Source organism: Pinus tabuliformis, chromosome 7 (assembly GCF_031772625.1).
Source record: "Pinus tabuliformis cultivar Carrire ecotype Pingquan chromosome 7, CPIR1, whole genome shotgun sequence".
NCBI lineage: Eukaryota > Viridiplantae > Streptophyta > Pinopsida > Pinales > Pinaceae > Pinus > Pinus tabuliformis.
In genome coordinates this window covers 1,137,275,232-1,137,347,320 of record NC_142293.1, presented here as the reverse complement: position 1 = coordinate 1,137,347,320, position 72,089 = coordinate 1,137,275,232, and the positions used below count along the sequence as shown (strand labels likewise).

General features: G+C 38.9%; 1 pseudogene; it reads left to right on the top strand.

Moving 5' to 3' along the window:
* Positions 1 to 20,268: 20,268 nt before the first annotated feature.
* On the top strand, positions 20,269 to 55,633 carry LOC149251522 (vacuolar protein sorting-associated protein 36 pseudogene; annotated as a pseudogene).
* The last annotated feature ends 16,456 nt before the right edge of the window (positions 55,634 to 72,089 follow it).

Here is a 72,089-nt window from a genome sequence, read left to right as displayed (position 1 = left end):
CTATCATTATGGTTCCACTCTTGTTGTTCATTGCAATGATGTTTGAGTTATATCTTTTCTGACCAATATATAATTGCATCTATTGGATTTTATGCTTGTATTTGTGTCGTTCTTTGCATGTGCAGGTGTCCATTCATGGAGATCGTGAGGATCGTGACCGGCCGGAGCAAAGGAATGGGAGTGTCGACTCTTCTACAACACTAGCGTTGGAATCCAAGTAGGCTCTCATCATTTACCTTTAATTTGTAATTAGGAACCTGCGTGGTAGCATTGTTTGATTGTTGCTAGACCCATTCTGGGCTAGTGGGGATCGCCTCTGTCCACAGAGGGGATTTATCTCGCCAACAATTTGGCAACTCCACTAGGGAGTTAGCTTGTTGTTTGATTTGTAAACCTTAGACGGAGCCTGAAGTACGGCCAGATAGCCTTCGAAATGTTATTGCTTTACATTAGCGAAGTAGATCAACGCCACTTCAATCAATCTCCGGTTTGGTTTACGAACTAAACAGCTTGGAGTTTGTCTTGCCTCTTTGGTTTTTCTTGTTTTGCTTGCTTGATCAGCTTTCTGGGTTGATTCTTTGGTTGTCTCTTGCTTCTTGGTCTGTCTGGGTACTGCTGGCCTAGTCTTGGATTGCTTGTTTTTTATTTTAGCATAGCAAACTCAATTGGCGCTCTTTTTTGCATCACAGTCGCAACATTTGGCGCCGCTTGTCAATGTACAACCCGCGCCAATCCTCAATTGGCGCTACTTTTAGCCTGAAAGTCGCACCAGCCCAGGGAACCTTTTAGAGTTTTCTTGTTTTGAGCCTTCCAAGCTTGGTTTTTGTGTCTGGATACTTCCTCTCAATCACTTGAGTGTGTTAGAGTCTTGTTTGAGTGGTTCTTGGCCTTTACCCTTTGGGTGTTTGCTTTTTTCTACCGATTTCATGTTTTAGCCCTAAGGCATCTAGTGGCTTTGTGCATCGAGCCTTCCTTAGGAGTTTTGGCCTTCTGTTGGTCCAGTCGACTTTTTGGTTACTCTCTTGCACTTGTCCAGTGATTGTTAAAGCTTTTTATTGTGTTATTCGAGTGATTCTCTTCTTTTCACTTGGATTCTGCTTGGCTTCGTTTTGGGCTTAGATTACATAGCTCATTGAGGTCTTTGTGATTTTTCTTGGTTTGAAAGATTGTCTTGGTGTTTCAGGGACTTGATTGTGTTTTCATTGAGTGAAATTTGTTTCTTTTACTCTTTGTTATTATCTCTCAAAATTTGTTTAGTGCATTTTGCCATCGAAAAGAAAACGAACAATCTCTTTTGCGTTGCAGTAGTTAATGGAAATTAGAGCTTTTCATTGTTATTAGCGATTAGTGACTTTAAAGAAAAGTTTCATTTATTGCCATTAGCTGCATTAGAGTCATTGTTGATTGTTTTATGATCATTTTGTTTGATTGAAAGATCTCAACTCTCTCGTAGCTAGTGTTCATCGAATGAAATGATATATTTTGGCATATAGCTTGCATTTAGGAAATTGTGAGAGATTACATACGGTAAGACCTAGAAATTGAAACCTAATCAAAACAACCGTAAAATGAACTGAATAAACTTAACAACGCATTGGAACTTAACGCATACATCTAGAGGTCTAGGCTAGAGACGTGTTCCAGCATCGTTAAACCTAGTCATTGTTGTTTCACATTAAGGTTGGGTGATTCCTCCTTTTGTGACTCAATAGTGTTCTAGCACGGATTTGTGCTCCCACGTACCGTCGAGTATATGGGGAGACCCAGGAAGCCGTGTCTACCACCTTACAAGCCGTAACGCACTGAACACAGCATTCGGGAAGATTGACTGCTGTACGAAAAGTCCTTGGTTTTCATATGATTGCCAAGGTGTATATGTAGTTTTACGGATTGTCTGGTAAACCCTTTGCCTAGTTCTCCAGAGTAGTCACTTTTGATCCTTTTTGGACTCCCTAAAAGAAAAGGCTCAGCTGAGCATTTGTCACTTCAGGCTCATTAAACATTCGAAGGCGACTAGAGTCATCTTTTTGTCCTTTTCTCGACTCTTAAAAAGTGAAAAGGTCAAGTTCGGTTCCTTTGTCTTAAAATTTATTCGGCCACGGTTCACATTTACCCGGTTAGATCTCGTTTGCGTTAGCTTGAGTAGGTTTCTTTTTCGATGGCAATTTTTCCGGGGATCACCAACCCAGGGATCCCCTCTGACGAGAACGCTGGTCACTTCGCTCCGTTTGGGAATCTTGGTGCTCCTTACATGGCAACGTTGTCCCTCCCAGGGTTAACTGTTGGGTTGCCTGTTTGGTTGTTCTCAACCTCTTTGGTCCCTATCGTTTCAACTTCTATTTAATCAGTCCCTCCACCTGAACAACATCGTGTTGATTCTAAGGTGGACCTCTCCCCTTCTTCGCCTGCTTCTACGTCCTCATCTTCTACTTCGCCTGGTGAAAGTCTAGATTCAACTAACCAGGTGACTAAGAAGAAGAAGAAGAAGTCTCCTAAGGGAGAGGCTAAAATTGCATCTAGTCCCTCGAGTACACCTCCCATCGGGCCACCTTCTGCTCCTCCGCGGAAAGTCAAATTTCCTTGTACATTATGTAAGGATGACCATCTTCTACGCGATTGTCCTGGCATTCCCAGGGTCTTAGAAGTATGGTCTCGTGATCCGGCCCGCCCCTCATCGTCCTCTGGAGCTCACGGCGATGCTACCCTAAAAGCTGGAAATGGTAAGGGAAAAGGGAAGATTCGAATCCCCTGTAGACTCTGTGAAGGCAATCATCCCATTCACCTTTGTCCACTCATGGATAAAGCCTCCTTGTCTTGGAAAGTCTCACAGCTCCTTCACCCCAACTACCCGTTAGCTATCAACGTCTCTCTGCAGCCGCAGATTGTTCCCCTGCTGACAAAGAGATCGACCAAGATTCCTCTCTTGTCCAGCCTCCTCTTCCTGAACCTGGATCTGCCAAGCCTGTTCCAGACCAACCATTGATCGAAAAGAGTGTCGACTCGAGTTCACCACCCGATCACTCTATTTCGGAAGAGCATCACGCTCATGTTCTTCTCGTCTCCTCAGATTCTCCTGAGTCCGGAAATGACTCTCCTATCCCAGCTGCTCCCGAGAGTCCTGCTTCGGTCCCTTTAGAGCAAGGGGGCAATCATACTATTCCCCACCAAGTAGTTCAGTCGTTTCCTTCGACTGGAGTCATTTGACCACCTCCCGCCTTCCATCCCATGTGCCTTTCTGGGTTATGGTACACGCCTATAATAAGGCGATACCTGGCACTGTTTTGGATGAGGGTGCATCTGTCAGTCTTATGCCTGCCACTACTTGGCAAGCTTTGGGTTCCCCACAGCTTGTACCGGTCGCACCGAATCTGACGGCTTTTGACAGAGGAACTAGTCAACCATTAGGGATCCTTCCAAAGTTCCCTATTACTTTGGGAGGCAAAACCGTCTATATAGACGTATCGGTTACCCAAGGTGCTTTAGATTTCAGTCTTCTCCTTGGCCGTGACTATGTATATGCCATGGGGGCCCTGGTCTCTTCACTTTTCCGTGTGGTTTGCTTTCCACACGATGGAAGAATCATGACTATAGATCAATTATCGTTCGTTCGTCCCCGGGTCCCTCCTGCGCAGTCGTCATCCCCTCCTGGTTTTCATCCACCAGTTGCATCTGCCCCACCACAGATCAACTACGTGGCCACTTATCCCGTGCCTAGATCCAGTGATGTCGCCATCGTGCATAGTGTCCTGGGGGCATTGGGTCCTGACTTCCGAGATATTACCCTTCCACCCGGAGTGGCACTCTTGGAAGCCCCGACTTCCTATTCATTCTAATGAAGTTCAGGCGGAGCATAGTTCATTTTCCTATGTCAAGCTCCTTAAAAAATGAAACTAGGTCGGGCCGAGCATAGTTCCTGATCTTATGTCAAGCTCATTAAAAAAATGAAATAAGGGTTATGAGGATAGTTCTTTTCCTAAGTCAACCTCATTAAAAAATGAAACATCTCCTCCTTTCCAAATCGAGTCTTTGATTAAGATCTCGTAAAATACAAGTCGAGTCTTTCATAGATCTCGAGAGTGAACCTTCATTCCATCCACTTTGTTGAATGCAATGAAGCTTGGGGGGCATGTACCTCATTTTACGTTATTATGATGGGGGCATGCGAACTTATAACAAGCATAGTTTTTCGTTTCAAGCTTGTGTAAACATGAAACCGAATCCAAGCAGAGTTCTCCATGGTTCAAGCTTGTGTAAAATTGAACCCATACCCATTTTACATCTCGTGATTGCCGTTATTTCGATAAATTCTGTTATATGAGCCTTGGTTGTTTCATTCCATTGCTACCATCTCTTTAGATGATCATATGCTTTCACTTGGTTGTTTATCCTTTCCTGAGGAACTGCAGCGATGAGTGGTTTTATTAGCCAGCCTCTTGACCATTATATGTTTTGAGCAGTTCCACCATTACCAGAACCAGTTGCTACCCTTTATACCACTCGTTCCTCCAGGACAAGTCTCCTTTTAAGCTCTTTTCTGACTCGTAAAAGATGAAAAGATAGCCGAGTATTTTTCCTTTTTTGACTCGTTAAAGAGAATAAAAATGGAGGTCTACTTTCAGCTCTTTTCCGAACGTTTAAATGTGAAAAGATCGCCGAGTTACCCCTCTTGACTCGTTAAACGTGAATAAGAGGCGGTCATCTTTAAACTCTTTTCCGACCGTGTAAAAAATGAAAAGATTGTCGGGCCCTTGTCGTTTCAGGCTCGTTAACGGTTACGAAATGACGTGATTTCGATCGCTTTTTTACTTTTTCAGGTCGAAGTCACTAACTATGAAAAGTACTCCTCGATCGTAATGGTCGGGCGGTTCTTTCGAGCATTGTTTTATACTTTTTCGGGCTCGCGAGACACAACTTTACGAAAAAGGACACCCCTGGAGTTTTCTTTTCTGCTGTCTTTTCAAACTCTCTAAACATGAAAAGACGTCGAGTTCTTCCTCTGTCAGACTCGTTAAAACCTGATGACATTGGATTCCGTCGAAATGACGCCTCACAAGCATATGCTATCCCCGTCAAGCTTGTTAATAAAAATAACTGGGGTACTCGCCAGAAATGGTGGGGGAAAATGGAACCATAATTATTGTCATGTCGGCAGTATGTCACTCTTGAACATGGCACTTTATTTGCATTTGTGTCTGGGTGGGGACATCTCATCTCGTTTTTCACTTGCCTCCGTGGGTTTGGGTGATCCTGTTTGACCTCTCATCTGCTCATTGCCTCGTCACCATGACCTTTGATCCATTGCTATCAAATACTGCCAAGTCCACTGTCGTGCCGCCAATATGTTCAAGAGAAGTTGACCTCTGCAGAATAACAACCTCCCTCTGATAGCTCGCATAATTCTGATTCACCACAACATTCTTCCTCTGTCTCGTGTCAATGATGTGGGAAACACTATGGCCCACCTTCGATCAAGGTCACTTCCTGTCGACTTCAGCTCATTATCCAGAAAGCTAATCTAGAGACTCCCTTCCGGTGCCTTGGAGCCTGCATGCCTCAATGGTAGGTTCTTTGTGTTCGATGTGAGGTTTTCATCATTGACCTCCGATCGAATGATTCTACGGGTGTTCGACGCCAGCTCACTGATTCGCACACCGTAGATTGTACCTATAGTACCTTGAGGGCCATTGTCATTATTGGTGGTACCTCTCGCGTCTGTTAACAGTTTTCATTATTGACTGGTAATCAGACGATGTTCATGCATGTTCGACTTCAACTCATGTATTCGCATGCTTGAACTTGTACTTTTGTTCGAGTCGAGATGGAGCACAAGACCCTGGATTTTGTCTGTTGGAATCCAGGCTGTGATTTTGTGGATTATTGTGATTATTACATGAATCATTCACTGGATGGCTGCGACCATGCCTGAGTCTATTCATCGATCCTCACCGGATGGCTGCGCCCATACCTTGGATCTAGATTATTATGTACTCTGTTATGGATGGCTGCGCCCATACCACATATATCATGTACTTGAGATATCAGTTGTACCTCTCTATGCAGATTCTCCGGCAGCAGCATTTTCAGTTGCATGTGTTCTTGTAAAGCATTTCACCCCTCTCTCTCTCGGGCCTCATGCTTTAGGGGGCATCTGTTACACAGTAATTTGTCACCATTTGTCACCGTCCCTATCACCCCTCTCCCGCACTTTGGAGGACTCATTCCGGGACCTGTGAGAAGTGACATAACTTGAAAACACTTGCATTATATTCCTCTAAGTATGGACTTCATATGCCCTGAAGACATCTCCTGCAGAATATCCTTAAAAAGTTCCCTTTTTCCATTAGCGCGGATCCACAGTGTACTACTCGCGCCAATAGGGGAAATCCTCCAAAGAGGACGCGCCAGTTGGCGCTCTGTCTCAGAGATATACTCGCGCCAACCGAGTTTGGGAAAGCTTTTTAACAAACGCACACGCGAAGGTTCTTTCCTTTTGACTCATGAAGCTTTTTAAGGATAATGCCAATCCCATGGATGTCGTGATTAATCTTATCTCCCTTTCCTCTATCCATAATAGATTTTTGAGGATAAACCCAATCCCATAGATGGTGTGATTGATCTTATCTCCTTCTCCTCCATCTATAAAAGCTTGTTCCGTTGCCTTTGACAAGCTAGTTCGAGCATAGGGAGAATTATACTTTCAGAAGTCTAAGAGATTGCTGTAAGAGTCTTCTTTGCATTCATGATCAAAGAGAGAGAGGCGTGTTCCCAATCCCAACAAGCTTTGCAAGACATATGTAGCTGATCACCTAGCCAAAGGAGGATTTGACGTCATAACTATGGTTGTATTCTCCTTTGTTGATTATCAATAATAGATGACTATCATTATGGTTCCACTCTTGTTGTTCATTGCAATGATGTTTGAGTTATATCTTTTATGACCGATATATAATTGCATCTATTGGATTTTATGCTTGTATTTGTGTCGTTCTTTGCATGTGCAGGTGTCCATTCATGGAGATCTTGAGGATCGTGACCGGCCGGAGCAAAGGAACGGGAGTTTCGACTCTTCTACAACACTAGCGTTGGAATCCAAGTAGGCTCTCATCATTTAACTTTAATTTGTAATTAGGAACCTGCGTGGTAGCATTGTTTGATTGTTGCTAGACCCATTCTGGGCTAGTGGGGATCGCCTCTGTCCGCAGAGGGGATTTATCTCGCCAACAATAAGGTTAAAAAAAGCTGGAATCGGCCTGTCACAGGGTCTCCTTTCTTTGTATGGGAAGAAAAATTAGGAATAGTAAAGGTTGTTCTGAAGAGCTGGGCTAAAACTCTTCCGAATCCAGCTGATGAAAGGAAGATGGCCCATGCCTCCCTCGAGAAGCACCAATTGTAGATGGAAGAGGAGGACCCCTCAGAGGAATCTATAGTCATAGAAGGAAATCTGCAGCAAAAATTCCACAAAGCTTGTCTGCAAGAGGAAGAATATTGGAGACAGAAATCCCGTATTTTGTGGTTGAAAGCAAGAGACAAGAACACCTCCTTCTTCCACAAGCAAGCCCAAGCTAGAAGGTCCTTAAACACAATTTCTGAAATAAAAGAATATCTTGTGACCCACAAGGACTTCACAAGTATCAAAGGGGCTACCTTCTCCCACTTTGAGAAACTCTATAGTGAAGTTGAGGTAATGAGTCAGGACATTATGTTCTTGGATGTTATCCCCCCAAGATCTCTTCAAATATGAATCAACAGCTGGAAGCTAAAGTTACTAGAAAAGAAATAAAGGCTACCCTTTATGAAATGGAGTCGGACAAAGCCCCGGGTCCGGATGGCTTCACAGCCAGGTTCATCCAAGTCTGCTGGAAAATAGTTAAGAAGGACCTGAATAGAATGGTTTCAAAATCTCAAAACTGCCAGAAAATAGGAGGCAGCACGAATTCTGCCTTTCTTGCCGTCATCCCAAAGGAGAAGGGAGCCAGCACTTTTAAAAGGTTTCATTTGATTTCGCTATGCAACATTGGTTACAAGCTCATAACAAATGTGATTGCCAACAGATTGAAGGTCCTCTTGCCCTCCATTATACCTGAAAATCAAGGGGGTTTTGTTTAGGGTAGGCAGATCGTGGAAAACATAATCCTCGTTCAAGAGGCTATTCATTCTAGCTTGCAACAGAAAGAAAAAGGTATGGTGGTCAAGCTGGACCTAGCTAATGCGTTTGACCAAGTTCATCACAATTTCCTCTTTGATGTGATGCACAAGTTTGGGTTTGGTCAGGAATTTATTAGATGGGTTCGGGTTTGCAACTCTAAGCCCTGGATTGCCCCTCTGGTGAATGGAAGAGCAACGGAGTTCTTTAAAGCCTCTAGAGGGCTGCATCAGGACTGCCCTCTTTCTCTTCTTTTTGTTTTGCAAGCTTCAGTTTTGAGTTTTTATTTAGAAAAGTGTCAGGTGGATCAAGAGATTATGGGTCTTAGGATTGCTAGAGGTGTCAAGGATATTAATCATGCATTGTTCGTTTATGATTCTCTTCTGCTGGGTGCTGCCTCCGTATACTCTGCCTCCAAGTTTAGGAAAGTGTTGGACGATTTCTGTGGTACTTCAGGTAGTAAACTAAATGAAGGGAAATGCCATTTTTGTGGTTGGAATATCTCCAACAGCAATCTTTCCTCAATTTCCAGATGTTTGGGTTCGCTGGCTCTGCTTCTTAGAACTCTTTCATCTATTTAGGCCTTCCTATCTTCCAAAGGAGGCACTCAAGTAAAGATTGCCTCCCAATGGTTGAGAAATTCAAGAAAAAATGCAGTCTTGGGGTTTCTCGTCGTTGAATCTTGCTGGGAAGATAGTGCTTATTAAGTTTGTTCTATCCAGCCTGCCTATCTTCCAATTCTCGGCCATGTTGGCTCCTACTAGCATCCTCAAGAAGATGGAGGAGTGGATTCGAAGTTTCTTTTGGAAGGGCGGCAAGCAAAAGGACAGGAAGATCCCCCTTGTGAGTTGGGACAAAGTTGCTAAGCCTCTGCGAGAAGGAGGTCTGAACTTCAAGGACCTGAGGACACAAAATATTGCTATGGGGGCTAAGATTCTGTGGAGACAAATAGCCCCGAAACCAGGGTGGGCTCAAAAGGCGGTATGGAAGAAATATTTCAGGGGTCAGAGGTTACGAAGCTTGGATGACCTCACCCCCACCATTAAAGGTTCTCAAATTCACAGGCTTTGCATGCAGGCCTTACCACTGATACAAAAGCATTCCTTTTGGATCCCGGGTAATGGCAAGCTTATTAATATCTGGACCGATAAAATTATGAACGAAGAACCTTTAGGTGATGTCCAAGAGCTCGCTGAGCTTCGAAGCTAGACATTGAACAGCGACATCAAAACTTTGTGGGATATCTCTAGCTGGAAGGATAATGCGTGGGAAGGCTGGAAGAAACCTCAAATTCCAGATGCTCTAGATCAGGCGTGGTCATTTCTATTGACTAAGCTGAAAGGAATGAGCCCGATTAACATCAAAAAACAAGATAAGAGAGGCTGGGGCTCTCAAACTGGTTCTTATACAGTTGCACAAGGCTATGCACAACTCAAAAAAATTCCTCATGTTCCTTGTTGCCCTGCGACTTGGAGAGGACTTTGGAGGCAGAAATGTGTGCCAAAAATCGATTTCTTCAACTGGTTATTGTGTCACAACAACATTTTAACAGAGGACAGGCTTAAAAAGAAAGGCTTCCTGGGCCCTTCCAGATGTACCCTTTGCCTAGAAAATGAGGAAAATGCCTCTCATTTATTGATTGAATGCAGGTTCGCCAAGAGTATTTGGGCAGACGTGTTTTCCCCATGGGGATCCACTGTTAGTCTGCCCAACTCGATTACTGGTTTCTTTGCCGATTGGGCTCACCTCTATCCCGGAAAGTTCCCCAAAAACAATTGGTTCAAGGCAGCCTGGCTGGCCTATCCGAAATTCATCTTCTAGCAAATCTGGATTGAGCGCAATCACAGAATTTTTCAAGAGAAAGCGCAGAAGGGTAACCTTTTTTTGTCAAAAGCCAACGGCCTGCTCAAGGAATTTCTCGGTGAGAAATTTGAGAAGCTGGAAAATAAAAATTTAAGTCCTCAAGAACTGGCATGGGGGAGCAAGCTTGGCCTCCAATATTCTAATGATGAGAGATAGTACAAAGTTATGAAAGACTAGCAAATCAGGCTTGCTGAGGGCGATTTCCGCATGTGGCTCCATAAGCATGATAGTTCCTCCTTGTTTTTTGATGGGGCTACCAAAGGCAATCCAGGAATTGCTGGGGCTGGAGGTGTCATCAGGAATGCGGATGGCAGCATAAAGAATAGGTATGCCTGGGGTTTGGGTCATAGCTCCAACATGCAAGCAGAGACCATGGCCCTGTTGCAGGGCCTTAAGCAATTACAGGATCTTAGTATTGAGAAAGCCATTGTTCTTGGTGACTCCCAATCCTTGATTCGAATTCTAGTGGATAACACGTCCCCTAGGGACTTTCGGCTTGCAAGAGTGGTTGCTAGAATAAGGAAGCTAGTCGGCTCCTTTCTTCAGGGGAATTTTTTCCACGTTCTTCAGCAGAATAATAAGGAAGCAGATGCGGAAGCTAACAAAGCTATCCTCCTTCCTGTTGGCATTCGGATAAGAGACGGGGTTGAAGATTGGGATCCAATCCCTTAACTTTGTTTCTCATGTTTTACTATCTTTTACTTCAGCAGTTTGTCTGTATTCACAAGCATGGGGAAATTCGGGAAATCGACTCGTCTAACAGAGTTAAGAAGATCCAGAACATTAGGATTACGGTGTTAGTTTATCTATATGTTGAGGACAGTCGGTTCTTGGGCTTCCTAAATGTAACCAGCCAGCAGGCTTTGGCTTTCTTTTAATACAAAATATAACCGTTTTCGTTAAAAAAAATAAATAAATAAAATAAAATAAAATAATTAAAAATAAAAAATAAAAATAAAAATTGTATCATGTCGATACATTGAAATATTTTGGCGCCCTGACAATGTAGGTGCGTTTTTCTTGTAAACACACCAATGTTAATTTTTATTTTTTTTCAAAATTACGAAATGAATGACAAATTATTTTTCGAAATCTAATTTCATAAAGTCTTTTAAATAATAAAAAGTTATTCACTATTTCATTATTTTTCCCAAAATTTCAAGGGAGTGATTTGTAAGAGAGATATACCAGGAGCACTATACAACAACAAAATAATTTGGAGCAACAAAACTATTCAGAAAATCAAAAGCTGAAAGGTACGGTGATTTACTCAAAACCTTGCATAGTAAATTTTTTAAAATTTATTGTTTATTTTACTAATAATTTTTTTTACAATTTCTGTTAGGGCTTAATTAAAAGAGATATCATTTGCAATAGAGACATACTAGAAGCACTATGGAGCAGCAAAATATTTTGGAACCACAGAAAGATTAAAATTTGAAAGGTATGGTGATTCACTCAAAACCATGGATAACAAAATTTTTAAATTTTACTCTTAATTTTTTTTACAATTTCTATTAGATTTATTCACAATTCGGAAAAGTAAATAAATTAAAAACTTCATATAATAAAAAATTTACTATTGATTTTACTAGTAATTTTTTTTATGATCTCTATTCCTATTTAAATTTAATTAAAATTCAGAAAAATAATAACAATAATAAAATCAATACTTAACTTAAACCCTTGTTTCTTCTTGCTTATGTGACTGCAAAATTTCACCTTAGGGTTTAACTCCTTTTACCACTTCATAACTAAGGTTTTTCATTTTATGCATCTTTTATTTAATGAGTTTGTGTACTTACTATACATAGAGTGTTTGACATGTAAAGTAAAGGGATCACTTGTTAAATTAGATCCAAACCTTGTTGGCCCCGTCCATTTAAAAAATAATAATTGTTTCGTGGTGCGCCCTATGTAATATAACACATTAGTGTGCCCTGTGTAATACAATGTATCAATATATTTTAACACTGTCAGTTATGTCATGTTTGTGCATCATTGTTCCTGATGTAATATAACACATCAACGCACCTTTGCCAAATAACAGCATTAAGTCATTGTGGTGTGTTTATCGTTACAAATCACACCATCATAATTTAAAATTATTTAAAAATAATAATTTTTGCTCACGGTGCCAAATAATTAAATGCCTCATACCTTTAATGGAATAAACACATCGGTGCGTTTAGTCAAACAAATGCATCGGTTACCATAGCTCTTTTTGGTTGAAAATTATTTGATTTATGTATAAAATATATTTAATGGCTTATGTATTGAATGATACAAGTTTTATATTGATAAAAAAATGTCTGAGAAGGTGTCAAGTAACAAAAATATTGATCGACACAATGATAACACATCGAAAAAAGCAGAGAAGGCAAGTTCTTTGTAAATATTTTACAAAATTAATATATTTGAACTATATGTAAGTTTAACTAATATATATTGATTAGTGTGTGTCATGCAGAACCACAAAATGAAGAAGGTCAATAAGATTATTTCTAATCTAAGTGAAGAAGAGCGTAAAAGTTTGATAGGAAATTTGCAAAAGGATGAATGAGGTGAATGAAAAATACTCTTCAACATGAGTATTTTTTTGTGATTTTACATTAATAATATACTTAAGAATATTAGATAACATGTTTCAAACAATCTATTAATTCATATATGTTTAATATTCTATAGGGAGCAACAACAAAGGAAAAAAGCAATGTCTTTCTAAGAAAAGAAAAATTATAGAATAGTAAATGACAATGAATTGGTCCTTAGCTCATCTGGAGTGGTGCTCGAGGTTAATGAAAGGGGGGGCAGGATTTTTTACAAAACTATGAGGGATCTAGTGGAATGAACGTATAGATGTACTTTCCACTTACAATACAAAAATCAGTCCATTGATTCCAAGAGCCAAATTATATCTAAACTACAGAAAGCGTTTCCAGAGCAATGGTCAATGAGACATGTCAGACTTGTAATAGCAAAAACATACAACAACAAAAAATAATCATTCAAAAGGTAATATTCTTAATTAAAATGATTTTCTAGAATTATATGTATATATTACTACAAACCATTCATTTATTAATATCAATTTTGTTATATTTAGTTTTCATAAAAAAAATAAAATAATAATAATAATAAATTAGTTAATTAATTAAAATTAAATTTTTTTTCACAAAGATTATGAAAATCCCAAATGATCAATGAGCTAATATGCAAAACATGCCAATAGAAATGTCCAAAAAAGTGTACAAGGAGATGGTCAAAGAAATGGACATAATTGCATCATAGGAGGAGCCATCTCAACAACAACGTACTTCAAATGTATGTAATCATGATTGAATTTGTACATATAAAAAAATAAATTAGCATTAAATATTAATTTTCAAGTATTTTCTTGCAGAAAACAAAACAAAATGGAACTCATTTAGCACATAAAACAGGACGACAAGGAAGAAAATGAATGATATCAAAATTTGTGAATAATTGTTAATATTTCCTTATAACAACTCAAAGTTTTATTATTGTATATTTTAAGTTGTTTTACAACAACCATCCTTGAATGTCTTCAAATAGGTGCTCACATACAAAGAAGATTCATCGGAAGAATTGATTAACATTGAGTTAAATATGGGTTGTGAGTATATGTTGTCATATCAAAAATTAATTGTGGAATTCGTAAGTATCTATGTTGTTTTACTTCTCTCAGTTTATAATTAATAGAACAAAAAAATCATTTATATTAAATCTACGATTTATAATGGGGTTTAAAACATGCATAAGACAAAGTATGGAACTACATCAACAAAAGACTTAATGCAACAAGGCATGAGACTTGGTTTTGAAACCATATACACAATTTATGAGTCACTTCTTGCTATGGTACATTGCTATTCGATTTATATTGATGTATATTATTTATTTCAATTTTAATTATTCGCATCAATGTAAATACACTCATTACACTTTACTTTTATATTTGTAGATGCAAGATCAAGAAGACGAAAACATTCGATACAATCAACAAAACATTCCTCCAAATAACCCAAGTCATGGAAGTAGTTCGAGCATTGACAGTAGTTCCAATGAAGAAGGGTGATCTCTATGAATATCAATGCAACATGTTGTATTTTTTGAAATAATTGTTTGTGAAAATCATACATTTTGTTTATGTAATGGACGCAGCGTCCTAATTGAAAGACAATGAATTACCAATAACAATCCCATTATGTATGACAAAGAGTCTCTTATTGATATATAAGAAACTATATTTTAATTTATTCTATTGTGTAATCTAATGTTGTTGTGAAATGTTACACCACTAATTAAATATATGGATGATTAAATATTATAATGAAAAGATGTGAAATCTGATAATATAACAAATTAATCCAAACATCATATACAAATGCGCTAATCAAATTTTAATTTATATGAATATTGTTATAAAATATATGTCAATTTTTCAATGAATAACAGATTTTAAAAATTATAATAATTGCACTATCATAGGTCGATGTTTCCAAAAAAGAGAAAATCTCATACAAAAAATCGATGCGTCTATAACATAAAAACGCATTGGTAAGTTATGTTATATAAAAGCACTGTGACTGCATCTTTTTTGCATAATTGGTGCCTTTTCGAAAAACGACAACACCGAGGCATTTAGTTCTTCAAGCACCGATGTTGTCTGCAATTAACGCCCCGATGCATTGTAATACTTAATGCACTAGTGCTTTCATAGAACTAATGCCCCGGTCCTACAAAATATTATTTCCAACCCCGGTGCATTATTAAAATTAACAACATTGGTCCTTTCATATCCTTAATGCACCGATGCATTTATACAAACAATACGTATTGATGATGCGAGTTTAAATAAAAGCATCAGGACTGCAATAATTTTTTTCGTTCCCCGATTTTGATCCTTAAAAGAACACTCCAGGGCGTTTTCTGATATATAAGCACCGGGGCAGTATACATTTTAGGCACCAGAGTTCTTTGCATTTAACACCTCGGTGATTTTAGTTATGTATGCAGGCCAGTGCTTTTATATATGTAGCGCACCGATGTTACTTGTTCTATGAAGCACACCGAAAAAAAAACATCCGCTAAAACCTTTGGCCACCCAAAAATTTCAGTTGTGATGAAGTTTCATTATAATCTCCACTAAAACATCTGCTATCACAAACGAATGTTTTAGCGGATGTTTTTTTTACAATTTTTGCACGCTAAAAACATCCATTATAACCTCCGCTAGAAGGTATTTTCATTGTAGTGGTCATGTTGGTTTAACCAGGGGTGAATGGCCTAGGGAAATTGTAATATTAGACAAAACTTTTCCCAAGAAGAGAAGGACTTTGTCTCGGTCATGCTTCTTCTTTTTTTGTAAGTTCGACAGTGATCAGGCTACATCATGGTCATGTCCAAGAATAATAATCGAATAGAGTGGGGAATTGAATCAATGACTTAACATATAAGAGTTCCTTAACAACGCACCTAATCATTGTCTATCCAAGACCCCATGGACGTGGGTCATGCTAATTTGACTAGAGGATATTGATTTCACCTGAGAATCCATGAAGGACTTTGGGGGGGCCATGCTGATTTTGCTAGGGGTGATTGGTACAAGGGAAGATCCTCTCCCGAGAAGCCATGAAGAACTTTGGTTGGGTCATGTTGATTTGACTATAGGAGATTGATACATTTACCTAAGGAGCCATGTTGATTTGGCTAGGGGTAAATGGCCCAAGATACTCACATTGCCTACTCCAAGATGGAGTGATCTATAGACATGCATGTGGAAAAACACTACATCAACATAACAGGCTCATGAACTTTTCTTATGGAGGAGAAATTTCATCTAAGGAGAAATCTATTTGCAACTAAGGAGAATACCTCTCTCGCTAAGAGGGAGTGTTGATTGTTTTGTGTAGCACTAGGAGGTATTCCTGCATACCTAAGTCGACCTAGAAGAATTATGAAAAATTAAAATTTAATTTAATTTTTGGAGCATCAAGTCAGCTTAGGAAGACAAGTCGACCCAACTCATGAAGGGGTGTTTCCCTTGGGTTATTTCAGCCCCATTCAACAAGTATAAATATATGTTATCATGCCTCATTCTCTCATCAACAAAAAAGCAATTCTAAGATCTATTTTTGGAGGTTACCTTTTCTACTCTCATATCTCTCCCTCTCTTGGTTGCACGTGTGGAGAACGAATATTGAGGTTACAATTGTTTGACCGAGTGATTTGACTAGGTATTGACCGCAAAATAGGTTGACTTTGATTACAAAATAGGGCATAGTTGAGCACAAACAATTGGTTACAGGGGCGAGCTTGACTAGGTTGAAGTTTTACTACAAATTTGACTTTTGGCTAGTTTGAGTAGCGTTGACTTGCTGGATTTGTGAACCGATTTGACTGGTATTTGACTTGAATTATTGGCACATATTTCTAAACAAGTTGTTGATTTGTAAACATCGTTGAAGAATAATTTTTCTTAAAGAAAAGTTGTTGGATTTTCTCCCAAGGTTGGGTTTCCTATGATAAAATTTGTTATCTTTATTGTGCATGGTTGTCTTTTTATGATATTTATTATTTCCAATGCATTCACTTGAGATTTTCTAATTATAACTATTCAACGATAGTAGTGGCATAAAACACTGGTTGGAATTGTCTAGGAGTAATAATCTTGTAGAAAATCATAGTCTAATGTATAACTTGTAGAAAAATTCAACACCTCCCCTATTTATCTATCTTACTTTATCAAATTTTCTTCATCATTTTGTCTTGATGATGGACCACACTGGTTGGTTTGAAACTTAAAAAAAAAATCTAATTGTGATGGATCTAAAAGATGAATGTCAAATCAATCCTCATCCTGAAAACTTAATTCTAAAAATATCAATAATAATCAACCATAGTGAACAATAATCAATCTATCAACCTGGTCTACTATCATAAACCATAGTCATGATAGTTTCCAACCATAGTCAACCATCATGACCATAATCAAACATGTTGAACCACCATTAACCAAAATTAACCTATAATCGACCATGGTTAACCGCTTTTTATGTCACAACCAAAGGCATTTTATGTGTGATGTGCATCGCATCTTGATGAAGGGAATTTTGAGAATGTGTGATGTCTCACATGGAAAGAAAATTTTATGCAATGTGATATGTTGTTATGAATGAAAGTTTGGAGTGATGCAACATGTCACATCTGAGAAAGTTTATGTGTGATATGACATAAGCATGCATCTTTCTAGAAGATGCAAAAAGAGAGTTTTGGATTGAGGAGATCCAACCCAATTCAAACTACCAAAAAAATCCAATGTTACATTTCAATGTTCATAAATGGTTATCTTGCATTGCAAAATTCATCATGGGTTGTAAAAAGAAAAGTTAACCAAAGGCAACCACATATTATAGCCAATTATCATTAACCAACATAAATCAAAGTCAACAACACACTATAGTCAACCATTATTAACCAAAATCAATATACAGTCAACAATGGTTAACCATTATGATCTCTACTCGACCAAATTCAATTATATTCAAACATTATTAATTATAATCAATTATACTCAACCATAATCAACCAAAAATAACCGTACCCAATATACAATCAACCATACTTAATCATTGAGAATGGTAATGGACCTTTTGTTTCAACAATTAGAAAATATTCTAAAAATTTGTGCAAACTTCGTCTTTGCATCACACAAAACTTTGTTTTCATGGAACATGTTACATCTAAAATATTTTTCCCTGCGATAGAGCACCTTTCACGCCCAAAAAATTCTTTAGTCGCAACATTGCATTGTTCTAAAATTGTTTCAACTATGACAAAGGAAAATTCCAAGTGAAATCTTTTCATCTTTTCCTTTATCGCATCCACAAAATGTTTCTTGCGGTATGTTGTAGCACAAGGAAACACCTTTGCCTAAAATGTGTCACAAGGTTCAAAAGTTTTACAATGGACATTGCTCACTTATATTATATCTCACCAAAAATGGTTTTACGAATGATTCATCACATCACACACAACTTTACTTTCGTTGATACCACTTCCCGAAGATTTCCATCTCTCAACATTTCATATAGAAAATTGCTTCCTTGCACCATTTTGCACTTAAAAATGAATTTACACGTGATACAATACATCACAACTAAGTTTACTTCACCAAAGCCATTGTACGGAAATTTATTTTACAATGATGCATCACATTGTTCCATAGTTTACTTTCATGCAGTACATCACATAACAACAAAGTTTATTTTTATGCTATACATAAAGTTCATTGTGATAAATAAATAGCATCACAAAAAAGTTTACTTTCTTGTGATATATCATAATGCATCAAAGTTTATTTTCATACAACACGACTTGGGAAAATATTCAAAAAATAGGTTTCATTTTACCAAACTGTTGTAGTTTGTGCAAACAACATGAAGAAATTGTAGACCACCTGTTCACAAATTGCTATATTGCACAAGAAATGTGGGACAATGTTATCACGACTATGGGCAGTAGCACTTTCATTAGATGGTCCTCCTTTAAGGAATCTCTTTTCTTTTGGGCCAAGAAATCAAAACCCTTTGGACCCCTCCCCATCTTTGCGGCCTGGGGCATTTGGTTTCTCAAAAATAGAATCATCTTTAGAAATGAAAGAGCTTGTCCTCTTTCTCAAACGTTCAATATAGTTCCTCACTTCAGAGACTATATCCATGAAATCCCCATAAAGGGACCCAAAGACATAATTTTCCAGTGATCCCACTAGATGTTACTATTGGTTTTTTTGACAAGGTTGCACAAGGAAATTTGTGTGGTGGAGGGGGTCTGATCAAACTATTTGAGAACAAATCCATTCAATATAGAATTGGCATTAGTCTTGGAACAAACACCAATGCAGAGCTCATAGCTACTTGGAGCCTCATGACAATTGCAAAGCACAAAAACATTAAAAATATCTTGATCTTGGGGGATTCAAAACATGTTATTGATTGGCTTACATGTACGACCAACCTAGAAGTACTAAATTTGGCTACCTGGAAACACAGAATTAGAGAGATCAGAGGATACTTCCAAGAGATCCACTTCCAACATACCTCCAGGAAATACAACAATTGTGCTAACAAGTTATCAAAAAGTGCTATATCATTAGAGCCCGAACACATTCTAATTGAAGAACTGTTAGGCAATCATATTCTTAATTCTTTCCACACTATTATAGAACATATGGACCACCTCCCAACGCTCCAATAGGCCTAAAAGAAACTTCTAGAATAAGGAAATCTGCATTCAACTACCTAGCTTCTACATAAAACAGAATTAAGAAATTCAACCTACAATCTCTCTTTTTCTGTCTTATACAACATTATAGTGAACAACTTCATAATTTTTGATGTAATCACAAATGATATAGGCATGTCAAGAATTTCTATACTCTTACAATGCCATAAATATATAAGTCTAAAAGAGTTAATCATAGAAAAATAAATCCCCCATACAAGATGCAAATGATGTAAGTTATGCAGAACTGCCATGCGACCCTCAATCTAAAGAGAAATATCAGTCTCAACAGTAAAATGTACTTTTTTTTGTTTTGTTTTGTTTCCATAGGGCAGTTTTTTTTTTTAATGAAAAAAACATGACACATATTCAATACAATTTATTTTTGTGTGTTACCAATAATATGATACATCACAAACCATTTATTTTTTAAATATGATTTGTGTGTTACCAATAATATGATACATCACAAACCATTCATTTTTAAAATATGATCCATGTAACAATGAAGGTACATAAACCTTATAATAATAACATACTTTTTTGCACTTAAACAATTTCATATTTTTGGGCAAAGTTGGAGTAGTCATTCAACACCAAATCCCACTTTAAATTGATGCGACTAGGGGAAGGGTATCATGACGATGTTGAGCTCGATGTTCAAATTATGAGTAATTATAAAAATACAAAGAGCATATGACCAGCCAAAGTTTTACTCTATATGGTCTTAGAGAATTGGTGAAATCTTGTGTCAACAGTCACATCAACTATGGGCCTATCAATATTTAATCACCGCTAATTTTGATTCCTTGCATTTACAAAGTTCAAGATCGTTGTATGGGTTTCTGAGTTACCCCTTTCTTCTCACAATTTTTTCATAATTGTTCAACCTACTTCTATCTAGACAATGCATTAATACTTGATATTTCATACCAAAAACGCCAAGAATCATTCCCATGGAGGGCACCCTATGGGGTAATTTGTTGCATCCTGTATAATTGACAGGCAGCGGAAGACTCATTTTACAAGCAGGTGAAGTTGAGTGCTCGATTCTGGATGCAGTTGATTTGGAGATGGAGGAAGATCTAGTATACCCAATACTAAAAGCAGGCTTAGCAATCCTAACCACACACAAAATTATTTGGGTCGATCAGAATTCTAGACGTGCAGAGGCAATCCCATTGGCATCGATAACCCAGGTATTCCCTCCCGAAAACTCCATAAAAAACATGCTTGCGAAGCCTAGCCTTAGGCTACGGAGTTGCGTTTCATCAGATGGAAAAATTGCAGCATTAGGTGTTACCAAGGCTATAAGATCTGTTGTCATTACATTGATTTTGAGGGGGCAGAGCCTTCCCGATTCTTTTAGAGGGAGGCTTTGTGAGCTTTTGAGGTCTAGAGAATGGGAAACTGATGTCCAACAGGTTAATTTATCTAAGCAACCAATCGGGCAAATGGGTTCTTATGCAAATGCAAACTCTATTGAAGAGGGCAGTGGCTCTAGCAGACTAAAGGCTTCAATGGCTGGTCTGAGTGGGATTTTAAGAAAGGAGCAGGAAGAATGGGAGGCGACTGATAAGAGTTTGCAGGAGGCATTTCAGGGCTTGAATGCACTCATGGTTAGTATCTGTTATATTTTTCTTTTTATCTAGTAGGTTTTCTTTTCTTCTATATTAAATTTGGTTTATAATTTATTTCTCAGTCTTGATTTGCCAGTTCAAAAAGCTACAATTTTTGAAATGCAACTTCGAACAGAAATGCAGAGTACCACAAGGGTTTTAGGGCAGTGTTTTGTCAAAATTGCTAGTGATGTAGTCGAAATGGATAACATCATTAGAGTTACAATCATGGTATCTCTTCTGTAGCTCTATATTATTAGTTATAGTCATAGAATACGGTTTGAATTTTCGAAAAAATTCCCTACTCCACTGTAGTGTCGAAAGTTCCTGTACTATAACGCTTAACGGTTACTAACTAAAAACTTGATTTTTATTAAGGTTCTATTATAATAACCATCTTAAACCTCACTTTTTCCCCACTCCTAGACTACAACAGTTTTCGCAATATAAATATATATGTATATATGTATATGTATATATATGTATATATATGTATATATATATATATGTATATATGCATATATATGTATATATATATATATATATATATATCTATATTTGTATGTATATATGTATATATACATATATACATACATATATAGATATATATGTATGTATATATGTATATATACATATATACATACATATATAGATATATGCATATATGTATATATATATATATATATATATATATATATATGTATGTATATATGTATATATACATATATACATACATATATAGATATATATGTATGTATATATGTATATATACATATATATATATATATATATATATGCATATATATATATATATATATATATATATATATATATGAATGTTTGCTTATTTTGTATGTACTTGCATGTATTTTGGCCATTCTAGAATGTCGTGTTTTTTTATTTTATTGCCCCCATATGTATGTATATATGTATATATACATACATATATAGATATACATATATACATATATATATATATATATATATATATATATATATATATATACATAGATATATATATATATATATATATATATATGAATGTTTGCTTATTTTGTATGTACTTGCATGTATTTTGGCCATTCTAGAATGTCGTGTTTTTTTATTTTATTGCCCCCATATATATGCTTTTTTAATATATATTGTGAATATGGACTACGTGGACTACCAAGATTGAGTGGATTATAAGATCAATTTTCATCAAAAACTTTGAGATAAAACAGTGCCTGTAGTTGACATTGCTAACTGTATACAACAGCTTGAGACTGGACATATAAGTCACAACGAAAACATTCTTCGAGAGATCATTTCTGAAACCGTTTTTGCTGCTTGTGAAAACATTCATTCATTATTTCAAACTATTTTATTTCTTGCTTAATTTTCATCAATTTAAAAAAGTGTTCATGATATCTGAGGACAACCATATGTTGATTTTAGTTTTGTCACAGTGAATATGAATAAATTCTAATCAATTGCCCCCTTTTATCTAAGGTCCACACTTAATTGCTTCAAGATCATGCCAACTTTTAAGGTGCAATGCACTATTTTCCGTCACTTCAAGCTTTAGATCCGTTACAAAAAAGTTATGAGCACAGTCTAGTTTTTTTATGAATTGTTCCACATAATAAAGTTTGAGAATAGTTTTGTGAAGTTGGCCATTGTGGTTTCCTACAATGCATGACAGTGTTGTGCAGCGAGACAAAAATCTAGTCAAGGTTAGGGAAAAGAAGAATGCAGCATCAGGTGTTCTTTCACTTTGTAATTACAATGGATGGCAGGTCATTCTGAGGAGATTAATGATCAAATTTCAAGATGGTTGCATAAAGTGGCTAGGAAGCCAAAAATGAACCTCTTTGATATCAATATATATGCTAGACAGGGAAGGCATGATGCAGGGTTACCCATGCTTACACCCACAGTATGCATGTAATATGCATAATCACATTTGTTCCAGGAATTTTAACTCACTATCGAGTCAAAATCTTCAACCACCAATGGTTTAGGCCCCCTTTATTGAACTCTACGAAATCATTCATTACAATAGCCCAACCTTTATTAAACCACCTTTCTATAGGACTTAATCACCCGTTATAAACCTTCATTGATATTTTATTAAGTCCTTAAAGCCGCGTATATACATCAAACCCCACACTTTCCTTTGGTTAGTTCGTACTTAACCCATAAAACCTTCATATCGCGCTTTATTCTATTATAAACCCTTTATAATAGATAACACATAAAACCACATAAATCATACCTTTTCTGCCAATCCTCGGCCTTTGCACAGTTACCGATGTTACCTTTATTGGATCAATTCTCCACCATAAATCTCATTGTTTAATCCGATGGTTGACGTTACATCCGATCAACGAAACCAATCGTTGATCCTGCGTCGTAGATCTTCACCTCATTTAATCCAACGCTTCTCAACGATATCGGTCAAACAACTTGTACGAGGATTACCCGCCCGATAAAGCGGTTTCCTCTCTCTCCTCGGCTACTACGTGTCGAACGGTTTATGGAATCGGGTGCTCACCCTTCAATACCACTTACGGTTTTGAGGCTGCCCGAAAATTCGCCTTCACTTGTAAACTTTTCCTTATTTGATTAACTTCCAATCTATTTAACACCTGATGATCGTAGATGTTATACCATCAATGGCTACGACGACTCTCCGGATTCCTCATCCATTAACTCTTACATTGATCTCCGTCGTTCATTTCTTTGACTTTACGCTTGCACGATTTAATCTTGGACGCTTATCTCCTTCAATTCCGTTCATTGATCTCTAAGATCCAACAGCTCCTATGCATCAACTCTTCACGTTCCCTCTCTTCTCTTTACTTATGGTTTATGCTATTTCTTCAGCGCTTCTGTGGTTTTGGGTTTCATTCAGGTTCTGGTCCTTCAGTTGTTTCACTGCGCACTCCCTCCTGAGCTTCGACTTTGATCTTTCTAGTGGATTCAACAATCCATTATGATCCTCCTCATCATGCTTCTCTCTGTGTCATCGTCGAACTCTGCCTGTAGCTCTGTTACACAGAATACACTAACTCACTAATCATTCACCGTTCGATACTCAACGACACACTTATACAACTTGGAATTGAATCTTTGTGCATATGTGTGTGTGTGTGTGTGTGTGTGTGTGTGTATTAACAAACAATTACATGATGATACTCTCTATCTCTCTCTGACCCGATTCTTCTGATTTGTGGCCTCTTTTTGCACTCTGCCCATAGGCTTACAACCACACTTTAGCTATCTATCTAGCCTATCTAAAATCTCTAACTTTCTAACCTCTGTCTTTGCCTTTTAGGCTTACATTTATACAAAGGGATTCTAAAACCAATTCCTAGTTTAGATCCATAGATCCTTTAACAAAATCCTAAAATCTCTTCCTCATCCCTAAGGATCCTCTCTAATCCATAAAATCATGAACTAACTCCTAATCTGAGTTTTACAATTAATTCTCAAATCCTCTCCTCTCTCAAATATACTAATCCCTCATGTTCTCCTACATTCGAGAACATTTACAAATATGCCTCACTATATTTAATTAAATCCTATTCTCATTAAAATCACTCAAAAGCCTAAATAATTACATTAATTCACACTTAGGAGACCAACTCCCTTGAAAACACAATACCCCTATGTCTACTAAAATACAATGAAATTATTGGGTTGAATGCTCCTGCATCACACTCCCAAAGTAGAAAAATTTCATGATCTCCTGATCATGTGGGTTCATACGTTGATAGCAAAACATCCAGCGTCCCAAACTTTAGTTTGTAGCCACCCAAATGCCTTGCACCTTTGTTATTGTTGTACTTCTGCTGTTTTCTGTTTCATCTTCCTCTCCTTGTCAGTCAGGTTCATACTCTGATTGATCATGCTTCCTGTTGCTATCATTCTCCTCCATATGGACTGTTTCATCATCAACTGCCATAATTCTTCAATCTTTGTCTCCAGTTCATCCTTGGATTGGTCCATATTCTGCCTCTTACTTCTTCCTCTTTCTCTTTGCTTCAGGTTGTTGCTATTGTCCACTAACTCTTCAAACTGTTGTTGGTAACTTTCACTTTGTAGTTATTGGTTTAATTTTTCTTCTACTTTTGCTCTTGCTACCATTGTAGACATTGCTCTTGCTCTTGCTCCAACTTTTGCTTTGACTCCTACGCTTATTGCCTCCCTTTCATCTTTACCCTCTTTCATGATTATTTATGTCTGCACCGAATCATGACTTTCCAACATTCTCTCCAGCAATTGAGCATCTCTGTTCCATGGATTAAATTATTCCACATAATCTTCTTCTTTCATTTTTATTTGGCTGCTCATCTGTGCCAAATTTCCTCTAGCATCTGTAACTAAACCTGCACTCACAAAACAATTATTAAAATAAAAAAACATAAGGCTTCTGTGCCTTTTCCTCCTTTGGCAACAATTCAGTTTGTTGTTGTGTCTTCTCCTCCTCTATCAGCCCATCAGTATGCTGATTTGAATTCTCAAAAGAATTCATGAGACTGTCAACTAGTCTCTCCTCCACACCATCTATTCTAATGATGTCTTTCTGTCCCTGTCCACTGTAGTGAACTTCTTCATTCTCATTCAATTCTGACTTTACAACCTGAACACTTACTTTTTGGTTTTCTAGCCTTTCTTCCAAAAGACTTAACTCATGCCACAAATTTTCCATCTCGCTTGGAATTTCTCCCAAAAGTTCTGTAAAATCCTCACTATCTTCTTTTTTGTCACAAGCATAACTTATTGACACTATTTCTTCATTCTTGATTAGAATAAAATCTTGATCCTCTATCCCTTTGATAGTTTTAGATGTTTTTCCATCACTCTCCCTTTGATCATTTAAGAAAATCAATTCCTCATTATTCTCATCAATAGCAAATTTCTTATCATAGGACATAATTGTCTCATCCCTACTGAAGATATTCCTCCATTAAGCATGGAATTTATGAACTCCTTTTGTTGTAATAACTCAACTTGCTCTTCCTTTGAAAGATAGTCATCATCATACTTTACCTGGCAATTTTCAGCTTCATTTAAGACATTTCCATAAAATGGTTTGTCTTCTACAATACCTGCATTCATACACAACTTGTCAGTTGTAAAACCACAAGACCTCATGATCTCATCTAATGATTCAATCACCAATTCCTCCAGTTGTTCCAAGTCCTTTACATGACTTAGAAATATTTCGATGGTCTTCTCCTCAATCTCATCAAGTCCTTTACTTGATTGCTTAATATCCTTCCCTACTTCCTCTTTTAAAACATAATTTAGATTCTACTTGTTTTCTTCCCTCTTTACGTCAATTTCTGCAAATTGTCCTTCTTTACATGTTTCACCTGCAAACATACACAAATTATCAAATTTAAAATCACTAGACCTTTTGCCCTCACTTGAAGTTTCAGTCTTCAAGTCTTCATCTTCACCTAGAACTGCTCTGGTTCACAAATGGACACTTCCATTTCCAACTCAGCTTCTCTGAGTTTTCCCATTAACCACCTTACTTGCCTTTGTTGTAGCCTTCTCTGCAACTTAAGCCACTTCACTGGCTTCTTCTTTAATACCCAACCTTGTCTTTGGCTTTCCTCTAGTATCATCATCAATACATCGAGTTGTTCTTTCATCTCTGCAATTTCTTTGTCAATTTCCTCTTGACACATCCTCTTGCCATTTTCCTTGGCCTCCTCTTTCTTCATCTTTCTTCTATTGTGGTCTTCCTCAGAACCTCTGCTATGACTATCAGTAGTCATCTTATTCTCTATCTTGTGAGCTCCTCACTCACTCACTATGAGTTGCATTAAAGCCTCTGCAATAACAAGTCTTCCTTGTTGCAACTTACCTCACCAAGCTTTCCTCTGTACTCGATCTGTTGGCAAGCACTTGGTTCTCTGTCTCTGGAACCTCTTTTGAGCACTTCTATCTGCTCCTTCTAAGCTTTCACTCATCTACACCTCTTAAGAACACAACTGTCCTCTTGTATTTCAATCACCATGAAATACTTGGTTCTGACCGCCTCTTCTTTCACTTAAAAAGTCTTACTAGCTTCTTCATCCCTTAGAAATTCTACCCACATCCTTTGTGGAATTACCTTTGTGAACTGCAACAATACCCCTGCAGTAACAAGTCTCCTCCTTGCTACATATTCTCGCTAAGCTTCTCTCCTTTGAGCTCAGTCTTTTAGCATCTCTCTGGTTCTTTCCTTTGGAACCAATTGAGCACTCTTCGCTCTAGGTTGCTGCAATCTTGTCACCTTTTTTTGTTGTTATCTATGCATCAATGTACAAACACACATTCTCCAATCTTCAAATCAAATTAAACAAAACATGTCATCTCACCTTCAAGATCTCTGCATGATCTTGTTCCACCATTTCCTGCCCTTTAAAAGGGTTGTCTTCTGTTCCTTGCATCTGCAAGTTCCAATATTTTGTTATACCTTACCTCTATGTATTGACTGTTTGTCAGGTTAAAATCTGATTGCCCTTACCTGCATAAACACTTTAACACATAACTTTGTTTTAATTCTTTCACATAGAATTTCTTTGTTTTGTTTAACACCAATTGTTTCAATTACAATTCTGCTCTAATACCAAATGACGCATGGTTACCCCTGCTTACACCCACAGTATGCATGTAATATGCATAATCACATTTGTTCCAGGAATTTTAACTTGCTATCGAGTCAAAATCTTCAACCATCAATGATTTAGGCCCCCTTTATTGAACTCTACAGAATCATTCATTACAATAGCCCAGTCTTTATTAAACCACCTTTCTATCGGACTTAATCACCCCTTATAAACCTTCGTTAATATTTTATTAAGTCCTTAAAGCCATGTATATACATCAAACCTCACACTTTCCTTTGGTTAGTTCGGACTTAACCCATAAAACCTTCATATCGTGCTTTATTCTATTATAAACCCTTTATAATAGATAACACATAAAACCACATAAATCATACCTTTTCTGCCAATCCTCAGCCTTTGCACAGTTACTGATGTTACCTTTATCGGATCAATTCTCCACCGTAGATCTCATTGTTTAATCTGACAGTTGATGTTACATCCGATCAACGAAACCAATCATTGATCCTGCACCGTAGATCTTCACCTCATTTAATCCAACGCTTCTCAACGATATCGGCCGGACAACTTGTACGAGGATTACCCGCCTGATAAAGCAGTTTCCTCTCTCTCCTCGGCTGCTACGTGTCGAACGGTTTATGGAATCGGGTGCTCACCCTTCAATACCACTTACGGTTTTGAGGCCGCCCGAAAATCCGCCTTCGCTTGTAAACCCACTTTCCTTCTTTGATTAACTTCCGATCTATTTAACGCCCGATGACCGTAGATGTTATACCATCGACGGCTACGATGGCTCTTCGGATTCCTCATCCGTTAACTCTTACATTGATCTCTGTCGTTCATTTCTTTGACTTTACGCTGCGTGATTTAATCTTGGCCGCTTATCTCCTTCAATTTCGTCTGTTGGTCTCCAACGGCTCCTATGCATCAACTCTTCACCTTCCCGCTCTTCTCTTTACTTATGTTTTACGCTTTTTCTTCAGTGTTTCTGTGGTTTTGGGTTTCATTCAGGTTCTGGTCCTTCGGTTGTTTCACTGCGCACTCCCTCCTGAGCTTCGGCTTTGATCTTTCTAGTGGATTCAACAATCCATTATGATCCTCCTCATCATGCTTCTCTTTGTGTCATCACCGAACTCCGCCTGTAGCTCTGTTACACAAAATACACTAACTCACTAATCATTCACCATTTGATACTCAACGACACACTTATACAACTTGGAATTGAATCTCTGTGCATATATATATATATATATATATATATATATATATATATATATATATATATATAGATAGATATATATTAACAAACAATTACATGATGAAACTCTATGTCTCTCTCTGGCCTGATTCTTCCGGTTTGTTACCTCTTTTCGCACTCTGCCCATAGGCTTACAACCACACTTTAGCTATCTATCTAGCCTATCTAAAACATCTAACTTTCTAACCTTTGTCTTTGCCTTTTAGGCTTACATTTATACAAAGGGATTCTAAAACCAATTCCTAGTTTAGATCCATAGATTCCTCAACAAAATCCTAAAATCTCTTCCTCATCCCTAAGGATCCTCTCTAATCCATAAAATCATTAACTAACTCGTAATCTAAGTTTTACAATTAATTCTCAAATCCTCTACTCTCTCAATTATCTTAATCCCTCATGTTCTCCTACATTCGAGCACATTTACAAATATGCCTCACTATATTCAATTAAATCCTATTCTCATTAAAATCACTCAAAAGCCTAAATAATTACATTAATTCACACTTAGGAGACCAACTCCCTTGAAAACACAATACCCCTATGTCTACTAAAATACAATGACATTATTGGGCTAAATGCTCCTGCATCAAGGCACCTATAAATCTTGTGACTGTGCATTCTCTAAGGAATCTCAGAGAAAGACAAAAATATCTAGTCGTTTTGAATTAGAAGGAACTTCAATTTGATTTAATGGATTTGGGAGCTGCTAAAACACTGAAAATAGACTTCTTTGATATTAATATGTGCATTAGATAGGCAGGGCACACATAACTGTTGCGATTAGGCATCAACTGAGGAATCCAGAAGAAAGACTGAGAAAAGTCTGTCTGCTTTGAATTAAAGAGAGCTTCAACTAGATTTAGTCAATTTGGGAGCTGTTGAAACCTTTAAAGACTGTAATGTATCTTAATCCATGTCTATAAATTTATTTTTACCTTCAAACGGCAATTATATTCTTTGCACTGGCTTCTGGGAGCAAATGCGACTGCCACTCATATTGTAATCAATGATTATATTATTATCTCTTACATGGATTGGAGATTGGCTGAATTCCACAAATTCACTTTGGCATTGAATAGTAAATATACTAACATCTCTCGAATCTCGATCCACTCTAGTTAAAGATGGAAGCTTTTTAAGAAGACAAGCTATATATGTCATGAGGCCACCAAATCTTGAATTTTTAGAATTTTCTCGATGTTATTCAGGTGGGCTTTCCTCTCTGCCATGTTGAAAATGTTTTGTAAAACAACTATCTGATTTTCTAATTATTACGTGCCACATATTTTCTTTTTTGTAAGCTTGGTGGGACTACATCTTCATCATGTCCAATATATCACGCCAATCGGGATGGGGAAATGAACCGGTGACTTCACATCAAGGAATGCCTTAGCAAAGCACCTGATCACTGTCTATCCAAGACGCCGTGGACTACATGCCACATATTTTTCATATGCCTTTTGGCTAGAACTTATTTAGCCACAAAGAATATTATTAGAAATGCAGGCATGCCAACTACAATCAGTTCTTCCTCAAAAGCTCCTTCAATAATACTCAAACCTAGTTGAATCCATTGGAGTAACTTGGCTTGTCCTAGCATATAGCAATATATGAATTATATTTGTGTTATTGTTATGTTGAAGAGGCAAGTATAGGAGTTGCTCTTAAAAACAGTTGCAATGACATGATATTGGATTTTGATCTTTGATAAAAAATAAAATGAGTTTATTTTGTTTCCTGCACGCACACATTCTCAGTTTTTATTCTGCATGATCCAAATATTAATGTGTCTTCAAATCATTTTAAAAGCTATTCAAGGTTTATTTGAAGGCATGAATCATGCTGTTGTATGAAGTATATCTTGAACTTTCAACACAGTCAGTATTGTATATCTAGTGTTATGGTTTTCCATCAATATAGTATCAAAATTCAAATGATTTAATCCTTGTTAGAACAAAATATAGCCCCGAGAAATGTGTAAATCCCATGGACCAAGGTGATAGCTTTTGTGTAATTCAATAAAGTTGCCCACTGTCACCCAAGTAGCTCTTCCTCTCACTTTAGGCTAGATTTTCTCTAGCACAAGGGGGTATCCCTAAGGTAGGATCGTCAAAGATATGGGGTGGGGGCCCAAGGTGAAAATAAAGAGTAAGCCTTGATAAAACGAAGGTTGTTGTAATATGGTATGATATGTGGTAGCATAGTATACTATGTGAAAATGAAAGCAAACATGAGAAAGGGGTATCTACAAGATAGGAAATGGTGGATAAAAATAAGAAATGGAAATGAGACAACAAGAAACTAGTGCATATCAATCTATTGGGCCAATGCAGTTGTGAAATATTTCCTGAATGAAATAACTAATTTTCCACAATTGACTACTAGGTATATTGTAGGGTAGAAAAGGCTAATTCGCCATATTCAACCTATTTAAATGAAAGCATTAGTGTTGATACATTCATCATTTAGTTATAGACTCAACGTGGAAAAGAGCTATGGTTAATTCATCTTAAGTGTTTGTTGAAAATAGGTGTGGAGAGCTAGGATTACCACTCACCATACATATATAAAGATGCCAATTTGTTTAGCTAATTTTTTATCCCAATTGAACAATTAGATTTGATAGATGAAGGAAATTAATTCAGGAAAAAAAATAGAAATAAAGAAAGATCAAGAGGGATAGGTTCCTCACATTAACTATTCCAAAATGAAATTGATTTCATTATTTGTTTTCATAGAAGTATGACAGCAAGGTAATTTTTGTACACATTTTTCTTAAAACTGAAACTGGGAAATATCTTATTATAAAAAAAGAGATGTACGATAGCTAACAACAAGCATACAAACAGTGGACAAAGTGGTTTTGAATCAGAAGGAAATGAGGCTCTGCCTAAAGCACATGGAGGACTAGCACACTCATGCTCCAGGCTTGAGTGGATGCAGCAAGGCGCACCCCAGCCCCATTGAGGTGGATATCCCAAATTTTACTAAGTTTTTTTCATGGATATGGTTTCTCAGTTTTGTTGGCTTTCTAGTATAGCTAGGCATAGGAGGGCGGGTCTGAGCAGCCTAGATTATTGTCATTATGTTGCTATGCCTAGGCTTAGTTCCTTTTATATTCCTGTTTGCATGAAACTCTGTCATTCCTTAACTCTCTGGTTCAGACTCAAAGTTTATTTTGGAACTGATTCCCTGTTGTATTGTTAGTGGTATGGTTTCCCCTATGGGTGACCATTGACAGGCAGGGCTCTAAAAACACTGTAATTTTTTGTGAGTAATAGATAATTACCTTACAAAGAAAAAGCAAGCATACAAACATTACAATTGAGTATCTTGCAAATTTTCCATCTCCCTTCATAGAACAGGCAGGAGAGAAGGCACATTTTCCAATGTTGGCGAGCCCAATGACTTATAGACACCTTAGTCATTGTCTCTCAAGGTACATACCCACCCGAGTGTTCATTGAGTATGACCTTCTAGGACTATTGTTATCTTGTGTTCGCATCCCTCAAAGAATATCAGTCCTCTTGCCTACTCTTGTCTTGGATGCCCGACACATCCTCAAAGTGTATCAGATGCCAGATGATTACCCAATCCTCCCATTCTTTCTTCCCAAGTGAAGACAAGAATGTTGTGTCTATCTCTCCCTCTCAATTGAGGAAGACATGCCCAGGTATCCTATGACAAGGTACTTGTCTAAGTTCCTTTGTAATTGGGAACTTGTTATAACTCCCTCTTAGCTAGGGACTTATCCATTCATCAGCAACTTCTTCTTTGTGGGTCCTCCAGCTGCTTGATCTCCTTCCTTCCTTTGATTTCATGAAGTCTTTGTTTGAACTTCTTCTTGGTAGGGCACCATCCATCGATCACTTTCCTTCCTGGTTTGTCATTTCATTGCTTCCTTCGTGGAAAGTGACCTTCTTGTCATATATCAGGTTCTCTTTTCATCTGGTTATTCTTTGTCATATTCTCTATGCTTCATGCTACTCATCACATGGATGCTTCTTTGTACTTGCTTGTTCCCATGCTTTGATCTAGTAGCCCTTCATGACTTCATCCTGATATTGCTTCAACATTAAATGGTGATTTTGTTGGATGGATTCTTCATCATGACATCTTCGTAGAGAAAAATCAGTTATTTGCACCTTTGATATCTCCAAGGCCTTCATAGGTGTCAAGGGTCCTTTGATCTTTTCCTTTATTAGTCAGATTTGTCCTGCCTTCTTTCGGGAGATTTCTTCAATGGATCTTTGTCAGATAGTGATTCTTTGTGATCATGGTGTTCTTCACATGCTTGATCTCTTTCTTCATTTTCTTCTTCTTGGATAGATTAGTAAACCACCTTATGCTCCTTGTGGAAGCTGTTCTTCATTGCTTGCTTCTAGTACTAGTCAACATTTCTTCTTGCTTCTTAGTCAGCAATCTTATACTCCTTATGTGAATATTTTCCTTTTGTTGATCTTCATTGCATTGTAGTACATGCCTTCGAGCATGTCACTGGTGAAAGAGATTCTTTCCTACTTGATCATGTCATAGAACTATTTCCATGACTCATTAATATACAAATGATAACATGACTAAACTTTGATGTGTACATAATTCATCTTGATTCTCCTTTGATCATCTTATCTTCAATTGATTGTCCATGGTGTGGCCCTTCTCGCTTCATCTTAGCTCGCCTGCATATCATCCTTTTCTTGAATCCCATGAATGGAATTCCCAATGAGACATCTGTGTTTATTTATGAATCTTCTTTTGAAGATTCCATCATAGGATCTTGAAGACCCTTACTGTGCAAATGTTTCTTTCCTTTTGATGATGGAGATCTTCTACGATTCTTAATCATGATCAATTTTCTTTCATTGTGGATGAGGTCCTATACTAGGTATGCTCCTTCTACATGAATATCTTGAGCTATATCTACCATGCTCCTATATTCTAGAAGATATTTCTAACCATGCATTTTGTTCTATTTATAAATTCTCTTTCTACATGAGTATTTAGAACTCTATGTACATCATGCTTCTAGATTCTAGAAGATGTTTATAGCCATGCAATTTTATTCTATTCCTACATGCTCCTATACTACTCAAAACTTTGAAAGAAGACTTTAAGTAAAGAAGTAGACTTAGTCATAGTAGAGATCCAGAGGATCTTCCTTCTTTTGCTTCTTGTCTTCTTCTTTCATTTCTTGAGTCACATGAGCTTCTTCCCTTTTTCTTTTGTTGTTGTTGTCATACTTTAGTTTAGGACAATTCCTTTTGTAGTGTCCATATTCTTGGAATCCATAACATTGGATTTTGGACATATCTTTGTTGTTTGTTCTTTGTGGACCAAATTTGCCAAATTTTCCCTTTCTCTTGGCCATGGTAGCAAATGCTTGCTCCTTTGATCCCACATCTTCCTTTGCTTTGAGTCTTGTTTCCTCTATCTTGCATAGAGACCACATTTCACTTAGTGGGGTGGCTTCCTTCTTGGCATATATGCTTGATGTGAAGTTGCCCCAATCCTCAGGTAGAGCATTGAGTACTACAGTTGTCATTTCCCTGTCGAACATAACTTCCCCTAGCTCTTGAAGTTGATCCCTCATCTCAAAGATCTTCATGAAGTAGGGAGCTATTCCTTCCTTTGATATCTTTATCTTGTACAATTCATTTCGAAGAGATATCACTTCTCCAGCTGTGCTTACTGAGAATAGCTCCACTAGTTTGCCATAGATTTCTTTTGATGTTTCAAGTTTGGAGACATAAGGAATGAGAGAATCTTTGATGGATTCTATTAGAATCCTTTGAGCTCTTGTCTCATCCTTATTATACTTGGCTAAGGCTTGAGTTTGTTCCTTAGCAGGAATAGTAACATTCCCTTTGATGTGTTCTAGGCAGTGTGGAAAAATTCGGTAAAAAATCAGGATTAAATCCCCAAAACGCGATTTTTTTGGTTGGTCGATTAAATCGACTGATTTTTTGCCGATTTTTTCCCAGCTGAAAAAGTCGGGATTAAATTGAGACTTTTTCCAAAAAATCGTGAATGAGGTAGTTTCTTTAACGATTTTTTAATTTTTATTTTTATTTTTTGAAAAAAATCAGGATTTTATTGAAAAGGTCGAGATTGTATTGAAAAAGTTGGGATTTTTAAAAAAAAAATGAATATTTTTGTATTTTTTAATTTTACCGACTTTTTCAAAAAACACTCGACTTTAACAACTTTTTCAATTTATGAACCCTTGCCAATTTAATCCCGACTTCGACTTTTTCCAAATTGGTACTAGGAGTTCATTCCCCTTGAGAAGTAAATCAATTCTCTTCTTCCATGCAAGAAAGTTATTGGTACCTACCAATTTGTTGCTTTCCTTGCAAAAAGGCATTGATGTATATTCAGAAGGGGACATATCCTTACTTGATAGATTTTGAGATGTAGTAGACTTGCTTTCTCCTTGAAGACATGATCACTTGCCTTCCTTAGATCTTGATGTTCTTTAAGTTGCTTTTTCCAAGTGGACTTGCTTGATGATGAGATTTGCTTGATGACTTGTAGCTTGATGTAGGTCCTTCTTTGATTTGCTCTTCTTGTAGGTGCCTTTATGTAAGGCTATTCTTCTTACTTTGTAGTCTTCCGTGATGAGTGATGGATGGTAGACCTTCTCATCCTTGAAGTGATTGAAACTACTTGGCTAGATGCTTCAACTTTGTAGATGTCCTTCCTTGATGAGTGTTCTTGAGATGCCCTTTCCTTGATGTGTCACCTTTGCTCCGATACCATGTTGAAGAATCAAGGACAATTAGGTGTAATGTGATTCTTCTTGACTTGATAACAATTTGAAGAGTCTTTTTACTTTTTCTTGTTAGCTTAATCTTCTTCTTCTTATTATTAATGCATGTGTGTACTTCATCAAATTGCTACCAAAAACGTAAGAACAAGAACACCAGATGTTAGCTCTCTGCCAGGGCCAAAACCTCTCTTCTCTCAAGAGGAAAACCCTTCAGTAAATTTCTCTTATTGAGCTTCTTATTGATCAATGCCAAACCCTAGACCCCTGACTAGAATATCCTCCAAGCACAAGTCAAGTCCTTCCTCCTTTATGCACTTTGTTCCCCGACAATTCTTTCTTCTGGCACTTTGTTTCCCAACACTTCGTCCTCCTTCCAATTGTTGTTAGATATTGTTACACTTGCTCTAGGAGAGATACCTTTGATGAGACCCTTTTCTTATGATGATCCCTTTCTTCTCTTCACCAACCAAAGAACTTGTATGACAGTAATGGGAGGGTTGTTATGACAGTAGAGACAACCTCATTATCTTCACACGTGTGACTATTTTCCTTGTGAGGTTTACCTCTTCCTTCTTTGCTTGAGAGAGTTCCTTCTTCGCTTGAGTGAGAGGCCTACTTAGATTGCCCAACCAATGAAGTTACGTGACTATGATGGTAGTGCTGTAATGACCACAGGGAGAGGCTCTTTCCTTCTTCTTTGCTGCACTTGCAGACCCTTTCTTCGTCCTTCGTTACCCTTTTTCTTGCCTCCTTAATTCGTTGATTTCAGAGATATGAATGTGTTATCTTTGGAGGAGTGGAAAACCTCTATATATAGAGGAGTGGACAACCTCTATATATAGAGGAGTGGACAACCTCTATATATAGAGGATTGTCTCTCCTTTAGGCTGACTTGTTGTTTGTGGGCCGACTTGCTATCTTTGCTTCGGATGGCTTCTTTGGTGGTGTTACATGCTTGGAGGAGACTTGACTTTGCTTGGAGGGTTATTCTTTGACTCTTATACAAACATATACATGGTGTAACATGCCCTTAAGGTCTTCAACATTTTCTTTTGACCATTTGACTCACTATAGCACTCTAACATGTGCTAGACCTATTTCAATGAGCAAGAAACTCATTGACATATATTATAAAAATAATATTTCTTTTCTTGAACAAATACAAATATCAAAAGTACATTTATGAAGACCGAACCTAGTTACATTTCCTTCAACAACCTAGAATATGGATATTACTATCATATCATTATAAAGTCAGACATTATCGAGAGCTTAATAAGTCAATCACCGCTTTAAGGTATCACACAATTGTCAAAGTCAAGGTATAGTTAATTTGTCACTTACAACATTAGTAGTTATATGGTGTCACAGTCAAGTAAGGTCGAAGTCAAACATTTTATCATAGATGCTTACTATGTCAAAGAATTTATATACAATCATCATTGTCTCAAGGATCACTATAACTACATTTTAACATAATCATATTATCATATCATGTAAAGGCTACATTAATTAGTCTTTACAAGAGATGTCAAGTCACTAATGAACTAGCTACTGATATATCATTGAGTGTGATGTTAAGTTACTAATGTTACAACTTCTAGTATATCATGGTGTATGTCATATGGTTCCATTTTTGAAACACAATTATATCAAATTCACTGCATGGTTCGTGAAAAAGTACTATATGTGTCAAATCAAACACTGTCATCAAGGATTGTGACCATACTTCAATGTTTATGCAGAAAGGTCACTAGTTGTTATATAGATATATATATATATATATATATATATATATATATATATATATATATATATATGGAGAGGCATGCTATTCAATGTCAAGTCAATATCAAAGAACTTCTCATTGTTTTACAACATTACATGTTCAATCCTTAGGACTTAAAACAACCCTATAGTAAGGCCTCATATCTAATGACTGTTTGTTAGATTACGGCTAATCTAATCTCAGATTTATCATATTCCAAGGTGCTATGTCTAGTCTATCAAGTCAAAGGACAAACTATTGTCAACCAAGGTGTTGTCGTTAAAGGTCATATTACAAGCCTTGTTATGAGGCCCTGTGTCTTAGAGAGTTGTCTTCACAGAGCTTTATTTTCATAAAAAATAACCCTCAAAAAAGAGCCCTAACCATAGACTTAACACACTTCAAACAAATTAAAAAAAAGCCTGCAGTATTTATGATGGTGAAGCTAAAATAACTTGGAAGGAAGGTCGAGTCCTGAATCTTTCGCTGGTCATTATCTAAAATAGGGTAAGCCTGTGGCCTAACCTTACATCTGTACTTCAACAAATGCCAAAACAACTCATTTAAAATAGTCAACAAAAAGAAAATATACCTTGAAGGCCAAGTGGAGGATGGATACTTGGAGTGCAATCAACTAACCAAGACTTTTGCTGCCCTAGATCCTTCGCTATCCTATTACAGGTAGCTGAAAATTACAGAGAAATACCACCGAAAATTTCAGAAAAATATCTTGATAAATCAATGTGTTTTGAGAGGTTTTAAGGTCTCCTTTTATAGAGTTTAGAGAGACTTCATAAGTGATTGTTATAGGACAACGAAAGGGCTTGATGAAGGAGTTATAACATTAAAATTTTAATTAAGTCATGTCTTGTGCGTTAAGTAAGAAAGGTCGTGAACCTTATGAGTGAGAAAGGCCATCAGTCTTATGAGTGAAATATATTAGCCTTTACAATATGAGGGATACCTTTTATAAAAAAATAATTTAATACTCTTCCTAAGATTCCTTAAGGTATGGTTAATTTATTTTATAAGTACTATAAATTTGTTTGTTTAAGCTCTAAGGAATTTGTACACTAACCCTCTTTGGTGTGTTTTGTAGGTGACACATGAGTGTATTAAGTCAATGATTGATTTATTGTCTTTGGTTTTGAAGTTATGTAACTTATATGGGGTGAGATTACAGTGATAAACAATGTCATATGTTGACAACTGTAGGAGGAGGTGTCATGTCACTACCCCTGGGGATTTTAGCCAAAAGACTGGGCAAAAACAGGGGTCACTAACTTCAATTGTGAATATCTCTCAAACCAGGAGACCTCTCGGGGCGTACCACATATCAACAGAAACATATTTTCTAGGAGAATCTAATGACATAGATCACTAACCCAAACTCAATGATTTGACCTATCAAAAACCCTCGACAAAGTCAGGGCACATCCTCAGTTCAGAGAACCCAAACCCTAGGACTTGGGTTTTTAAACATCCAACAATATCGATGCCATCTTGATGTAATCCAACAATTACTAAGAAGCATCCATTAACCATTTGACATTAGTGGCTAGTGTTTTTGGTCAAAGTCAAACCCAGTCAACTCCATGGGTTGACATCAATGACAACACCATCCAACATAGTCGACTTCCTTCAAATTGAACCCGTCCCTTCAATCCATGCCCACACATTTGTTCTCGGAGTAACCACATCGCACTGGTATTTCACCCTCTTTGTGACAATGATAACTCGACCCAATTGAATGCACGCAACCAGTGGGAAATCATAATAAATTCGGGTTCAGTAGTGGTACACAATCCTTGGATCCATGTATAAGCTCCACACTCATTCTTTTATGCACAAGTTGACTTTGTTGATGCTAAGGCAATTTGGCCCTTTTCAATGGAACTCGACCTTTTGAACTTGTAAGCAATTTCTTGACTCCAATCTCTATCTTCAACAATCCTCAAAATTCAGCCTGTTGATCTCTACGTCTGCTCAAGTTTCTTAAGTTCTTCGTTCGCCTGTGTCGTTTTTCCCTTGTAACACCCAGTGTTATCCGACATGGCTCTCATGTAGCGACTCGTGGCTCTTTCAAACTCAACACACCAAATTTTTGTCAATAAAATTCAAAGTCGAATCTTGTAATGAACACTGATGCGACTTCCTAAAATGGATATTCTTGGCCTTCCCTCAAGCAAATTGCGATCTCAGTCTCAGTAAAATTGTTCTCAAACTCCTGAAAATATTTGAGAGCCAAGAAATATTTCGGCCCCTTAAAAATTTGTTATACACCTCCTCCCTAAAATATTTGAAAGTCCCAAATAATAGTTTAGCCTTTTTAAATTATTACAAACATTTTAACCTTGGCCATAATATACTTTGGCTTTCACATAAAGAGTCGGCCCTGTTAGAGCTCCAGGAAACTCTGCTAGGTTGTAGCTCGGAGATGCCTGGTAACATATAATCTTCAATATGGTTCTAGGAACTTATTGGGATGGGCGATGGTTTGGCTCAAGCCAGAGAACCACTTCTACTCTGTTTTCACTCCAAACACGCATGAACACCCTCAGACTATAAGGCTTTAGACCACCAATGCTCAACAATTTGGGAATTAGATGAATAGACGAAGAATACTAACCACACCAGCAGATGCATACAGAATGTATGATGACCAGCTGCAACTAGTAAAGAAACTTGCAAATCTAATCTATCAATGCAGAGATAAGATGACAGTTATCTTGCATTTGATATAGAAGAAACCTGAGTAACCTACTCACTTATACATTCAATTGTCTAATCCAAAGATAAGATGACAGTTATCTAACATTAGACATAGGAGAAATCATGAATACAAAACATTAGGCACAAGCTTAGAACAAAGAAGAAATGGGCATTGAGCAAGTAACAATAAAAGAAGCTTGCATTGATGAAAATGAAGATGAGATGATACAAGTTACAAAATATCTACAGTCTCCAGAAGTTGAACCGAAACATAATTGCCAACCTTAATTACATCTTTCTTCTGGCTATTTATAATCTATCATTACAATGGCTCTTAGCCGTTTAGGGATGGAGGGGTCTTAATTGACCACCAACTACCATTAACTATCTAATAGCATCTTTGAACGTAGTTGCTTTCTTCACTACGAAAACCTGATCGGTTCTGGTACCGTGTTGTCCTTCGAGTAGTCGGATTGATCATGGCAGTGGAGTTCCATGACTGTTTAATTCGGTTGTTGAGTCGTGTTGTGTCCTTCTCTCCTCCCACCATTCTCTTCTTTTAATTCAGTTTCATGTTCGGACTATCGCCAGACTGACAGAGTCGACCATCTTCCTCTTCCAGTAACAGACAGGACGTAGAGTATGGAGTGCATGGGCAGATGGACAGTCGTGAATGATCACAAATGATGGCCTTCGGATCAAGGGAGATGTGTGGCGGAGATCGATTTTGGAGGCTAGCGGTCATGGTGGGAGTAGAACATGTCCGGGCCGTTAGATCTTCAGGCGAGCAGATCGAACGGTTATTGGGCGGTGGACATGTGTAGGCGATAATGCGCGGGGTGGTTTGATTTGAGTGGTAATGGTTTATATCGTGTGGGCATCGAGCGATAAGCAGTAAGTGTCAGAACTCGCCCAATGCCATTCACGGGATGACACATAGCGGCAGGGAAAAAGAAAAATCGCCCACATTGGGCAAGTACTTCTCGCGCTTGTTATCCGCTCGATATGGGCGCTGACCGTTAGATCTGGTGAGGGTGATCTAATGGCGGAGGAGTGTCGGACAAGTTGGCGTACCGAATGGGACGTGGATCGTTGGATTGGCGGGGAAAAATCAACGGCGAAGATGCGGTCAAGGTACGAGATGTCTTCGAGAAATGTGCTATATGCGCATAAGGCATATGGGTGAGGTTTTATGAGGATTTTGGCTATTGCGCTTGGGTCTAAGGCCAAAGAGGAATTTGTCAAGGTGTGGAGGTTATGTTAGGAAAGGGAAAGGGTAAAGTGTGAGCGGGGTAAGGGAAGAAGAGGAATAATGGCCCATGTGGGACCCTTTTAAGAACAACAAAGCAGCTCGAATCCTCATTTGACCTTTAAAATGTTAGCGCTACACCTCAGGGCTAACACTGGCTCCTTCTGGGGATGAAATCCTCCCTGTGAGGTTTCAAGAACTGTAGACCACTGCCTTTCCTGTAAGCAGCCAAAATCAGAAATACTACCTAGTGTTCCATTGGGCATGGAGTCTATCTAAGCCTACACCAAAACTTTGAAAAATCACATATTTACAATACTGAGGCCTGAAAAGCCTTAAACAAAATAAACTTTCAAAAACCACCCATTGACTGGGCCATCAAAAATAGTTTTTCCCTCCAAACTTTGCAGCATGAAAGTATTGTTTCCTTGGACCTGAGAGATGACAAATGGTCTTGTCCATAGAGCATCAAATTTACCATGATTGCCTTTCTTTTCCTTTAGTGCATCCCATTTGAGAACCCAGTCACCAACCTAAAAATTTTCCATCTTTGCCTTTCTGTCGAAAGCTTCCTTGATTCTCTTTTGATGTATTGCAGACCTCTCAATCAGTTGATCTTTGATCTGATGAAATTCAACCAAGTCACTCATCCTCCTTTCCATGTCACTTTCCTCGTTTTGCTCTTCTTGCAAGAATTTGGCAACAGGGAGGATCAATTGGATTGGGAAAACAGCCTCAGTGCCATATACCAGCTTGAATGGAGAGTTCCCTATGGACTTCTTGGTGGTAACCCTGTCAGCCCACAATGCAAACTTTAGTTTGGAATCCCAGCTCCACTTGTTGTCTTCCAACAGCTTTTTGATTATCCTTACTAGGATTTTATTGGATGATTCTGCTAGGCCATTACCCTGAGGATAATATGAGGTGGAAAGCATTAATTTAATGCCCATTGAGTCACACATTTCCACCAACTCTTTTGCCCTTAAAGTTGTTGCATTGACTGTAACCAATTTCTTTGGGCAGCGAAACCTGGTGAAAATGTTTTCTGTCAAGAATTTCATGACAACCTGGTGATTAGCTTTCTTAGTGGGGATGACCTCAATCCATTTGGTAAAATAATCAGTGGCTACTGAAATCCATCTATGCTGGCCACTGGAATGTGGATTAATTTCCCCTATGAAATCCAAACCCCACTGCTGGAAAGGGCCATTAGTATGTATTGGTTTCAGGGGCAAAGATTTCAGCTGCTGTCTTCCTGCAAACCTCTGCCATTTGTCACAAGACTTCACAAATGAAAATACATCAGAGAATAGAGTAGGCCAATAATACCTAGCTCTCAGGATCTTGTGGGCTGTGGTTTTCCAATAATGATGTCCTCCACAGATGCTAGAATGGAACTAGTGCATGACTTCCACAGATTGCTCTTTGTCTAGACATCTTAAGAGGATTTCGGATGGGTCCCTCCAATAAAGTGGGTTCTTATTGATGCAAAACTTGGCTGCTTTGAGCTTAATGGTCCTGGCTTGACTTGAGCTAAGCCCTAGAGGGACTTCTAGCTTCAACAGGAAATGAACTATACAGGAATACCAATCACAAGAAGCCAAATTCTCGACTAATGACTGGTTTTACCTTCGTTCTTTTGTTTCTTCCTTTGCCTGCTCAACATCTGAATCTTTACCCATGCAATCTATGTCCAGCATTCTACAATTTTCTTCGGCCATCAGCTTAGCCAAGCCCTGGCCTTTGATAAGCTTGGTGGGCTTTACCTCTATGTTGAATTCAATGAGCTTTGCAATCCATTTAGTCCTTCTTCCATCAACATTTGGCTGTGTTAGGACATCCTTTACTGAGGTAGAGGGTACATAGGCAATCACCCTGGAGTACAAAATGTAGGTTCGGAATGCCTTTAGAGACTTAATAAGAGCATAAGCCTGCTTTTCAATTATGTTATATCTTAATTCAGCATCCCGTAAAGTTTTGCTGAAAAAGGCCACTGGGTGCTCTGTACCTTCGTCATCCTTCTGCAACAAGACTACTGCAAGGGTGTCACAGGAAGTGAAAGAGAAGATATGGAACTCCTTGTTATAGTCTGGGCTGATCAGAGTGGGAGCTTCCATAATAGCTCTTTTGATGGCTTCAAAGGATTTTCTTGCAGCCTCTATCCATTTTATCTCTGACCCCTTCTTTAACATGGAGGTGATGTGCTTCACTAGTTCTGCAAAATTGGGAATAAACCTCCTTACAAAATTGATCCTACCCAAAAAGGATTGAATGTCCTTCTTTGACCTTGGGACAGACAATGTCTGGATTGCTTTAACCCTTTCTGGATCAATCTTAACACCCACAGCAGAAATGATATGCCCTAAAAGTTTGCCTTCTTCCAGAGCAAACTGTGACTTCTTGGGATTTACTGAAATCCCAAACTTTCTGCACTTCAAAAACACCTTCTTCAGATGTTGCAAATGATCCTCGTGACTGCTGGAGAAAACTGTTATGTCATCTAGGTAGATAAGGACAAACTTGTCCTTCTCTCCCATAAAGGCTATGTCCATGGCCCTCTGAAAGGTAGCCCCAACATTCATCAGTCCAAAAGGCATCTTGGAGTACATAAAAGTGCCCCAAGGAGTGGTGAAGGCAGTCTTTTCTTGGTCCTCTGGATATACAGCCACTTGGTTGTACCCTGAAAATCCATACAAGAGAGACATGACTCTAGCCCCTGAAACCTTTTGCAACAGATGTTCCATTTTGGGCAGGGGATAGTTGTCTTTCTTAGAGCATTTATTCAGGTTTCTGAAGTCGACACACAGTCGGATTTCCCCACTTTTCTTCCTCACTACTACCAAGTTGGCTACCCACTTCGAATACCTCAGTGGGACTATGATCTTGGTAGCCAACAATTTCTTAATTTCCTTTTCAATCAAAGGGAGTAGCAGAGGGTTTATGGGTCTCAGCTTCTGCTTAAAAGGGATGGTGTCTTTCTCCAGTGGAATCTTATGCTGGATGATGCTCTTGTCATAAGTTTTAAGGTCACTGTATTCCCAGGCAAAGACATCAGCAAATTGCTTTATCAGGGTGCAATATTCAGAACTTTGGGCAGCAGACAAGTGGGTGGATAGATTTATATACTTTGGATGATCTGAGCTCCCTATGTTATGCCTATGGACTGCAGACTTATTTTCCTTTTGGGCAGTACTATAGGGTACATCATTATGGTCAAACAGCTTCTCTAGAGGCACCAACCCTTTAGGTATATGGTTACTAGGCAATTGTACAATGTTGTCTTGGCCAACTTTGTTTCTCAGCTGAGACTGATGACATTCCTCCATGGCTTCATTCTCTTGATCAATTTGCATTTCAGAGAATTCATCAATGACTTGCAGAAACCTATTGACTTCATCATCATCCTCAAAAACTTTCCAGTATTTGACATTATCAAGCAAAGATGGTCTATACTTTACCTGAACTTCATAAGCCAATTTAGGGGGCATGGGAGGGATGAACATGCTAGCAGACACGGCAAGAGAGTCAGCAAGTTGATTCTTAGCCCTAGGGATGTATGAAATACAGAAGCTACTAAAAGGATCTTTGAGCCTCCATACCTCATCTCTATATGCTTTCGACCTTGGGTGCTTTGCTTGGAACATTTTGTTTACTTGTTGAATGATGAGATCGGCATCTCCAAACACCTTTATGTCTCTGATTCCCCTTTCTTTAGTAGCATTTAAGCCCAATATCAAAGCCTCATACTCTGCTATATTGTTGGTGACCTGGAAAGTCAGCTTGAAAGACAGATGTCTGCACTCCTGTGTTGGGGATACCAGCACTACACCTGCTCCTGCAGCTTCCCTAGAGCAAGCTCCATCAAAGAACATATCCCAAATATGTGGCCCTTCCTTCTCCATGACCTGGCATAGTGGTTTCTTGAGCTGCACTGAGGCCAGCTGGGATTCTTCTATTTGGAGAATACAGGCTCCAAAGTCAGTATCAACAGCATAGATGGGATGATTAGTGGGATGCTTCTCATCACTAATGATATAGGCTAACTGAGCTTCCCTGTATAATCTCCTACTTTCACCTCCAAAAACTGGAACAGTGGCATAGGACAGGTCATTTTGCAATGTCCCACCCAACCTCTTCATCCACCCTCTGGAAAGTAGCATGCCAAACTTAGGGGGGACATCTGCTAGTACAATATCCATCATCATGCTCTTCATGGGTAGCTGGGATAAGGTGATGGCTAGATCTTTGATTAACCCCAAACAATTCACCTTTCTTAATTCAAAATAGAACAAGTCATGATAGGTTCTAGTGATGTCAAGGCCTAACTCATCCATGACAGCCTTTGGCATTAGATTATGGCTGGCACCTATGTCCAACAGACAGTTGTGCAGGGTTTTGTCATGAATGGTCAAGGAGACATAGAATGATGGGGAGCTATCATCATAGGGTTCAGTCCTTGGGCTAAGCACAACTGCAGGTTTGTCATCTTGCAAATTCACATAGTCGTTTGATGCTTGTGTGGCCTTAAGCTCAAGGGCTTCAAGGATGGGTCTCTTAAAGGCTTCATTCTTTACCAGTTCCATCATAGGTATAGATATTTTCATCTTTTGGATTTCTGATTCAAAACTGAAGGGAGAAGGGGACTTGTCAGGACCTCTTAACTCTTGAGCTGGTGCTTTGAGGATGTTGGGATCAGCTGTCGGTCGCTTGTGCTTGATAATCTACTACTCTGCAGGAACAACAGTCTTTTGGACAAGGCTTTCTTTACCATTACTCATCCTTGACCTCAGGTTATATCTCTGCTGATTTTCAATTTGTAGAACAGCTTCTCTATCCCACTCCTAGCTGGTCTAGTCTTTGAGTAATGACTCCTCATAGGCAACTAATGTCAAAAAGGAAGGACTGCCTTTGTCTTCCATGCAGTGGATCTCATCCTCTTCTTCAAACTGCTCCTCTTCCATGACCACATTCTGGAAGGGAGTCTTCACCTTTTGTTCTTCATTGGCCTCTTTTCTCCTCTGCATGATTTGCAATTGTTCATTTGCTCTTTTATATGGATTTGGATTTCTAGGAGCGAATGTATTAAGAACTCTTCCTTTCCCTAAATGCTACTCAAACTACAGCTTGGATATTTCAGAGGCCAATGATTCTATCATCTTGGTCATTTTGTCTATCTTGGGGTTTGAAGATGAAGAAGACTCACCCCTCTGTCTCCTTCGATCAACATGTCCCTTGAGTTTCTCTGCAACCATAATATTAGATTCGACCTCCAAGGCTGCATCCTGCATCTCAGCCAGAGAAGCACGTCTTCTTTCTCTCAATAGCAGGTAGAAGTCATAATCAAAGGCATTGGCATAGGTGAGCTTGGTAGAGGTGGGGGTAGGTTTCACTTCAACTGGTATCTTGCTGTACATGCGGTTGAACCTTTTATTGAAATCAGACAATGACTCCCCATTTTCCCTCTTTAGGTTGCCAAACTCAGTATGATAATAGAGAAAATCTTTCTTATCCCCCCAATGCTTTAGGAAAACATCATCTAAGGCCTCAATGTCTGTTATAGATCTAGGGGTCAATTCTCTGAACCATTTTCTAGCCTCTCCATCTAGGCTTTGGACAAAGACTCTCATCCACACATCATCTTCACTAATGTCTAGATTATCTGCATAGCTATAAAAGGACTCAAGATGTTCTTCAGCTGTAATCCCTTCAGTCCCAGTGAACTTGGGCATGTATTTTTGATATTCTCCAGCAGGCATTGCACTCAAAGGAGTGGGTAGTACTAGAGGTCCATACCTAGCAGCTATGATTCTTTCCATTTTGGTGGGTGCTTGTGGACCTGCCATGGCTGTGGTGGATGGAAGAGTGCTGGCAGTCTGGATGATAGAGAGTTGAGGAGTGACTGACAAGACTAAAGGAATATGAGGGATAGGAGGTGAGGTTTCCTTCAGGCTTAAAGCAAGAGGAGAACCTAAAGAATACAGAGCTTTATGAATCTCTGAAAATTTTTCTTCACTGCTAGTGCTAGAGGCTATATTCTCAACATGTATTTGTTCTATTACAAGCCTTTCTTTCAGAGATATGGAGGATTGTTTAGGTTTACCTGATCCTGATGCTCCTTTTTGTGATATCTTTCTTCCTTTGATGATCTTTTTAGGGTCAGGTACTGAGTCAGCTGGTGACTTCTGAGGATTTCTCCGAGTATGCCTCACAAATTGAGCTAGAACTATTATGTGGAGTCGCCAAAAGTTTCAGCCTCCAGTAGAGTTTCCATATAGATGATTACAACCAAAAATGTGTCCAGAATTTGTCTATCATCAAAGTTGGATCTATGTCGTTCTCCCAGGGACGCTGAGCTTCAATCTCCTCTCCCCGGCAACGGCGCCAATTATGTTAGAGCTCCAGGAAACTCTCCTAGGTTATAGCTCGAAGATGCCTGGTAACATATAATCTTCAATATGGTTCTAGAAACTTATTGGGATGGGTGATGGTTTGGTTCAAGCCAGATAACCACTTCTACTCTGTTTTCACTCCATACATGCATGAACACCCTCAGACTACAAGGCTTTAGACCACCAATGCTCAACAATTTGGGAATTAGGTGAATAGACGAAGAATATTAACCACACCAGCAAATGCATACAAAATGTATGATGGCCAGCTGCAACTAGTAAAGAAACTTGCAAATCTAATATATCAATGCAAAGATAAGATGACAATTATCTTGCATTTGATACAGAAGAAACCTGAGTGACCCACTAACTGATACATTCAATTGCCTAATCCAGAGATAAGATGACAGTTATATAGCATTAGACATAGGAGAAATCATGAATACAACACATTAGGCACAAGCTTAGAACAAAGAAGAAATGGGCATTGAGCAAATAACGACAAAAGAAGCTTGCATTGTTGAAAATGAAGTGAGACGCTACAAGTTACAGAATATCTACAGTCTCCAGAAGTTGAATCGAAACACAATTGCCAACCTTGATTACATCTTTCTTCTAGCTATTTATAATCTATCATTACAATGGCTCTTAGCCGTTTAGGGATGGAGGGGTCTTAATTGACCACCAACTACCATTAACTGTCTGATAGCGTCTTTGAACGTAGTTGCTTTCTTCACTACGAAAACCTGATCGGTTCTGGTACTGTGTTGTCCTTCGGGTAGTCGGATTGATCATGGCAGTGGAGTTCCATGACTGTTTAATTCGGTTGTTGAGTCATGCTATGTCCTTTTCTCCTCCAGCCATGCTCTTCTTTTAATTCAGTTTCATGTTCAGACTATCGCCAGACTGACAGAGTTGGCCATCTTCCTCTTCGAGTAACAGACAGGACATGGGGTATGGAGTGCATGGGCAGATGGACAGTCATGAATGATCGCGAATGATGGTTGTCGGATCAAGGGAGATGTGTGGCGGAGATCGTTTTTTGGAGGCTAGCAGTCGTGGTGGGAGCGGAACATGTCCAGGCCGTTAGATCTTCAGGTGAGCAGATCGGACGATTATCGGGCGGCAGAGATGTGCGGGCAATAATGCGCGAGGTGGTTTGATTTGAGTGGTAATGGTTTATATCGCACGGGCATCAGGTGGTAAGCGGTAAGTGTCAGAACTCGCCCGATGCCATTCACGGGATGACATGTAGCGGCAGGGAAAAATAAAAACCGCCCACATCGGGCGGGTACTTCTTGCGCTTGTTATCCGCACGATATGGGCGCTGACCGTTAGATCTGGTGGGGGTGATCTAACGGCGGAGGAGTGTTGGACAAGTTGGTGTATTGGATGGGATGTGGACCGTTGGATTGGCAGGGAAAAATCAACGGCGAAGATGCGGTGAAGGTACAAGATGTCTTCGGGAAATGTGTTATATGCGCGTAAGGCATATGGGTGAGGTTTTATGAGGATTTTGGCTATTACGCTTGGGGCTAAGGCCATAGAGGAATTTGTCGGGGTGTGAAGGTTAAGTTAGGAAAGAGAAAGGGTAAAGTGTGAGCGGGGTAAGGGAAGAAGAAGAATAATGGCCCATTTGGAACCCTTTTAAGAACAACAAAGCAGCCCGAATCCTCATTTGACCTTTAAAATGTTAGCGCTGCACCTCAGGGCTAACAGGCCCTTTTGAAAATAATGCAATATCAGAACCCATTGGAATTTTTAATCTTCAGCACTTTAAAATAATATTCGACCCCTTTTTAAAATTTCTTATGGCTCAAATCAAACCTTGTCCAATTTTATTATGCCTGCAATGATTCACCTGAAGTCTTGTCGCACCCTTTAATAAGAAAATTTGTCGAACCCTTTTAAATAAATTCTCATTTTGCTGCAGAAATAGGGTTTTCAACTTCTCAAGCAAACCCCTCCAATAATTGCTGCTACTGGAAACCCATAGGTTAAGCCAAGACCAAGGCTTTGATACCACTGTAATATGCCAAATGCAAAAATTTGGGGTTTTCTTGAAATTTTTAACTCAGAAATACTAGATATAATTTCCATTCATAAACAAAAGATTGCCATGTAAAATTTAACAACATAGAACTGCAAATAACAATAATGAGCATAAGGAAATCTCAACTTTTATTATAATAAGAAACCGGGGTTTACACGCTGATACAACAAAATAGCTGAGATAGAACTGGCCTCGAGAATCTACTCCGATGTTGTGTTGGTCCTCCAAAACAAAACTGAAATGTCACTGCTGAGCTCTCTTGTGAATTCTAGATGAATACACCAAGGGGAGATGGATACTCGACCAATCTCGCTGAATCACCTGAGGGTTTCCGTCATGGGGTTACTATTGAAGTAGGAAACCAGGTTCTCAACCTATAATACAAGAAGAAATATCAAATCCAAGATGTCCTCTAATGGCCTCCTCTTTTTATAGATCTGATGGGCCCCTCTAGAAGCTCTTATTTTATTATTATTTTAATCATTGAGCACATTTCCCTTCATTAAAATATCTTTTTAATGTGGGAAAATGGTAAATTGGCCACCGTACTCTCTCTGACCACTGGAAGTCACTCCTTAGCATCCCATCTTGTAGATATTCTTGTTCCGGTCCCAATGAGCTATTACACTGAGGTGTTCCATCAATTAATCTTCTCGGAATGCCACCTCAAGCATAATTAATTAAGTTAGGCCCCATAATAATGCTATTTTCTTAAAGTTGTCGGAATGCAACGGAACGAAAGGCAAATTGTGCGAATGATGGAATATGCCAAGCGAATGCCATTGGATCCCATAAAATCTCTTCAAAACTCCCTCAGAACCCCTGATAGCATAAACCTGCTCCCATGACCTAGCCATCCCGTGCCTTGGAAATCGACCCTGGCTATACTATAGAGGAAAATAAAAATGGGGACATGACAAAAGGTGTGTAGCCCCAAAACCATCCAAAAACTCCATGGGTACCAGTTGCAAACCTCATCAATGTGATGGAAGTTATAGTGTGTAACCTTATACAATATAAGGTGTAACAATCTTAATTTCCATAAAATCATTTCTGTGATAATATGCTTGATGTTATTATTGAAATTTGTAGCTTGGGTGGTACTCCAAACCCTTGGCTTGAGGGTTGTGGAGGAGTTGGCACACAAGTATGGCTTGTGGGCGTGAAACCTAAGCCTGTGGACTTTGCACCTGAGCATATGGGTGTGATTCCATGAGGATATTTCTACATGTGATGATTTGAGTTGATAGAGGACTCTGAGAGTAACTTGACACAATGAAAATCACTCAAATCCTGGTTGTAGAAGTGAAGATATTAATTTTTGAATTATGGTGGGTTAATTTGTCTAATTGGGCAGGTCGACTTGAGGTTAAAGTAGTGCCCAAAGGCAAATTCGTTGGAGCCACTTGATGCATATAAATAGAGGTCAAGTGTGAGGCATAAATCATGATCCTAAGTGCATTCATGGTTTAGCTCTGCGATTTGGAGTGTGAGTCTAAGGCTAGAAAAAGGAGTGAAGGGCTGCCGAGTTTTGGAGAGTATCTCTGCAATTTGGTGCGGTTTTTCTCTATGGAATAGGCCGCAGACCTAAAGCAGTCAAGAAGGTGAGATAAGGACAGTTTGTGGGCAACGTGGGTATGTCTCCTTAGCCAGATCAGGTCGCAACAATAAGAGTTATGTATGAGTGTGTTTTGTACTTGATTGTGATCCAGGTTATCTTTTGTTTATAGATGCATGAAAAGAATTACATGAACAGTTTGTAGCTTAACCAAAGAGAAACTTAAATGTGCACATGTGGGAAGAAGAAGAAGAAACACATAAGCATGACAAGAAGACAAGAAGCTTGATAACAGAGTTTGGCCCTCTTGGATTACGTCTCCGGGCCCTGCTCAATCAATGGGAAGGCCTTCGTTCATTAAAAATGGCATCAAAAAGAGTTACATTCATCAATTTACAAAATGGAGCATTATACCTCCATGCTGAAAAGTGCTCGAAAATTGGAGATCTCTGTTGCAGAAACTGACACTGCCAATGGATTCCCGTCGCCGAGAAGTGCAAAATCCATATAAAACTTGCCCAATTCTGAGTCTGAACCAAAATCACCCTCCTTCAAAAATTCTGCCCAGGCAAGGTTCCACCAGTTTTTCTTAGTGCTCAAGGTTTCACCACCTCGTCTCGAAATTCGTGCCACTGATCTCCTCCTTGGCAAATGATAAAAAATTAATTTATATAAAGTTTAGAGGGGATTAATTAATAAGCAGTTGTCTATAACGCGACTTTTTGAAAGCCTTTCTGGCGGGTTTTTCCGGTGAAAATCCGGCAACAATTTATTGGAATCGCAAGTTTGATAGCTAGTTTCTGCACAATCAAAGCGTCCCAGGGGTTTTTCAGGGTGCTGAATCCAAATATGCAGTTCAAAAACCATTTTAACTGCAACAAATCATGATTTAATCTCAATTTTTTCCGCCGGATTCTGTCACCGGAATCTCCAAAAAGTCACATTATAGACAACTCCAATTCATAATATTGTTATGGACTATTTTTATCAAACCCATATTTTACCAATCATTTACCAACCCAACTAAACTTTACCCAAGATATAAAATATATTATTTTTTTATTGTTGTTGTTTGGGGGCCGTACCTCACGGGACCACACCCATCCCTTCCCAAGCGATACGCATTAAATCCGGTGGCAGTTCGTTTTTATTATGGGAATGCGTGGTGGCTTTGGGTGGCGGGACCACATACGTGGCCGCCTTACCCAAGCCCCACCGCGGTCAACGTTCCATACCGTATCCCAACTTTACCATATGCATTGGTTTGTTATGTCCACGCGTGAATGGGGGTGGATTAATATATATACATTATGGTTTTGGTTTAACCATATATGTAACCATATTTCCCTCCGTTTGTTTCATATAACCATACCATGTGTTTTATATGGTATATGACTTAATCCTTGCCACGTATTTGTAATACGTTGGATTTTTTTGTTATATGGGATAGATATGTTTTGGTGTGGGTATAACCATATTATTATATGGTTTTTACATATATTTTGGGTTTTGACTTTTATATAGTTATTTTAATAACTATAAAACAAATTTTGTTATATAGTTATTTTAAGAACCCAAAAATGATTTTCTTTTTTTCTTGTACAGGTTTAGAAGGTCACTGGAGGGATGCCAAGTGTCAAGCTGCCATGTGGGTCTCACGTGTTGATTGGGATGCCATGTGGCGCACTGTGGGCTCCATTTTTTCTATGCCATACCGATTTTTGAGGGGCTTTATCTTTTGCATACGAGTTCAGATTGATGAATCGTTCGCGCCATCGCGATCCGGAAGACGAGCCCTTTCAACTGATGCCATCAACTACTCCTTTCTGCCATTTTTAATTTCGAGCCTTTATCCATCCCCTTGGTGTCTCGAGATCCTCCTCGATCAGATTGTGTGTGGGTTACCTCTGTCTATAGGACCGCAGAGAAGGGCTGCTACAGTAGCAGGTTGAAGGGACTGTTTTGAGGGTAGCTAAGCCTAAGTTAGGTCTATCTCTTAGGTCATAACCCCTGGAGATGATTGCACAGTAATATGGGGGTGTCTCCATATGTATGGGCAACGTTCTTATTGCTAGTTGGTATAAGAGTGTTGTAGGGTAAGTTAAGGAGTATCCTCATACCCTAGAGCAGAGTTTGATGCCTATATTTGGACAGCAAAAAGGAGCAACCTTTGGGAGAAGATCACACAATGTTGGAGCAGTGGGTTAGGGCTAGTAGGGTGCCCTAACCAGTCTTCTAGAAGCACAAAAATCAAGGCAAGTAGGCAACAACAGTAAGTTGTAGATGACTCCTTGATGATGGATGGATGTTATGTGGATGGGTGTCCTAGAAGAGGACAGTTTTAGGAGATTGTTAGCAGCCAAGAGGAAGGGTGATCCTAGTGGTTGGATGCCCTAACTAGTGAGCAGATGTTACAACATGTATTGGACGCTTGTGGTCTGATTGGAGGGCAGCGTGAGAGTGGACCAAGTGTAGGCCTAAGAGAGGCTGAGTTGGAGCAGAACAACTTGGGAGGATTGTAGATGCTTGTTTCAAACCCGAAGAAACAAGTCCCTTGAAGGACTAAGGGATTGTTAGAGTGGTAGAAGAAGAGCTCAAGGGTTTGATCAGCCGGGAGCATTTTGAGTAGCCCTAAACTTGTGTGTGGAGGACATCTATGGCAAACGATGGGCAGTCTTCCTAGCCCGTGTTCATTATTGGAGAAGGACTTCTAGCAGTGATAGGTGGCAGCCCTTCGTGCCCTACGCTAGTCTTCATTGGAGCAACACAAGAAGACTATGGTGGGCCGAAGTCCTTGAGTAGCCGAGGAGCAATAGTGAGCAAATGAGAGTTGTTCACAAACAGAGTTATGAACAACTCGACAGGAGTCTCAATGTGTTATGCCCTTGATGGACTAAGGTACAACTAGTGAGCAGATTGGATAGCCGAGGTTCGATGCCCAGATGGACTTGGATCATTGATAGAGGCAGTGCTACAGATCGGGAGCCAAAGGACTGGGCAGTTACAGAGTACGACCAAGAGGCACTGAGAGAGCGTGCTACATCCAGATGGTCAGAGTATTTTGTTGAGGGTAGATTGGTTGTCAATGGACTGACACCAAGCCCTAGTTTTGTATCTTGTATCTTTGGATGTATGAGGGCCATTATCCCTAGTATGGGAGACCTAGATTGTTGTATTATTCAATTTGATTAATATAACGAAGTTGGGTTGAAAATTTGTAAAAGATTGTTTATATTTATGCACATCTGATTTATTGTTGTTTATATTCTGTTGTAATATGTAGTGATACTTGTTTTGGTAGCGTCAGTGATTTAAGATTCTATCCTAGACACCAGTATCATGGAAAAACAACAGTTATATTTAATCTTGTTACTCAATATTAGGATTTGCACCTGAATTTTATTATTCTGTCCTGTTCATCTGTGATTATTTTACAGCTTGACAAAGTTGTCTTTACAAAATTACAACATCACCATTGATTTGAAAGTTTAGAGCTTTGCTTTATTTATGTAGTTTTGCTTTAGTCTGTGTTTGCGTTGATGTGTATTCAGTGTGTAAATTTGGGTTGGAATGCCCTAACTCCTGTTCTCAGAGCCATTTGAATGTTATTGTCCTTCCTCTCGTTTCATGTGAGTTAGCTTTCTTGTAGTAAAGAAAGCAAGGAATTTATCTGAGAAAATGTAGGGAAAAGGGGAGCAAAAAAAAGAGGAAAATATGAGAAATGCAATTATTAATGTCACTGTGTATTTAAGTGTCTATTTTTTGCAAAGAGTTGCAAAAAGCTCATTTTTTGAGTAATCGTTTGGAACCTGTTTTTATATGACAGCGTACTAATGTTGGTTCTTACAGGTACATAGATAAATACAACCCTTTTAAAAAGGCAACACTTATTTTTGTGCAAAAACGTTTTTTTATAAAAACTATATGACATGTTTATTCGGAAAGTGGTACATCTATTTCAGTTGTTAACTTGTCTAAGATTCTTCTTTTCTCATCTAATATAAATTTGTCTTCTTCCTGAACACGAAGATATGCCCAATCTTTTTCATTTTGCTGCAAGCTTCAAAAGTAACATGTTTTGTGATTATCCTTTTAATACAGATTTATAATTTTCTGTGCTTTTGTGCAGAGTAAAGCCAAAGAGATGGTGATGCTTGCTGAAAAATGAGGGTAAAGCTATTAGCAGGGTCAAATCTACAGTCTGGTGGAGGTATTGACATGGAGATGGGGTCCAAACAAGAAATGCAAGATTGGCTTCTAAGTGTTGGCATTGCATCACTAGTCACAAAAGAGAGTGTCGGTGCTCTTTATCATCAACAATTGTCTCATCAGGTGTGATTGAGCAATAGTTTTCAAAGGTGTGATTGAGCATCTGTCATAGTGTATTTGTAGGGTAGTTTTTTCGCATGTTCATTTGATCTCTCCTATTTTTGGCATATTGCTTTGCTTTGAAAGTAATAGATGATGTATTACGAACATGTTCCTTTTCTTTCTTTTTCCTATGACTGGCTTAGATGGTTTAGTAAGTTAGGAGGATATTTCTGCCGTTTAATGTCCTTTTCATAATAAGGAGTATAATTTTATGTTAGCAAATACTGCCGCTGAACTGGATAGCTTTGTGTTGACACCTAATCATGGGATTGGGTGAATATATGTAAAATAATGTAAATAATAAATAAGGAGAATAGGAATATGAAGAGATGTTGGGAGGTGAATCTCAAGAGTCTCTCCCTCCATGTATATATCCATGAGCGATCTTAATGCACAATACAATTCGCATTGTGGAATTACCTCCTGGCTTGACATGGTATCAGAGCCAACTCCATTTTTTTAGCTTTCCTGCCTTTTTAACTCCGTTCTATTCTGCCTATTTTGTAGAACTTTCAAAATTTCCACCTTCTCTGCCCATCCTACACACTACGCTCTAGTTCAATGCAATTGTTTCTTCATACAACACTCCCACTGCATTTTTTAATAATTTGCTCCCATTTTGTTATGCGCTTTTCCTAGTTTCTACATTGTTCATTATATCCCCCATTCCTCCATACAATGCTCCCATACCCCTCCTCTCCACCACAGTCGATACCCCTCCTCTCCACCATGCTGCCATACATACGTTGTGCTCCCAATCGCTTCAAACCACCCTTCCATGCTCCTGTATACTCACTGCAACTGTATATTAACGCCGCCTCCACTGTGATTTTACCAGTGGACTCCTCACTGCGCAGCAAAACCCCTCCCTTGACCTTAGTCCCTCAACCACAACACTCTCGTCCCTCTCCACTCCCAATCTCCCCATTGCATCTGCTCCACTACACACTGTCACTCCATACACAACCACTCCTCCCCATAGCGTGCGCCTAGCCGGTTCTCCTATAACACCGGTTCACTGCAATCTGCTCCCATATCATATACCATCGCCTCCATTCCATGTGTTTGCTCCCGTTTGTGTTGGTATACGTTAATACCTACACTAGTTAATACACTGGCCCATTGCTCCCATACATTGGCCCATTACTCCTAGAGTTGCGTTGCTCCCGCACTGTCATATATGTTGGCCCATTATGCTATCTACGTTGTCCCCTATATGTTGTCTACGTTGTTTACTCCCTACCCCACATACCCCCTCCCTCATATACAACCTCCCACTTATAACAATCCCCCAAGTAATACCTATGTCGCCTATATCAAAGTGTAATTTTTTATACCAGAAGTGCATTTTTGCCACTAGAACTGCAATTTTTGCTATGAGAAGTACAATTTTTTTTTGCAGTATACATTTTTAAATACATTCATTGATCTCTATAGTTGGAGTAGTTCTCTTTGGGAAAGAGAACTATCCAGAATGGTCACGGAAGATAAAGCACACTCTCATTTTCAATGAATTGGGAAAGGAGTTTGTGTAGGAAAGGAGATAATGAACCGACAAAGCCCACCTCAAATAAGGAGATCATCATTTGGGAAAACAAGAATAGCAAGGCCCATGCCTTGATTGCAGAATCTGTAAATGAAGAGGTGAGTCGCCATATTTCACAACTTTCAAATGCTTTTGAAGCCTTATAGAAGTTGAAGGAACTCTATGATTCACACTTTGAACTTGAAGTTGTCCAATTGATGATTAAATTGTTCAGTCTTGAATTGAAAATGATGATCCTCTTGCTTTAGCATCAAAAGTAAGATCTATTATGCATGATATCAAAACCACTAGTGTTCAACTAGACATTCCTCTCATAACTTTTGTCAAGGCACTATATCCCACTTACTCAAATTATCTTGAGTCATTGCAAGCAAGTGGAAACCTCAAGGAAATTACCTTTGAATCCCTTGAGAAGAAGTTTGCTGAGAGAGAAGGCTATTGGAAAGAAGAAAGCTCCTCAATCTTTTGAAGAATCCGTGTGTCTTGCACATAGAGAGAAGAATCATGATCAAGATTCTTCCAGAGGAAGAGGCGGTCCAAGAGGAAAAAGAAGAAGAAATTTCAGAGGTAAGGGGGGCAGAAACTCTCAAGGAGAAAAGTCTGATCTTCATTGCATACGTTGCAATAGAGATGGACATGATGCATCTACATGTAAGTTGCCTTGGAACAAAATTGAGCAGGAAATAAATCAAGCCAAAGGTAAAACCAATGAAAAAGAGAAAGGTAAGGCACCTGAATCCGCTCACTATGTTGTGGCACATTGTAATTATGGAGTGACTGAAGACTTGTTCAATGCTTCACTTGCTTCTTGGAAAAATGATTGTTTGCTTGATTCAGGGGCAACTTGCCACATGATGTTTAGAAGATATTTTTTTGAAGAATTTACTAACAATGTTGATGGAGCAGTATACTTTGTAGATAAATCAAAACTCAAGCCATCAGGGCTTGGCACAATTAGCTCAAACTGCCCAGTATTCCAGACTTTCTTCTGCATGATGTTTTATATCTCCCACAACTAAGGAGAAACTTGTTGTCTTTGGTCCACATCCACCAGCAAGGACACTTCATTCATATGTTTGATGGCAAGGTTGAGGTGAGAAAAGCATCAGATCACTCACTTGCCATGACGGGGATAGAAGAAGAAAGACTTCTGAAGCTGCAAGGTACCTTTGTTCGTGCACAAAACTTCTCATACAATTCTCATTATCATGAAGATACATTTCCATCAACTCTTTTATGGCATGCTAGATTTTGACACTTGAACTATGATAACCTTCGCTTGCTGAAGAAAAATGGTGTTACTAGTTTGCCTACAATTCCTAGGAAACTTAAGCAATGTGATGTTTGTATTCTAGGAAAGCATCGTAAACAGTGTTTTCATGATTCACATTCCAGAGCACATAGAAAACTTGAACTCATTCATTCAGATTTATGTGGTCCAATCCCTGTTCCTTATGCAAATGGAAATAAATATATGATGACATTTATTGATGATTACACCAGAATGTGTTAGGTTTATTTATTGAAGAACAAATCTGATGCTTTTCAAACATTCAAGGACTTTCATGCATGGATTTAAAATGATGCACAATCTCATATTGGCTCTATTCGCACGATCATCGTTACACCAAAACCCGCAGGTGTTAGTAAATGGATGCATCGCTAGTGTTAATGAATCCACGAGAGGTGGTTAAGCCATGTCGCAAAACACACGGGGAGCACTAGATTATCCAATGCCCAACACTTTATAATACAAAAGGAGCAAGGATTTTTGTAGCCAAATGTCCAAAATGTAGAACTATAATTCCAACATTTCACAGTACCTGTCTTCCCTATTACAGCCACTGTAGGCTTGACAGGTGTATTGTGTTCATATAAACAAATGAAATCTTGAAAGAAAATTACTAATTCACATGCCCATGGCAGGCTTCTGCTTGCATGGTCCTCCTATGGCTCAATTTCAACATCATCCAAGCGCTCTTTCTTAAATGTGGCAGCAGGAATGACCTCACCTCTGCCATCCACTGGTTCTAGATTTTGAGAATGCAGTGTGTCCCTGTGTTTTTCCGAGTCAGAAGAGAGGTCATAGAGGGAGGGTTCCTCAGCTAGACTTGAGTCTTGTTAGGTCAAGATGGGCCATGATTCTTCCAACCAACAGCTACAGAGATCTCTACCACTCATTGAGTCCAAGATGTTTCTTGTGATGAATCATCATGAGTGCTTCAACCTCTTATTGCCATTCCTGGATTTCAAACATGTGCTTTTCTATGCCCATTACCCAAGAATCCTTTTGCACAATTTTTCTTCTAGATGTGACTCTCGAGCTCATGTTTCCATTTATCCCTGCAAATTGTTGAATTCATTATATTACGCTACACTTCTGTCATTTCCCTTTCAAACTGCTTTGTTCCTCTCTTCATCTTGTTGAGCTTGCACAAGACTTAGTATCCGCGCCTGTAGTGGTAATGTGCCATTGTAGCCACCCTTCTTCCTGACTGCCTGGTAGTCTTAGGAACCAAGAGTCTACCCAACTCTGTCCATCACTTATGCTTAGAGTCGTAGTCTGGAGCAAAATCATATAACAATGTTTCAATTCAAAACCAAATAAACCCACATGCATGCTGCTCATGCCTAGAGAAGGAGCAACAATTTGGATCAAGGGAAAATAATTCAGTCCACATCCCAATTCTAGTCCAAATAAACCCACACGTATCACTCAACTCTGCTATCATATGGTTCATAATCGCCCGCACTAGAGGATTGAGGATTCAGGAATGAGGGAGGTGATACTAGTGTATTAACTTGTTATCCCGTTGACTTTGCATGACATGACATGTGTTTGAATGTGGTGTGCTTGTCATAATATTCAATCATGGGGAAGTTAGGATGGTCATCTAGGTCACAGACCCTCTGTTAAAATTGGCAACTAGGGCCAAACTCCACCATGGACAACTCATATGATGGAGATGATATTTTTATTGGGTTTCCCTTTCCGAGAGGCGCAAGATTGATCTAAAGATCATCTCATTCTGACAACTAGAAATGGGATTATGAATTTATTTCTTTTATGGTCAAATTGTCAAGGTCGACCAAAAGTCTAATGCGGGCTCATGAAGCCCAACAGACGTGTGTCTTCACCCTCAACGTTGTGTATAAATAGAAGAGGCATTTTCCTCATTTGGACACATCTCAACACACATCTTTCTCTCTCTTCTTCTCATTGGTTTGTACAACAAACATGAACATCTTCTTCTCTAGGCGTTAACTTGGGTACAAAAAATAGGGGCATCTTCTTCTCTAGTTCTTCACAAGTGGGAGCTTCCTTCCAACTATCAAGACCTGTAGCAAATGCACCCCAAGTAGGTGGCAATCCTAATAGATCAGTAATCACGAGTTCTTTGTCTGGAACAATGTCATCAATGGCCGAAAGGTCATCTCTGATTCTTGCTATCTTCACAAAGAAGGAGGCCACTATATCTTCTTTAATCATCTTTGTAGTCCTTAGTTCATTCTTTAAGCTTGCCACTTGACCAATGTACTTAATAGTGAATAACTTTGAAAAGGCTTCATACATTTCCTGAGCATGATTGATGTTGGCTATAAATGGGACAAGGTTGTCCTTTATTCCTTCTACCATTAGAGTCATGGCTACCAATTCTAATTCTCTGAACTTTACTTTGTCAGCATCACTGGAGTCATTTGTAGACTTCTTTACCTTTCCTTTGACCAAGTCTAATACCTTGTTCTTTTCAAGGATGAGACCAATCCTCTTCTTCCAAGACCTGTAGTTTGAGGCTCCTTCAAGATTGTTCCCTCCCTTGATTGTGTTAGACATTGTCTTTGAAGATAGTAGACTTCTTCCCTTGAATAATCCTTTTGAATGATTCCTTGATCAAGTGCTTGAGACTGCCTTTTTCTTATTTCTTCACCAAAGCTTTGATACCATGTTAGAAAATCAGAAAGGCATAAAGATTTTCTTATACTTGATAATTACTTATGATGTTATTGACTTCTTATTAGGTTTCTTTATATCTTCCTTCTTTTAGTTCATCAAGTAATTACCAAGGCAATAGCACATAAAATAATGGACACCAAATGTAGGCTCACAGCTAGGAAAAAACCCCTCTCTAGGGGAAAAGCTAGTCAATAATTATTCCTTCAATAGTTTTCCGGAGATATTCCAAGACTCTTGACCTTGACCAAACTTTCCTCCACACCAAGTCAACCTTCCTCTTCTCTTGCAAATGGTCCTACTTGACATGGCAGCAGCTGCAACAGTGGCAGCACTTTCTTCGACCCAACAACTTTTGTCTTCCCTTGGAGACTTCAATCTTCACTGGAATACTTTGATCTTCTCTTAGAAACTTCGATCTAGGCCCAATACAACTTCTAGAGGCAGCAACATCCAACAACAACAACTTTGACCTATACTTTGATCTAGCAACAACAACTTTCAACAACTGGCTATGGCATCAACAAGAGAACTTTGATCTTCCAAATCAGGGCACAAGAGAGAGAGATGAAGCACCAATGTTTCGATTTTCCCTTTTTCCTTCTCCTAGACCAAACTCGCACTTCCTTCTCCTCCTTTTATTTCGCACTTTTTCCAGCTTCAAGAGATATTGAACTTGCTTGTGAGAGTGTGCTTCAAATGGAATTCAAACTGCTTTATTTATAGTCCTTTGGTGAGGTTGAATAGCTCTCCTTGAGGCCGACTTGATCATCTTAAGGCCGACTTGGTGTGGAGACAACAAAATTCATATTTGACTCAATACTTGACCCTTTTACATGATTCAAAAGCCCAAGAAGGGTCTCTTTAAAAGTACAATGACTCTATTTACGTAGAATAAATCCTAGAAGTCCTCAATGGAGACTTTGAGCTAAAACATGATGACCTAAGCATGAAACCCATGCTTTAATAAGTCATAATAATAATAATACTAAATTATTTTCTTTATTCTTTTGACAAACACATTACAAGATGGCTTAAATACATTAAATGAAGACCGAACCTAGTTACATTTTCCAACAGCTAGCTGCTTCAGGATAAGTCTGGCCCTTGCTAAATCAGTTAGAACCTTCGTCTTAGTATCCCTGGATATTTATGGGTTGTCTCAGAATGTCCTGATCCCTTAGGAGATCCTTGCTTGGCAGAACAGATCCGAATCACTCCTAGAGAACACGTTGTAACAATATAGAGAGAAAAGGGGTGACTTAGCTAGGGTGGGATCACCCTACCAAAACTAGTTTAAAAAAAGGGGTCTCAAAGCCTCAGGCCCAAAAGAACAGAGATAGTCCAAGTCCAATTCGATGATCAGAAAATGATTTGTCACTCCTTTATTTATAGATTCCTCATTGGGGTTTCCCCTTAATCTAATGAGGGGTTACAAGTGCAACCCCCAATTTGGGATTTTTGCCCCAGCTACCCCAAAATTCACCCAATGTTGCCCCAAAACATTAGATAATGGGTTTCCCCCTTTATCAGCGACAATAACCTACAAGGTTGGATAGGCTACTTTGTCCTCCCTTGGGCAATTAATCCATAGGGGACATTATAGTCCCCCCTTCCCGACATTGCTTGTCCTAAAGAAATTGCATGTCTAGGTGTTGCATAATTGTTTCTTCAAGTTTTAAGAATAAAAGGCTCCCTTCAATCCTTACAGCTGCCATACCAACACCCCCTTTTTCTTCTTGTAGCCCAATAATCATACTGCTGGTTGAAGATGTCTTCACAATAGTTGTTACTTACACCTTCCAAATCATAGGTGAGTTATGGGAAAAAAGTATAGTTATGTGCTATTGCTGAAATAAGTTCTATTTCAGACGAAATTTCTTCTCCCAACATAGTAGTGGTCTTCAGTAACCTTCACAAAAACTTGTAGGAATTTGATCCTTTTTCTGATGGCAATAAGTTCTCCATGGTTTCCGCGGGCTGTTTATGTTTTGTTGTTGCCTCGACATCATTTGAAAGTGGCCTGTTTTCCCCTTATGAAATACTGCTTCCTAAACATGGTTGGTCCTCTAATAACTTCACTTTGTGTAAGTGTAGTGTTGGAAAATCAGAAAGGCAAAAAGATTTTCTTTATGTTGATAATTACTTTTGATATTCTCATGTTCTTATTGTTGAAAAGTGTAACTAGGTTCATTCTTCATAATGACATGTAATTGTGATTTTATGTAAAAGATGTAAAGAAGAAAAATAAAATTATTGTAATACTTGCATCATGGGTTCCATGAGCAAGAATTTTTATTTTTAGTTAAGGCTCCCATTTTGATCCCTTAGGGATATTGTCATCTAGTCTTAAAATGTCTAAATATTTATTGTTATGTATTGAAGGCATTGTAAGAAGTTGAATTTGTTTTTGTAATTCACCCTCCAAAACCAAGTCACTAGTCCTCACTCAAGTTGGCCTACAATACAAGTATAATTCTAGAATGATGAAGTCGGCCTACTCCAAGTGATCATGTCAACCTAATAGTGATGGTCCAACCACTATATATAGCAATACTCGACCTCATTTGGAGGACAAGAATTCAATGAAGAAAGTCTCTAATAACAAGTGTGAAAATCATACTAGAAGGAGCCTCAAGATCACCGAAGGAAGAAGAAGAGAGAGCGAAGGAAGTGACATCATTGTGGGACTATTTTGGGCCATTCTACCCTCTCACGTGCGAAGATTACAAATCTAAAGGAGGCTGAAGGTTGTTGTCATACAAGGGTGATCGAGTTTGGGTAAAGACTTCGCTAGAAGAAGCCAAGTAGAAGTGTAACAAATCCCCCTCCTCAAAGGTATAATATTCAAGGAGAAAAAGTCAATCTAGGGTTTCTATTGTGAAGAAAAGAGTTGCAAACCTACAAGGAGAGGCCAAAATTCTAAAGGAAGCCGAGAAGAGGAAGAAGAAGAGAAACATTGATCTAAGGGAGAAGAGGAGGCTTGTGACTTGGTCTTGGAAGGGCTCTAGTGTCAAGGGTCTTTGTCATGGTCTTGGTATTCATCAATTGAAGGTTCTATAAGAAGAATTTGTTTGGGTTTTCCTCTCAAAGAGTGAGAGGTTTTGGCCCTGGCTGACAGCGTACATACGGTGTCTCTTGTCTCCTTATTGTTCATGAATTGATAATTGTCTTGATGAAAAGAACACAATAATAACACAGGAAGAGAAGATCATAATCAAGAAGTAAAAAGACACTCACAAGCAATTATCATAGTAGAGAAATCACATATCTATTGATGCCCTAGATTTCTCAACATGGAATCAAAGCTAAGGTGACAAAGTCGAGAAGGGGCATCTAATCAAAGAGACACACAAGGAACGAGTTTCAAGAAAGGGATCAAAGCGAGTCGAAGAATACCAAAGAAAAAGTTCAAGATCTACATCATACCGAAACCTGGGATCGAAGAAATCTACTTCAACAAAAGTCTTGGAATCATCATCAAGGAGGAAACAGAAAGAAAGACCTAAACCCTGTTGAAATTTCTAAGTCTATCTGTTAGAAATTTTATCTGTATTCTTCTGATTTATTTCTCCTACTTGTTAATTACAAACAAGTTATTTAAACATATAAACATCGAAATAAACACAATACAATCTCAACCATCTACAGATCAACCACTAAAAGAAATAGCAAACACACAAGTGACACCATTATTTTTGGACAACTCATCCCTGGAAAAAGCCAATGCAGGAAAACTAGTGCAACAATTACGAGGGTTTATTTTATTAGGCAGTATATCCTTGAGTACAACTAGGTGCCAAACTGGCTCACCTGACAAAGAAAAATAACTGGCAGTAATACCTCTCTATTCGGAAACAGATATTCAAAAAATCAGCCCCACGAAACCCTCTCCAGCACAACTGAAGCACTATGTCAGCCCTCCTGGCCTCTGCGTCAACCTCAAACCCCTCTGCGTCAGCCCTCTGAAGCACTGCGCAACCTCTACCTTTTGTGTCACTCCTGCTGCCCTTTGTGTGGATGACGCACACCCTCTAGCCTCTGCACTGTCTCAATTAGCCTCTGCATGGCCTGCTCTGGCTTCTGCGTCTGCCTCTCTGCCTATGTGTTGGTCTCTTGGCACTATCTTTGCCTCTCTATCCAATAATTACTACCCCTCACTGCAAATTGATCACTTATTTGACTTTACTTAGCAAACCCCACTCTAGTAAATCGAATGACTGATCACTTTGGCGTGTTCTCCAACTAACTCTCAAGCCTCCTCTTATACTTTTTCTATTGGTCCTTCAACAATCAAGATTACATCTCTAATCAATGATTAAAATTAGATTTGGCTTGATCCATGTCTTTTAGAACCTTCTAACCCAATTTTATATTAATACCCATTAATATTTTATTTTTCTTAAGTTTAGACTTAGGAACTCCATTAAAAATATTAATTATTTTAATATCTCCTAAATCGGGAAGAATCTCCTCAAACCATTTATGGGTCTTGGAGATCTCATTTTCTTTAACCTATCCACCAATTTTCATGGCTAGAACACATCCGATGCTACCCCAAATCAACACTCCCTCTTAGCGAGGACTGTGCTTTAGTAATACTCCACACTGAGCATCACTTTGATTATACGACACCAGTACCTGTGCTGATGCTAGGCCTCCCTACCCAACATCCTCTGCACTGTTGCATCTTGTACTGCTGCCCATGGCCTTGCCACTACCACTGCTACATATGTACGATAGCTCCCTCTACATCTGTGTTGCTACTGGTCCTTTCTCCCAACACTGCATCTGCACTGCAATCCCCTCTCATCATGCTGCATCGTGTTGTTGCAATGCAACTCAGTTACTAAGAAGTAAGTAATTGATCCACCCAACTACTGACATCCCTGTCAGGATAGAAACACTCCTGATGTCGAAGCTCCCTCTACTGCCTTTGCACTGCTGCAACAACTCCCTGCCTCTCGCACTGTTGCAAACCTCTCTGTGCCATCTTGCACTGTTGCAACCCTCTCTGTGCCTCTCGCACTGTCGCAGCCTGCTAGCTCTGCATTGCTCAGGACTACTGCATTGTAGCACTCTCTACCGCTTCATCCGCATCCATCTATACTGACATCCACCAGTCCTGCGACTCTCTCTTCAGGGCTCTCGTAGTAAGGTATAATCCAAGAGGTTGGGTACCTCAAGGATCCTGCCCCTCATCGCCTGTAGTCTTCCTGACTATAGCTCGATGTCTCCCCACCTCTTCTCTAGAGGTACATGAGCACTCATGGCACAATCATCATCCTCCTCTACCCCCTTTTCCGCCTTCGCTGGCACTGACTTGGAGTCAGATGCCTCTCCCTTGTTCTTCTTCCTCGGACACTGGTTCGCATAATGACCCAGTTCCCCATAGTTGAAGCACTCGACCTTGGAGAGGTCCTTTTTCTTCCTCTTCTCCTGCTTTCTTGCAGATGCCAGAGCTACATCCTCTTCCTCTTCCTTCTTGATCCAGACTCCTTTGTTGCTACTTCCCGTCTTGCTCAGCCGTCTGATCTCCTCTTGACGAAGCACTGCCCACAATTCTTCCCAGTCTGGAAGATCTGCCCTGCTCAGAATGCTCTGGAAAAATGTCCCCCACTCCTCAGAGACTGCATTTAGAGCGGTCCTCACCATCAACTCCTGATCCAGCGTGGCCCCTATGGAAGTCAGTTGGTCCCAGATCTCCTTCAATCCATCGAGGAAGTGATCTATTTGCTCCTCCTTCTGCATCTGGTATGACCGCAGCTGATTCTCAAGTAACATCTTCCTCTCCACGGAAGTATGCTGGTACAATTTTTTCAAGGCGTTCCACATTTCCTTTGCTGTCTCCTTCTCGGCAATATGTTGGACCACATGATCCTTTACCCCATCAAGGATGATGCATTTCGCCTTAGCCATTGCCTCATCGTACTTTTCATTATCAGTCGAGTCAACTGGGATCGCCACCGTTCTTAAGGCGATGACCTTGATGCGATGTCTATCTAGAATGGACAAGATCTTGGCCTTCCAGACCACAAAGTTGGACGCCCCGTCTAACCTGTCTTGATCCCTCAGCCCATTCATGGCCACTCTCTGCTCTTCTTGTCGACTCCTCTGAGTCTCTCTACCTCCCTCTAGAAGTTCTCTCTTCAACTCCTGCTAAGTCTCTCTAATTCCCACCTGGAAGTTCTCTGCTACACTCCCTCTGAGTCTTGATTTCCTTTCTGGAAATCCTCCTAGCAATCGTCAAGTCACACCTCTTCGATCTTCTGTGCACCTACAACACTGATCCAGATTCCTTGGCTAGAAATCTGCCTCTGTAGCAACTCCCTCTATCTTGGTTTTGCCCAGTTAGGTACTGTTCTGCCCACAACACCCGACCAGCTTCACTCCCCGCAAACTGCCCACAGCTTCCTATGCCCCAACAACTAAAGGACTGAGCCTCTAGGCTCTGCGCAATCCCGACACTGGCTAAAATGCTCCCTCAACCAACTGCATCAACCCTCTTGGTCTCTGCGTGAGCCCTATTTTTCCCTCCTCAGCCTCTGTGCTGGCCTCTCTCTGGCCCGGACTGATGATGCAGTCCCTCTGCATCAACCCTTCTTCTATCGCTTTCTGAAAGGAACAAATTTTGTCACTTGGGACAACTGTTTCTGCTGCAAATGCTCTGCTTTAGCTGATGCCCTCAACTCTCCTGTGATCTGCAACCACCCTCTGATACCATGTTGAAATTTCTCTATCCGTTATAAATTTTATTTGTATTCTTTTGATTTATTTCTCCTACTTGTTAATTACAAACAATTTATTTAAACATATAAACATCGAAATAAACTGTAGAAATTTTGAATAATTAAACACTTATTCACAGAGATTATTCCGATTATACAGTATTGCAGAATACATGCATAATACATAACCTCCTCTATGTTGATCATCAATTTAGCAGCATTAAAAACAATGAAACATCAATTGCATGCACACATTAACACAGTATGTAACCCAGGGAAAGCATACCGCTGAAAACCCCACACTATCTGTATATTATAATGATTGAGAACATGTAACAATAAATAGTACAATACTCCTCACAAGTACTCAGTACTATCTCCACCCGTTACACACAAACGAGCTTAGATCTGAAGCCTCAAATCTCCTCCACTGTTTGCCTGCCTTGACTGTGCAATCATGCATGAGAATAATGATGAATGGCTGAAGCAAACTTGTATTTCCTTGGCTGAACCACGCAATCCTCGTTGGCATTACTCAATCCCATTGATTGTGCAAGATCTCATGCACAACTATAGTCACAATTGATAGCAATCTCAACCTCTAACACCTGTCTCCACTAAATTGTCCATGCACTGAGTTAACTGATGTATTCTTTAGTTGCTTTATGAGTTAATAATTAGTGAATTAATTAATAATTAATTCACATCACTCATCACTAGTGTATTCTGCAGTTAGACTAAATACAACTAGTTTAACCAAGTCAAACTGAACACAACTCCATCAACTCCACAATCAACTCCACCAAACTCAACCACATGAGTTCTAACTGAAGTCCTGCATGCAATAGCTCAACTGACCCATAAGAAAAGCGTATTTCCTTCTGACAGCTGCATGCGCCACATCCATAGCTCGAAATGAAGTGCTCTAAGAGGATAAGATAATGTTTATAGTCCAAATATTATTATGAGCTAATAATATCCTGACAGTCTAAAAATAGAAACCGCCCATATGTCTAAAAATAGAAGTCCATCTATTTTTACCAACATGACCAATCATCCACAAATAGCATCCTGCAACTCATAGACCATGATCCATATGTCTAAAAATAGACATAGTCTAAAAATAGACTTTGCGCCAAAAATAGCCTGCGGGCCCACTTAGTGAAGGCGACTTCTTTCCACTAAGCTCCATCATCTTGTTGCATTTTCAACACTCCCTCTCAACAAGATATGGATTATCTACAACCCCTATCCTGCAACTCTGGAATGTTCTGCATGCAACACATTTGCTCGGTCCACTTGCTCCAACAACACTTGGAACAAAAACACTCCCAACTGACCACTCTGTTGGGCTAGGAACATACTCTGATGCTGAAGCTCTACCTGCTGCTGACAAGTGCTCCCTCTCTGACATCTGCGCTACTGCAACATCTCCATGCATCTCGCACCATTGCACACCTCTCTGTGCCACCTAGCACTGTGCAAAACACTTGTGCCTCTCGTATTGCTGCAGCCTGCTAGTTATGCGCTGTCCTGGAATTTCCTACACTGTCGCTCTCTCTGCCGCTCCATCCGCATCTGTCTCTACCCAATCAGTCAGTTCCCGCTACTCCACATCGGGGCTCCCGTAGCAAGGTCTCATCCAAGAGGTTGGGTACCTCAAGGATCTAGAGTTGTTTTCGGTAAGTATGACAACAAAAGTTATATCTCTAAGGCAAGAACTCTACAAATTGAAGATTTCAAAGGAAGAAGGAATAGCCTTCTATTTCATGAGGATTTCAAAAATAAGAGATCAACTTCAAGATCCGGGTGAAATAATTTCTGATAGAGAAATGACCACTGTAATATTAAATGCACTACCAGAGGAATGGGGTAACTTCACTTCAAGTATTTATGGGAAGAAAGAAGCCACTCCTTTCTAGGATCTATGGTCATTGTGCAAGATTGAAGAAACCAGGCTAAAGGCAAAAACTGATGTAGGGTCGAATGAGCAAAATCAAGCATATGCTGCTATGACAAAAAGAAAAGGAAAGTTTGGTAAATTTAGTCCTCAGAAGAAAAAGAAGAACATGTCTAAGGTTCAGTGCAATGGATGTCAAGAATATGGGCACTATAGAAGAGATTGTCCTAAACTTAAAAGGGTCAATATCAAGAGAAATAAGAAAGAAGCCCATATTACCGAAGAAGTGGAAGAACCTGAGATGAATAAGCCTAAGAAGGAGGAAGTGAGAGATCTCTATTATGACTGAGATAATCTCCTTCACTAAAAGTACTCTTCTGTTGTGTAAATTATAACTATCTAGATAGGAAGCATTGTAAATAAGATAGGATGCATCATATTAGAAAATGACATCAAGGTAGAAGCATTAGAAGTAAGAGCTCGTGACATAAGAAGGCTAGAACAAAAATCTATGGCAGTCAACTATGTAGGATATAGCTCTTGGAAACCTCATTGAAAACTCAAGTGATACTTATGAAAATAAAGGAAGAAGTCATTTAGGACAAGGCTCATCATACCTCAGTAAAAAAGGTAACATCCGCAGGATATGATATGCAAGATCCTCAAGATTCTCTGATGGAATCTTCATTTTAAGATTCACCGATCATGAGGGGAAGCAAGTGTTTCATCAAGAATTCCAAACTAGTGGAATTCATGGGATGATGGTATGATGACATAATAGTGAAGCAGATCAAGGGATTGAAGCTCCTTCATTCAAAGGAGATTGCTACAGGAAGTCTCGATGACCCAAAGGAAAAATGATGTATGTATGCTTACATTTGATATTGTTGAAGTCATGTCATATGATTGCAGATATCATGAACCAATTCTCTAACTTAAGAGCATAATAAAAAAGAAGCATCTCCTCCCTCAAAACGGATGCAGGAATGCATGGGTCACATATTCACTAGATGAAATCTGTCCTCATATGCAGTATGAGGTGGTTGACTACAATTGAGGAGCTTTGATTGGAAGCTTCTGGGAATGAAATGGGTGAAGAAAGGAAGGAAGATATTGTGGAATATGCAACAATGGTAAAGACAATCAACATCCGAAAGACCAAGAAGATTTGACTATGATATCTCCCAGAAAGATATGAAGACTCAAATGGAAGTTTGGAAAAGATGGAGACCCTTGACAATATATATCTTTAAGAGATGTGTCAACATGTATGCAAGATGTGATGCCAACAGGAAGATGTCACGATGAAAGACCATCACAAAAGTAATTTTGATTTAAATGTTCTTATTTTTGAACAAATACCTGGATGGGCTTATGCATGACTGCCAAGGGAAGAACTGTGGATGTCTTCCAAGAGGACCATGTAGAAGGATGTAAGATCCTTCCGAAGAAGACAACATGACATGAAGCAAGGCCAGATGTAGATTGATGGATCACTTTCTGATGAAAGGAACGATGACATGACTAACTCATGGATGAGAGTTATGGATGGTTTTTGCCCTATAAAGAAGTCTCAAAAGATGAAGACTCTATGACGAAGAAGAAATTCACGACATCGAAGGAAGGAGCTCTTCAAGCAGTTGATTGTCTTTTCATCTCCACCTAAGGAGCTGCCATAAGTCCCTAATTAAGAGGGAGCCTGGAAACAAGTTTCTTACTTAGAAGAAACTTGGAAATTCCTAAGCCAAGAAGGAGCTTAGGTACATTCTTTCCGTAGGAATGACTACATTCCTTTATTTGGAATAGATATGTCCTCCCTAATTGAGAGGGAGAGATAGACACATCATTTGGTATTCACTTGGCAAGACAGAATGGAGGATTGGGTAAACATCTGGCATCCTTTGCTCTTTGAGGATGAGATAGGGCATCCAAAATAAGAGTAGTTGTAGGGGATCAATATTATTTGAGGACTGGGAATCCAAGATAAGAATAGTCTTAGTGGAACACACCTTGACAACCCGGGTGGGGTATGTTTCAGGAGAGACAATGAGAAAGGTGTCTATAAATCATTGGTCTCACCAGCATTGAGCTCAGATCTTCTGGAGAGATAGAGTTGTTAGTTATGGCCTTGCTATGTGACAATGCTGGTTGATATGATGCTATACAGATGGGTTACCAATCTGATCCTTCTTATGAGAAATTCTTTAGATTGAGAATGACCAAGTACCATTATGAATATCTCCCTAGTTAAGAGAGAGTGTTGAAAAGTGTAACTAGGTTCAGTCTTGATAATGACA